At 40.4% G+C, this 60,948-nt stretch overlaps 2 protein-coding genes across 4 annotated transcripts; one reads left to right on the top strand and one right to left on the bottom strand.

Annotated features, from left to right (window-relative positions):
• The first annotated feature begins 31,060 nt into the window (after nucleotides 1-31,060).
• On the top strand, nucleotides 31,061-32,157 carry LOC145055103 (small ribosomal subunit protein uS10y). 2 transcript variants are annotated; one of them, XM_079003392.1, is made up of 4 exons: nucleotides 31,061-31,215; nucleotides 31,334-31,455; nucleotides 31,659-31,772; nucleotides 31,879-32,157. In XM_079003392.1, exons 2-4 carry the CDS (start codon nucleotides 31,344-31,346, stop codon nucleotides 32,019-32,021), a joined length of 369 nt encoding a protein of 122 aa, XP_078859518.1. In that variant the 5' UTR covers nucleotides 31,061-31,215; nucleotides 31,334-31,343; the 3' UTR covers nucleotides 32,022-32,157. The 2 variants fall into 2 exon arrangements, with proteins under 2 accessions (XP_078859518.1, XP_078859517.1); XM_079003391.1 differs by having other exon boundaries at nucleotides 31,063-31,226.
• Nucleotides 32,158-36,346: 4,189 nt separating this feature from the next.
• NEK5 (Serine/Threonine kinase catalytic domain protein) lies at nucleotides 36,347-41,373 on the bottom strand. Of its 2 annotated transcripts, none has more exons than XM_079003393.1 (14): nucleotides 40,790-41,373; nucleotides 40,549-40,696; nucleotides 40,303-40,369; nucleotides 39,824-39,889; nucleotides 39,596-39,639; nucleotides 39,394-39,439; nucleotides 38,798-38,878; nucleotides 38,567-38,609; nucleotides 38,433-38,482; nucleotides 38,222-38,303; nucleotides 38,079-38,128; nucleotides 37,768-37,841; nucleotides 37,622-37,673; nucleotides 36,347-37,542 (listed from the first exon to the last, which is right to left on the bottom strand). In XM_079003393.1, exons 2-14 carry the CDS (start codon nucleotides 40,674-40,676, stop codon nucleotides 36,652-36,654), a joined length of 1,674 nt encoding a protein of 557 aa, XP_078859519.1. In that variant the 5' UTR covers nucleotides 40,677-40,696; nucleotides 40,790-41,373; the 3' UTR covers nucleotides 36,347-36,651. The 2 variants fall into 2 exon arrangements, with proteins under 2 accessions (XP_078859519.1, XP_078859520.1); XM_079003394.1 differs by having other exon boundaries at nucleotides 40,549-40,714.
• Nucleotides 41,374-60,948: the final 19,575 nt, after the last annotated feature.

A 60,948-nucleotide genomic window follows, 5' to 3' on the forward strand; every position in this document is an offset into this window, starting at 1 on the left:
TTTTTATTTCGTTTTTTGTTCTTTTTACGCGTTTTTTTTGTTTTGTTTACAGTTGTTTATGACCTGAGGATCTGATACACCTTTGGTCCCTCCTTTTGAAGACCCGGAATCCGCACTAAGAAGGAGCAAAGGAAAAAACCGTTGGAGAATCCACTTCTTCAAAGAACTCACCACTCAAAAACTTAAAGTCCGTTTTCAGCAAGAAGTGGAGTAGCAAAACAGGAGCATCCAGTGCCTCGTTGACAATTGAAGACCCAATTCAAGAAGATATCGAGTACGAGACCGAGGAAGAAGAAGAACCCACATACGAGCACGACTCCGGATTGGAAGACGATTTAGCTATCACTATGGCTAATATCGATGAAATCCCCATGGGGGAATGGAAGAAGAGGATATGCGATGACACCGGGTCGGGACTTGTGCAGCCCGCAATCCCTGCGACCGCTACTTTCGAACTAAAAGGCCATATTCTCGCTCAACTCAAGGAAATTCCTTTTTACGGGAAGGATCACGAAGACGCCTACAAGCACTTGGACGAAGTAAATGATGTGGCCGACTACTTCAATGTACTGAATGTTCCACGCGAGACCCAACTTCTTCGCATGCTTCCAGTCACGTTTAAAGGGGCTGCAAAAGATTGGCTAAAGTCACTTCCTCCCGGATCGGTCACCACATGGACCAAAATGAAAGAAGAATTCATAGACCATTTTTGCCCGCCTTCCAAAATAGTCAAGCTAAAGAAAGCCATTGCCAACTTCGAGCAACAACCCGGAGAATCTCTTTATGAAGCTTGGGAAAGGTACAAGAGCTTGCTTAGAAATTGTCCACCATGACCTTAATAGCCAACAAGAGGTCTCCATTTTCTATGATGGAGTCAATGTAACGACAAGGCAATTGCTCGATTCCCAAGGCCCGCTCACGAAGAAGGCACCCCCGGTAATTAGGGAGTTAAACGAAGAATTCTCTAAGCACTCTAGAGAATACCACAATCCAAGAAACGAAGTAAGTCGGGGAGTAGTGAACTCGGCAAATGATAGCATGGCGGCGGTGATAGCTAAGCTTGATAGTCTTGATAGAAGAATGACAAAAATGGATCAAACAATCCATGCTATTAGGGTGGGATGTGAAAATTGTAGAGGGCCCCATCTCACAAAGGATTGTGATTTGGATGAGAATGGAAATAAGAAAGCTCAAGTCTTCTATTCAAGTGGCGATCGATACGACGAAAATTGGCGAAAACCTAAGAAGGAATGGCTCTCATACGAAGAGTATAAGAAGGCTAAGGAGGAAAAATACAAGCAGAAGGAGAGGGGACTATATCAAAAGGAAGAACCGGTAGAAAAGAAAACTAATTTAGAAGAATTATTCACTAGATTCATAGCCGCATCCGAAAAGAGACACAGTGATCATGATGCTGCAATACACGAGACCAGAAATATGCTAAGGAATCAGCAGGCATCCATTCTCAACATTGAGAAACAGCTGGGGCAGCTTGCGCATCAAGTGAATGATAGAAGACCGGGTCAACTTCCAAGTAACACCGAACCCAATCCAAGAATGGAGAATGTTAGTGCAATAACCTCCAGCAAGGAAGAAATATTCACAAATGCACTAAGAATCTCCAAGAGGAAGGCAAAAAAGGTAGAAGAAGTGGCTCCAGCAAAACCCGATCCAACTCACCGAGTTACTCCATTGGACTCAACGAGTCCATGCGTAAATGACAAAACTGTCAGTCCTTTAAAGCCATATAATCCTCCTCTGCTATACCCAATCAAAGCCATGCTTGCGGAAAAAGTTGAAGCATATAGAACCTTCATGAAGCATGTTAAAGCCCTACAAGTTAATGTGCCATTTGTGGAAACGATGCTCCAGACACCCAAATACTTTAACTTGCTAAATGGTCTTTTTGCTGCTAGGAAAGATTTGGCTGAAGTCGTGGAGATACTATTAAGTGAGCTACCCGAAAAGAAGGGCGATCCGGGGAATATTATAATTCCATGCCAGTTTGGTAATGAAGTTGTCACCCAAGCATTGACCGACTCGGGAGCAAGCATCAATCTGATGCCTTTCTCTTTCTTTAAGAGGTTGAATTTACCGGAGCCAAGACCGGTAAATATGAAGATCCATTTGGCAGACAAGACAATAATTCATCCACAAGGCGTTTGTGAGGATCTCATTATTAAAGTCGACAAGTTTATATTTCCGGTGGACTTCGTGGTTGTTGATATGGAAGAAGACTCCGAAATTCCAATTATTTTGGGGAGGTCATTTCTAAACACCGCTTGTGCTTTAATTGATGTATGTGAGTCTACATTAACGTTGAGGGTGGGTGACGAGTCCGTAATATTTAAAGCTATACCAGAAGCCAAGCAAGAAGAGGAAAGAAAAGAAAAGATCCCACTTATCCATTTGGATGATGAGATATTACAAAAAGAACTTGCACTTTTGCAAAAAGAAGATCCAAGCAAGTTTCTGCTACATTCCGGAAAGGATGGAGATGTTAACAAGGACTTGGAGGAGTTAGAAAAGCCACTGGAAGGAGCCGACTCAGAAAACACCCAAGAAATGATGGAATACGATAAGACTCACCGAGTCACTTTACTGGACTCGACGAGTCCAGTCGAATTTGATAACAACTTGGACGATTTAGATCTGTTTGTTGCTAGTTCTCTGCATATTCTGGATTTGGATATTTTTCATGATTCTTTAGAAGAACAAACAGCAGGAGGAGAAATGGAAACGGAAGTTCAACACGCCAATGTAGCATGTCTTGATGCAATCCCGCTTGAAGATAGGGTGAGCACAAAAAATGAGGAGGAGGCAAAGGAAATGAAGGTGGAAGCTGATCAACCATTCATTACCAAACCTAGAGCACAAACTTTCGCAAAATACGAAAATTAAGTTTAAAGAAAAGGAGGTGCAAGAGAAGGTGAAAAAGAATGGGGTGAAGAAGAAGAAGAGAAAAAGGGAAGCCCAAGCAGCTGAGGATGATGCTGTGAAAAAGAAGAGGGATGAATTAAAAAGGGCTTATAAAAAGAAAACTCACGCTTACAAGACAAAGTACAAACCACAAAAGATTAGGCGTGCATTCCCGATACTGGAAGATGACGAGACGTAGATGGGAAGGAGTCTAGCTAACGACTCCTTAAAAAGAAGCGCTTGGCGGGAGGCAACCCGTTATTTAGAGTTTGCTTTCTTTTACCTTTTTAGTTTTGTTTGGATTTTTTTTCGTTTTTAGAATTTTAATCTTCCAATTCGTCGGACATGTCTGCTTGAGAGTGTGCATGGACTAAGTGTGGGGTGAAATGAATTTTTTAAAATAAACGACAAAATTTAAAAAAAAAAATTTGAATTGTTTGGTAGAGACTCGCCGAGTCTGACCATGACTCGACGAGTCCATATAGATTTCAGAAAAAATGGCATCGCGACCAGACTCGCCGAGTCTGACCCTGACTCGACGAGTCGGTATTATTCATAGAAAAAAATAATAATAAGAATTACTTTTACAACTGGTAACTAGGGTTTTAACCCTAAAAGAATCAATTTTTTTTCCCACTCGTCGTGCGCCTCTCTCTCAATTCTCTCTCAAGCATTCATCTTTTTCTTTCATTGTTCTTCAATTTTCTCAAGTTTCATCACAAAAGGTAACAAATTTCTTCTTCTTTTCTGTTAAAAGCATGCTTCTAAGATTATCCATGATGGAAATTGCATAGAAAAACCCGATTTTGAAAAATAGTAGATTTCTAGGGTTTCGATTTTTCATGAATTATGTTGTTTTGCATGCGTATTCTTGCCTAATATCTTATAAAAATGTGCCTAGACAAAACCCTTGAAGTAATTTTGAGATTTCATGGTCCAATTTAGACCGACTCGCCGAGTCGTCCATGGACTCGACGAGTCGAGTCGGGGAACACGTGCATGACTACTTTTAATCTATGTTTCTGGGTTTTGTATCTATTTTTTGCAGAAATAATGTTCAACAGGGGGCAAAGTTCTAGTGGACACCAAGGGAACTTTCCTTGGTTGAATTTCCCACAAATTGAGTCCGCTTCAACGATGCGGAAGTGGAAGAAGAAGTTGGCCGACATAAGAAAGAAAGAGATTTACGTGCCCAATAGGATAGATTGGGATTGGTTGCAAAATGTACGCTATGAAGAGGAGTTATCTCCTTATCTTTTAAAGGAGTTTACCCACGAAGGAGAAATGATGATTTGTGAGGGGTGGAGCCGGGTCTTTCGAATTCAAGAGCCGATGTATTTGGAGCTATGCCTAGAGTTCTTCTCCACGGTATCTTTCATGGGGGGAGTGGATTGTTATCACCCAACAAGTTTTAGTTTCTACCTTGGGGGTGAATTTCATCAATGTTCTGTGCTCGACCTTGCCTGTCGATTGGGAATTTATGACCAACCCTTGGTCTCAACAGCTATCTTTCGGGCCTTTTTGGAGCAATCCCACATGGTGTTTCCCGATGGAGTGACGAGCACGGGTTGGTGGAACACGATTGGCAACAAAGTTTATATCCCGAAATCGGCACAAGAGGGGAGCATTCGATCGCCTACACACCGCCTTATTCATCGTCTCATTTCATCCACTATTAACCAAAGGAAGGATTATGACAAGGTTTCTAACCTTGATGTCTTCTATTTATGGAGCATTATCACACCCGGCATTTTTTGCAATATTCCTTGGTGTTTGGCTTCATATCTATCGGAGGGTGCAGTCAAGGATCGCAAAACTTCTCGAATTAATGGTGGTATGTTTGTCACCCGGCTAGCCAACTCGTTTGGTTTGATGACCCGTGGTGCATGGAACTTTATGACGATGATTCCTACACCTCCATTCAATCCAATTCTTTTCCGGCGGGCCATGATTATTGAAGACTATGGTGGTGGTCATTATGCTATTCCGCATGATGATCCGGTAGTTGGTCCCGAAGCACCGGGAAGGAGGGTCCAATTGAGAAGGGAGCGGGATGTGGAGGACGAGCCGCCGGTGATTCCGGTTGATAATGAAGAAGTACCAATGGATTGGTACAATGTGGAGATGAGGCGGTTACAAGATTAAATGGCGCGGGGCATCAATTTTAGTAATCAATCACATATCCGGCTTTTCGACCACTTCAACATTCCGCATATCGATGGTGGTAACTTTCCGTATATTCCATCGTGGGAAGAGGTGATTAGTACAAGAAGGAGTGGTGCGGGAGGAAGTGGAGCAGCGCCGGATCATGACGATGAGGAGGATTAATTTCTTTGCGTTTTTATTGAACAATTTTCAATTTTTATTTTTATGTTTTTAATTGGTTTGTTTGAATGTGTTAAGACTTTTACTGTTTACTTGATGTTTGATGCTTTGATAATTTTTCAGAATTGAATTACGAATGCTTGCGTCGAAGGGTTTAGAATCGTAGAGTTACAGAAGTTAATAAGTGAAAGAGAGAGTCAAGAAAGGGAAGCGTTAGAGTTAAAGTGTTGAGTCCGGTCCTTAGAGACATTAGCGAGGGAGTCTAGAAGTGAGTAGAAAGCTTTGAGGATTTATTAGAGGCTGGAACGAATGCAGAGTATCATTATTTTTCATCCAGTGACCTACTCGTCGAGTGCACTAAGCTGACTCGACGAGTCGCCTTGAATTCTCGATAATTCGAAGATTTCCGCGATGCTACTCGACGAGTCTCGTATATACTCGACGTGTCGTTCAGTTTGATACCAAAAGGGCTGCTGATTTGATGCTGATAAGAGTACCACTTGACCATTTATTCTTTCCATATTGATTCTTGAAGATCTTACAGTGTTTTTCCGCGTATTTGGAGCGACCCACACGAGATTTGACACCCAAGACATGGATGAGCTGTTCCCATGTCTAAAGTCAATTGAAGTTGGAGCTAAAATGAAAGTGATCAACCTATCGACTGCTATCCCAGGGGAGTTTGTTCCAATTCCCTCTTTATTCTCTTTTTATGTTTTTATCATGCATAATATGCAATGAGGGCATTGCATAAAATAAGTGTGGGGTAGGGGGTTAGTCACATATTAGAAAATTTAGAATCTTAATTTAGGCTAATTTTTATATATATATATATATATATATATATATATATATATATATATATATAATAACTTAGGGGGTTAGTCACCCCTTGTCCAATGTCATACCAAAAATATTACTTAGGGATTTAAATTAGAAAATTTTGGTAAAAGCAAATTAGGATTCCATATTAGAATTGTGTTGATGTTTGCATGAAAACCTAAATGTTTAGTTGAGCCTATATACGTTCTAGTGCATTTGTGGCTTCCTTATTCCAGTGAAATCATGGGACAAAAACACGACCCCGCTCAGCCTGAGGGATGCAATATGTTTAGTAGCCTAAACCTAAAATGTATCCAGGAAGATTGTTATCGTTAGCCAATAAAGGTTGAGATTGAGCGCCCCTGCTTAAGCATGTAGGGATTTGAGTGAAAAAAAAGCGAGGTACATGTAAAAAAAAGAGAGAATTACAAGAAAAGTTGTAAGAATTTTGGAGCAATCAAAGTGAAGATCAAAATATCAAAATTCCGAAGAAATTCAAAAAGTTGAAGATACCAAAAATCGAACAATAAAGGTGGTGAATTCAAAGAAATCAAAGATCAAATTATCAAGAAAGTAAAGAATTCAAGAGATCTCCATAGTGGTATCGAAAAGTTGTAATTCTAGATTATGTATGCTTGGGTTGCTCAATTAAAAATACCTTGAGGGTAAGAGGTTTTCTGCGGATGGATTCGGAGGGTTGCATAAAATGAGCATAGTTCGGGGTGAGTGGGCGAATGTTTATAAGGATTGTGAGTATTTGGAATATGGGGGTACTTAGGACAATTTTAGACACAAATGCATGCGTTGCGGTCTTGGCATAATGGTTGGGTTAGATTGGAATTGTCATATGTAATTCTAAAATGTTTAAAATTCAGTTTTTCTTAGGGGCAAGCAAAAGACAAGTGTGGGGTATTTTGATATGTGCATAATTAGTTCATATTAAGTATACATTTTTATTCATTTATTAGCTAAATTATTGCCTTTTATGGACAAAAGGTACTTAAAAGTGTTTGAATTATGTTTTCAGTCCAAAAATGAAGCTCGGAAGCGAAAGGAAGCGGGAGAAACAGTTAGAAGTTCAAGAATGGAACAAAGAATAAAAACATTGAAAAAAGCACCTACTCGGCGAGTAGGGGCGACTACTCGGCGAGTCCGATTGAAGAATCGAGAAGATAAAGACTCGGGATCCCAGAGAGTTATCACAATACAGGGAATGTGAGATGGACTCGACAAGTCACCACCTGACTCGACGAGTCGATTCGTATATATAAAGATAACTTCACAGAACGATATGAAAAAAATTCGGGGACGATTCAGAAGAGCTTTGCTGCGATTAAGAAGTCAAAAAAACCCTAGAAGACGAAGTCATAAGCTAGAATTCAATCCCAAAGGAGAATTGAGGCAAATTTCATCGTTCTACTTAATCTTTCGTTTTATCATTATGATTAAACAATTAGACTCTGTTTGTTTGCTGTTATTTACTTCAATTATGAGCTAAAACCTTTAGACTTCTATTTGGGGATACAAAATTGATAATATGGTTTGATTGTTGGTAGGATTAATTCTAAGTTGGTGAATTTTGTTATTTTAGCTTGCTAAAGAACCTTACGTGTGAATAATAATTAATCCTCTGTTAATAGGGAGATAATTGATTAGCATGAACATCTATTGATTATCAACCTCATATGCTTTGTGATCACTATTGTCATATGTCTAGGATTAATGAATATGAAACTAGAATTAATAAGAAAATTGAGTAAATTCATGTGCAAGCTTGTGAGATGACCATCAAACAAGAAGTTAATTAAAAGAATAAATTAGTTAACTATTGCAAGTCTAAAATAATCCAAATAATTAATCTAGTAAATCTAATTAAATTAGACAACTGGCCACTGTTTAAGTTAGTTTATTTGCTAAGGATTAGTGTAGTGAATGCAAATCTAATCACTTGTATCGGTAACCAACAAAAGAATTAATCCATTGCACCATTACCTCGAAATCAACCATAAGATCAATTGAGTTGAACTGAACAGAAGTTCCTTCCCAATTATTGAATCTAGTTAATTCTTTGTTTTCTTGTTTTTAAATTAGTAATAGTTAGTAAGTTTATAGTCTTGTAAAACTAGGTAAAACCCCTACTTATTAATTAACTTAGATAAAATTAGTTTTTAGTTTTAATTTTCCGTTCCCTGTGTTCGATACCCTGCTTATTTAACTATATCACAATTGATAGGTTCACTGCCTTTTGTGTGTTATTTAATAATTAAAAGTAGGTTTAAAACTAAGTGAGTTTGCACACATCGGGGAGCAACATCCATACTTGTTTTCAGAGTGAGACTTCGAAGGCGAAGCCTGATTCTAGTGGGGGAGAATTGTAACATCCGGGTTCCCAGGTATTATATCTTATTCATTTATTTTTGGATTTTGAGAGGGGACTCGGCGAGTTGGAGTATAAACTCGCCGAGTATGGTCGCGGATGTCCACGCGGATTCGCGTCTGGACTCGGTGAGTCCAAGGGGTGGACTCGGTGAGTCCACGTTGTTTAATGAAACCCTAATTTCATGGGTTGGGGACCTATTTAAAGGCCCTTAGGGCCGTCATTTGCATCTATCAGTCCCTTGAGAGAAACCCTAGAGCACTTGAGCGTTTTGGGAAGAGAGAGAAGGCCATTGTTAACATTGAAGCTTGTTTAACAAGGAAAAAGGAGGTTTTAGCCAAGAGGAAGCAAGGGAAGTGGACATCCTGCGATTTTGGAGCTCAGAGCATCACTTTAGAGGTAATATCTCGGCTCCTTTTCTGTTGTTATGATGATGATGTGGATTTAGGGTTTCTTGGACCCTTTATTAACTAGTTTTGAGGTCAATCTGTCCCTATGTGCGTTGAGTCGTTAAATCTGGATCCATTGAGGTCCAGAGGGCTTTACTCTTCAATCTTTATGAAGATCTTTGGGGGTTTTGACCATGGGTTGTGATAAATGGGGCTAAAACATTATATAAGAGCAAATAGAGGTTGTTTGTGTGTCAAGATCCGAACTTTACGTGATTATCATGCTTGGAGAGGCTAGATCTAAGATTTGATGGAGCAGATCTAACCTCAGAAGTCGTCTTTAGTTTGTGCATGGCATGAACTCGCCGAGTTGTTCTTGGGACTCGGCGAGTAGTTTGAAGGTTGCCCGTTAATCACTTAGTGAGTGGACTTGTCGAGTTGGGGGAATGACTCGGTGAGTCAGGTGTCTGAGTTCGAGTTGGAACTCGGCGAGTTGAGTCGGGGTGGCCCCGCGATTCTTGCCAGGTGGAACTCGTAGAGTTGGGGAAACACTCGACGTGCCAAGAGAGGGTTCAAGAGAGAGTCAGTTGACACGTGTAGACTCGCCGAGTCGCCCTAGTGCACTCGTCGAGTCGGGTCAAAGTCGATCGTTGACCTTGTGGACTTTTAGGGTTGAGTGCAGTTGTATTTATGGGAATATTTGCTTTATGTGATTAGGCGGAGGCTAGGTAACATTTCTACCAAGGCAGAGACTTACCGAGATATCAGAGGTGAGTCTTCTCACTATACTGTACCTGGAAATGTACCTATGTGTGACCGGAAAGTCTCATATGTTACGGGATGCATGTTTTGTATGATATGCGTTGCATGTTCTGTATGCGTTATGTATGTGATATGTATGCTAAGTATGATATGGGCCGGAAGGCATTATGACGTGGACCGGAAGGTCAGGTAGTCATGGACCGGAAGGTCGATACGAGTAGGACCGGAAGGTCTACTGGGACTGGGACGGAAGTCCCTTGAGACACATGGACCGGAAGGTCGTGTAGAGTATGGCCTGGAAAGGCGTATGTGTGTAAGGGTATTTTGGGGAAACTCACTAAACTTTTATGCTTACAGTTGTTGTGTTATGTGTTTCAGGTACTAGCGAGGACCGTGGGAAGGCGCCGGCGTGATGCGTACACACTGGAGAGAGGATTTGATTTTTGTGATCTTGGGATACGATATGTTTTGATAACTATTACCGGATATTTTGTAAAACTTTTTATATGAAAATGGTTGTGTTAAAAAGAAAATTTTGTTTTGAAATTTACGTTGTTACAATTTTGTAACATTTTTCTATGGTATGACCTTTAATACCACAGTTTTTACATTGAACATTTTGATTCTTATTTTTATTACCATTGGGTTTGTTATTAAATCTGCTATTAAAAGCAGAGGACCGAGACTTAGTCACATATTGAGATGACTGAAGAGAAGACAAAGAACCATTTATTTGAAGAGATTCTTCTCACATTAGAAAATGCAGTTTTCACATTAGGTAAAGGATCCATTAACAAAATATGACTTTTGACTTGACTATATGAGTCATCAAGCCCAGAAAAAAAAAAAACTACATAAGTTTCATGAGATTAGAGTGATCCTTCAGTTTAATAGAAGCATCACAGGTACATTCAATTAAGCTAATGAGACCATCAAACTCTTTCCATAAGGAATCAAGCTTATTGAAGTAATCTGACAGAGGAATACCATTTTGTTTAAAAGAATTAATCTACTGATGAATGTTAAAAACAACAGAACCATTAGACTTATCGTAAGTTTCAAAAAGATTTTCCCAAATATCCTGTGCAACTTCAGAATAAGCTTGACTCTGATAAATGGAATCAAAAATAGAAGACAATAGCCAAGAACAAACAACAGCATTAGCTCTATCCCATTTAGTTTTCTTTGACTCATCAACACTACTCTTTTTAAAAGTACCATCAACAAAACCTAATTTATTTCTTGCTCTAAGAGCCCTAGAAATGGAGCTTCTCCATAACCTAAAATTTTCATTACTAGTCAACTTGGTTGTAATAATAGAGGTAACAACATTATCAGAAGGGTGAATGTAGAGGGGATCATCAAAATTGATCTGATCATCCTTCCCACTTCCACCAGGTGGATCAGTAGAGCCACCTATCATGAGAAGCAAGCAAAAACAATCAAGAACAACAAAAAACTAACCAGTAAACTTCCCCTTGTACTGATATTTTATCCAGATAGTCACCACGTATGTTGGGCCCCAAGACAATCAGCACAAAGGAAATACAAAACAATATAAACCCAAGAAACGTATGTATATATACAGACACCCAGAAAACAATCAAGAAACAATAACAGGTGTACACAAGACACCAAGATCTCCCAGAACAAATAAAGAAGAAAACATATAAAGGAAGAAGAAGATCCTCACAAAACTTTTGAGACGAAACAGAAGGAATCGACTCTCTTTGTCCGTTCCCTACTAGGGTTTATCGGTGATGAAATCCGACCCCTATAGAGCTATTTCAGACTTAAGAGATTAATCGGTTAGGTTTTCAACAGATGAGGTTGTACCGTAATCGACTAAATCACCACAACAGAAACCTGCAAGAACCACAAACGATCTCGCGATACCAAGATCTAAAGAAACAAATACAGGGATTCGATTTGATTTATAGAAGGAAAATCCCTAAATCAAATCGAACATCCAAGAGGACACGGTTTATGAGGAAAGAAATCTGAGTTCAAAAGAACCCTAAGATTACTTCAACAACCGTGTTAATCAAATCAAAAGGAGACAACGGAAAGGAAACAGAAGATACTTGAACAATCATGAGACGAACTGAACTCAGCGAACGTCACAAGAACAACAAGGAGCCTAAGCTCTGATACCATCTAAAAAACGTAATCAACACAATATCTTCCCGACATCATCATTTCATTCACTATGAAATAGATGGTTTACATCAACAGATTACAACTCAAAACTCTCTACAAATCACTCACACCCATATCTCTAAAACTATCACAGATTATACAAGAATATGACGTATGAACAAACCCTAGGATAGAAACCCTAACCAGAAGCAGAGAGAGAAAACTAATCATCGATCTAAAAATATCTCAACTAACTCAAATGATCACATTTAACACAGTACATATCTCGGGTCTCTAAACCATTGGGCATGATCCAATGACCCGCGTGTTTATCCGATAACCTGCAAACAATATACACAATACACCCTACATATATAAATACAGAAATACACATTTTACCCAATAATCTATAAATTGATGTTTAAGTTTGTAAAAGTCAATTATTATTTTTAACAATATATATATATATATATATATATATATATATATATATATATATATATATATATGTATATATATATATATATATATATGCTTAGTTTATTCTATTCAAACTAATTATTGTACATCTATCGTATGCTATGAGAATTACTAAGAGAATAAGTTATTTAGCAATGCGAATACGTTCAACCTTACAAGAATATCGTCATTTTCATGCATTCTCATTAATTAATTTTTTTTTTGTTCCCACACATCATTTTTCACTCATTTTCATTCTGACTGAATACGACCTAGTAAAAACACTCTGACAACATTCTGACAGAAATGAGAATAATAATAATAAGTGTATAATAACCTTATAGACGATTTAATTAATGAGAATGTGTGTTAATGACAATAGTTGTGTGTAACGCCCACAGATCCGGGCTAGTCAATTTAGAGGCAATAGGGGTCGAAAAGCGACTTTTCGACAAAAAGATTATTTAGAGTAAATAATCTTAACCAAGTTTTAGAATATGTCACAAGGTTTCCGTACATATAAAGAACGCCGAAATCCGAGTTATAACGAAGAAGTTATGACCCGTCGAAGTTTCGCGTCGGAACCGGCACGGCACCGGGAAGCGTAAATAGTAAATTTATGATAGAGTGAGATTTAGCCTTAGCGCTCTAAACGAAAGTCGTAGAATATGTTAAACTAAGAACATCGATAAAAAGAACGCCCAAATCTGACTTCGTATGAAGAAGTTATGATTTTTCGAAGTTTCGGATTAGCGGTGTACAGCCCGAAATTCGAATTTTAGATCGATTGATTTTTAGCCGACACAACCTAAACGAGAATCAAAGATCTCGTTATTAGTAGCATAACGATAAAAAGACAGACAAAAATGGACATCGGATGAAGAAGTTATGAGATTTTAACGGACCAATCCTGTCCCGGCCTGTTAAAAATATAACTTTAAAAATAAATTCAAAATTAGCCGATGGAGTCTAAACGAAAGTTGTAGGGTACGTTCCCGCCTACGCGTGGATATAAAGAACGTCAAAAACGGAGTTCGTATGAACGAGTTATAAAATATAATAGCATATTTACGTATTAAAATAAAATATAAATCATATATACGTATACATATATATATATATATATATATATATATATATATATATATATATATATACATATGTATATATCATTAGAAAGGTATTGACGATGCGGTCATTATAAGACTAATGTTGAGTTCTTTCGACATTAGTTTAGTACAAATATCATTAAATCCATTTAAAATAGTATTATAGAGGGGTATTTAGTTGTTTATATAACTAAAAGGTCATTAAGTAATTATGGAGGGTAGTTTTTGAAAATTCAATTAGTATAAATAAGAGCCTTGGGCTCTCATATTTCTTGCACCATTCTCTTGATTCAAGAGTCTTTCTCTTCTTATCCCCCGAGCATTTCGGTCCCTCGTGATTCGACTTCTCTTTCTGTAGTTTAGTATAGTAAGGTGAGCGCTGAAGCGCTGCACGAATCTTTCTTAGAAAGATTCAGCGACGAAGTTCTGCCCCTGCAGAGCCCGACTCCTAGCTAAAACCCCCTTGAAAGTAAGTTATGCTTACCTTATTTAATATAGCTTATATTTAAAATTAGTATTGTTATTATGAACTTATAATAAATATTTGAGCTATTATTATAACTTATATAAGTGTCATTATAATATTTTTTTTAACTACTCGCGGTACGTGGAATCTGGTTTAAAGGGCCGCATAGGGTTGTTGGATTTCAGAAGTGCTATATGCCAAAATGGTCCTGCCCTCCGGTGTTTTATGTATGGCCCCTGTCTGTACATAGTGGTTGGAAAATATTGTTTAACACTTATATAATAATAATAATACTAAGACTAATAGTTGGTCACGGTAAATATTAGACTAAAATTTAGCGATAATAATGCTAGGTTTCGTCGAAGGAAAATAGAATCGTTAGAAGCAAGCGCTGCCCGATTTTGGAATCATCACTTTAACAAGTGAGTGCATAGTCCCTTTTATCTTACACATAGATATGAAGTATTTTAATATAAATTACGTGCTGTGTGTGCATATTGTCTGAATACTTGCTGTCTATGCTGGGTGAAAGATTTTTCTACATGTTTTCAATGATTTAAACTGTATATGTATTCTATATCTACAAAATATGTTGGGTAAAACATGGGTAGATGTAATAGTTGTTGTGTGACAAAATAAAACGATGAGAGGCCTCGTTATAGATGTTATTGATGATCCAGTCATCTAGCAGAGTATAGATGACGACCACGGACTATTCTAGACAGTCCAGTGGTACTCTAGCAGGCTCGCAACTTGTAGGTGTTTATTCGAACTGTGTGTTTATTTGAACTGTGTGCTCACCAGATGTACTCCATCCCCCACATGGTTGCCTTAAGGATATTTATTGCTGAGGAATCCCCTTAGCAGTAGTGTCCGTCCCGATGATAATCCTTAGGATAGGTCCCTTATGATAGATGCTTAGGGACGTAATGTGAGGATAACGGGAACGGGTAATCGGGTTTGTTTAATTTAATGGAGTTAATAAACTTATTTATTGTGGGTTGAAAACCCTATGTGCTCACCATGCTCCCAAGCCTGACCCACTTAGTTTTATGTATTACAGGTAGTGGCGCTTGAGCATAGTTATGATGTTTGGACGAGGGATTACGGATATAGGCCTGTAAATATGAAATAATGTAGTAACGCTTATATTGTACTGTTTATGCTTTTGATCTGTACGAACATGACATCCCAAGTCTTTTAATGAAATACATTTCTATGGAAATGCTTTTGATAAATCTTTATCATATTTTGTTTTGGGACAAATTCCGCAACACTTATATTTAAAATGTTACTCTGATTTTTAAACAAAGCATAAACAAACCGGTCTTTTCTGGCCGTGATTTTGGGGATGTTACATTGTGTAAGATTCAACGTATTTATATTATCAAAGAATATATTTTTTTTATCATTCTCATAGCATACGATAGTGTGTGTGTGCTTAGGTTATTTTGTTTTTACTAACTATTGTGTGCCAGAATGCACAGATCTGGACCACCGGATGAATAGAATCAACAATCATGATCTAAGGGTCTATGATATTATAATAAGGTAGCATGTATCATATAATCACACAAATTTCAGCAAAATGGTATTTTGGTCAATTAACCTATTTTTAAAAGGAAACTTTCAGATTTTAAGGGATCATTAATTCCCTTATTTTTAAAAAATCCGAATTTTTTAAATTAATTCTAATTAAAATTTTCTATTAGTTTTAGTGATAACCGATTTTATTCTGTCAGAATGACAAAAAAAATCAACAAAAAACTAGTAAATATATTTGCGGTTTTATTCTTGCAGAATATTGTTTCATTTAAGATATTTTTTATATTAAACATGCTTACAGAATTATACAACATATTATCAAGAATAAATTTTTTAAAGAATACAGATTTTATTCTTTAAGAATCACTATTTACATTCATCCGTAAAGAAAAAGATTATAAACAATTATTACAATCATTCTAAAAATATTATGACTAATAATGGTTTAAGGATTAAATTTATTCTTAAAGATTAAAACTAAAAATGCTTAAAAAAAGAAAAAAAAACATCAAAATCTAACAAAAACACTACTCTATTCCGAAAGAATATTATTGTTAAGAAACAATTTATAAATTCTGACAGAATACATTCTGTTAGAATACAATATCGTTCTCCATGTTTTCTTCATTTTCCACATTAATGGCAACCTCTTCAAAACCTAAATTCACAAGGAAAACATAATCAACTTTCAAATATTAAAAATTTTAGTGCATTAAATAGAATAAAACAATAAATTCTAATAGAATGTGATATACATTCAAATAGAATATAACTATAATTTCTACAAACCAACATTAACAATCATCCCTAAACTTGCAATTTATATTATTCTGAAAGAATGTAATGTTTCATTATGATAGACCCTTGTTGAATCTATCGTCTACTCCAGAAATAATATCAAAAATACTTGATAATATTAAGATAATTCCCAGACATTCTAGAGGAAAGGGGCTCTCCAAAAGAACAAAGTGCTAGTTCATACAAATTCTTAGCTACCTCATTCTACCTTCTAACTACCATATATACTACTACTACTAAAGAAAAGGACAAAAGGGGATTACAGCTTAGCGAGGTGATATCCCCACTACTTTGAATCACCACTAACTCTAACCTGCAAAAATAAATAAAAGACCAAACTACCCTCCATACACTAATTCTGGAAATAGGCTGCAAAAGATTAGACTTTAGGCTCCTTATACCATAAACTAAGAGTCCATGGGGCTTATCAATACCAACGGCCCAAACTTTTACCTTGTCTTCAAGGTGAAGGAAATAATGGGTCGCCCTTGTATTCCTATTCAAGTGTGGTTGCCAAAGTGAAAGGTAAACCCGAAGCAACTCAATCTTCACGTGTAACATCAATAAGTTAAGAGAATTGACCAAAATCTCCTCTATCTTCTTCTTAAGTGACTCTTGTTGTTGTTGTTCTCTTTCCATCTCTTCAAGTTCGAACCCTTGTTTGGTGGCATGCCCTACAATCACTTCCTCCACTTGCTCTACTGCACCCAGTGGCTCCAATTCCTCTAAGATCATCTTGACAACTTCATCAGTCGTCCCATTCTTATTACTCATCACACCTGAGGAAAAGTACTGGTAATGAAAATTGGGACCCTCCCTTGGAGTTTTCACCACCTCAAAAACATTCTTGAATTTATGTCGGACTTCACCAATGACATGTGCATTCACACCTCTTTTCACAACTTCCCAACCATTTTCATAATGATCCGAGGTGATACATCCACCAGAAGCAACTGATGCATTATAGCCCTTGCTATTTAAATTTGCTAGTTCAACTTTAAGTCCTTCGGTGAAACCATCACTTGAATCATCTAAAACCTTAAAGGAGCGCAATAGGAACTCTTCCATCTGATAAAGCTCACCATAAGTAACTTCACTTCCACTTCCATTTTCCCCAGGAAACTTATCTCGCAACCAATTTAACATCAAATCTTTGCTAACAACATATTTTCCCTTTTTAGCAATAACAAGTATTTCTTTATCTCTCTCTTCATCAATCTCTTTCTTCTTCAACTTCTCTAGGATCCGAGAGCCCTCCACAACCTTCTTGTTCTCACTGGTAATGACATTACTTCCACCAATATCATCATAACCAGCTGTAACTATAAACTGTTCAAGACCTTTTTCTTGTATTTTGATTCCAGCAAGCATACACCAATTCCCATGCACTCTTTCGTGGGGAACCATAATATCACCCAGGAGGGGGTCCTAATGTTTGGACAAGGTGACATTGGAATCTTCAGCAACCTTTTGAAATGTGAAGTATGCTCCATGCACCAGATATTCAGAGAAATACTTGTCACTTTTGTTAGCAGTCACGAAAAGATGAAATATTTCTCCACCGTTTTGGAAACTGAATTTTTTTTACAAGGCACCATCATCTTTACTGCAATCAACACTAGATAATACACCATATATGATACATAAGACAACACTCATCTCAGAAGAAGAGCCAATGTGCCCAGGTGAATCAACAAGAATGCTCAATAACACGTTTTGGATGACAGGGGATCCAAAATTGAACCATAGGGGTTTGAAGACGATATTAGGATAAGTTGACGCCTCCAACCTCGAGGAGGTGGGTATCGTGGTTGAGTAAGAGGTGACCGATTGAGGTTCGATCGACAGAAGAGAAACAAAGGTTCGAAGAGAATCGGCGCCAATTGTGTCGTTGGTTGGATTAGTGTGATGTGAATATAAGGTAGGTCTAATCCATGTTTGACCAAAGTCATAGCTAATTTAGTAAAACTTTGGCTCGAGTTAGAAAAGTTACCCATCAACTCCACAGTGCGATTAGTATTTTGTGAGCCCGAAAGTGTTGATCACATCCCACTTATGTAACACCGTAAATTTTCAAACAAAAATTTTCATTTAAAAACCCAATTATCTCATTTCAAAATCACAAAATTCCACAAACATCAAGTTATCAAAACACATGTCCTAAAATTGTTTATAACACAAATCCAGGATCCTCCAAAAACATATCTCCAACTCGGGTGTGTGTACTAGGGATAAGATTTAGAACCGGAAAACCGGACCGGAACCGGAATCGGACCAGAACCGGAACCGTTAGAATCGGAATATGTAAAACCGGTCCGAGTCCCGGGTTTAAAGAATGGCTCTATCCGGGTTTCGGGTCCGGATAAACCGGGTTTAAGAACCGGAACCGTGTTAGGAACCGGAACCGGTTTCTATGGAAAGTTTAAAACATGCATATCTCATTCGTTTGAAGTTGAATTGACATGAGGTTTTTTCAATAGTATAGTTTATAGTTTTTACATGATTTTAGACTATAATTTTGTCATTTTTGGGTTTATATTCATTGACTTATAGTCTCTCAAAGTCGGGATATCAAAGCTGGAAATTTTATGTTTTTCAGCTTTTTTTGTATTTTGTGATAGTTTTAAAACATGCATATCTCATTCGTTTAAAGTCGTATTGGCATGAGGTTTTTTCCATAGTATAGTTTATAGTTTGTACATGATTTTAGACTATAATTTTGTCATTTTTGGATTTATATTCATTGACTTATAGTCTCTCAAAGTTCGGATATCAAAGCTGGAAATTTTATGTTTTTCAACTTTTTTTATATTCTGTGGTAGTTTTAAAACATGCATATCTCATTCGTTTGAAGTCGGATTGGCATGAGGTCTTTTCCAGATTGTAGTTTATAGTTTGTACATGATTTTAGACTATAATTTTGTTATTTTTGGGTGTTTATTCATTGACTTATAGTTTCTCAAAGTCATGATATCAAAGCTGAAAAGTTTATGTTTTTCAGCTTTCTTTGTATTTCGTGATTGATTTAAAACATGCATATTTAATTCGTTTGAAGTCGGAATAGCATGTGTTTTGTTCCAAAGTGTAGTATAGAGTTTGTACATGATTTTAGACTATAATTTTGTCATTTTTGGTTTCATATTCATTGATTTATAGTCTCCCAAAGTTGGGATATCAAAGCTGCAATTTTTTTTCTCAACTTTATTTTTGTATTTTGTGAAATTTTAAAACATGCATTCGACCCACTTTACGCGGTTCCCCGGGTTTTTCGGTTTTAGACTCACTTTACCCGGTTCCATTCGACCCACTTTGATATTTTCAGGTTTTTCGGTTCTAGACCCACTTTACCCGGTACCTTACCTGGAACCAGTTCCTATATACTGGTCCGGTTTCAAGTCCTAAAAAATCTCGTTAACTGGTTCCCGGGTTTTCTGGGTCCGGGTTTGGACCCACTCTCATCCCTAGTGTGTACAATCAAGTCGGTTCCTTCCTGTGATCCTGAGAGGTACCTGAAACATATAACACATAACACGGTAAGCATGAAGTTTAGTGAGTTCCTCAAAATACCACACACATCACATTAGCCACTCAAAGCTAACTCAATATGACCCTCCGATTAATGTGTCTCAGTGGAGACCCTCCGTTCCTAACTTAATAAGCTCATAGTAATAATACCCTCTGGTACGCCCAGTGTACTAGGTGGCTTACGCGTCACAAACATGCATATGAGTACGCTGAGCGTATACTCGCGTACGCCCCGCGTACTCATTTACCACGTTTTCTCAATAAGGGTTAAACTTTATAATTTACCAAAAGAACAAGGGCTTATAAGGTATACCTGGACTTGGGATGTTACAATTCTCCCCCACTAGAATCAAACTTCGCCCTCAAAGTCAGGCTCCGAGAATAACTCTGGATACTGCTCGCGCATCACGGACTCCGGCTCCCAAGTGCACTCGGACCCCTTCCGATGTTGCCACTGGACCTAAACCAAGGGCACCTCCTTGTTCCTCAGAAACTTCACCTTCTGATCCAAAATCTCAATTAGTCTCTCAATATAATTCAGGCTTGCATCAACATGAATGTCCTCTAATGGTACCATTGTCGTCTCATCGGCTACACACTTCCTCAGCTGGGACACATGGAAGGTGTTATGAATCTAGCTTAACTATGTTGGTAGCTCTAACCGGTAGGCTACCCTACCTACTCTGGCGATCACTCTGAAAGGACCAATGTATCGGGGCTCCAGCTTGCCCCGTTTCCTTAATCGGATCACCCTTTTCCGTGGGGATACCTTCAGGAGGACAAAATCTCCAACCTGGAACTCTAGCTCAGATCGTCGTTGATTCGCGTAACTCTTTTGGCGACTCTGGGATGTCAATAACCTCTGTCTGACCTGTTGAATCTGCTCGGTCGTCTTCAGCACCATCTCAGTGCCACCCATCACTCACTACCCTCCCTCTCCCCAACAAATGGGAGTCCGTAACCTCCTCCCATATAGAAGCTCAAATGGAGGCATACCAATACTGAATGATGGCTGTTGTTGTAAGAAAACCCAGCCAAGGGCAGATAAGTGTCCCAACTTCCTCCGAAGTCCATAACACAAGAATGTAGAATGTCCTCAAGCGTTTGAATCGTCCACTCGCTCTGCCCGTCTGTCTGCGGATGGTATGTGGTACCGAAATGTAACCGGGTACCCAACTCCTCATGAAATTTCTACCAGAACCTGGAAGTAAAGTGCACGTCTCGATCTGACACTATCGAGGCCAGCACTCCATGTCAAGCTACCACCTCTTTCACGTAAATCTAGACCAGTCTCTCTGCAGAAGAGCTCTCACTGATAGGCTGTTGCAAGGAAATGAACACTCTTCGTCAGCCGGTCCATAATCACCCATATCGCGTCAAACCCATGCGCGGTTCTCGATAACTTGGTGATGAAGTCCATGGAAATATGTTCCCACTTCCACTGGGGAATCTCTAAAGGATACAAAGGACCATGTGGACGTTGGGGCTGCTAACCTAGCGACACGTCAAACACCTCTCTACAACCCATGCCACGTTCCTCTTCATACAGGGCCACCAATAGTCTCTCTTCAAGTCCAGATACATCTTAGTGGCCCCTGGGTGGATCGAGAATCTCAATCTATGTGCCTCCTCCAATAATACACGATGAGCTCCACTTGTATAGATCACCCAAATCCACCCATGGAAAGTCATAAGCCCACGACTGTCCGTCACAAACTCAGAAACCTGCCTAATCACACGCTCTTTCTTGCGGTTCTCCGGTCTCACAGCCTCCAACTGAGCCTCTCAGATTGTATCTAAGACTGGAGTCATCATCGTCATCTTCATACACACATCCCGGATTAGAGCGCTCTCGTCTCTGCGACTCAACGCATCGCCTACCACATTAGCCTTGCATGGGTGATATAAGATCTCAGAATCGTAGTCCTTCACTACATCCAACCATCTCCTTTGTCTCATATTTAGGTTGGTCTGATCCATCAGGTACTTCAGGCTCTTATGGTTCGTATATATGGTACATCGGACACCATAAAGATAGTGGCGCCAAATCTTGAGGGCGAACACCAGCGCCCCTAACTCCAAATCATGGGTGGGATACCTTGTCTCATGAGGCTTCAACTGCCTCGATGCATATGCTATCGCGTGACCCCTCTGCATCAAGATTGCACCCATCCCTAAAATAGACGCATCACAATAGACTACGAAGTCCTCCACTCCCTTCGGAAGGGCTAACATTGGAGCATTGCACAATCTCTGGCGAAGAGTCTCAAATGATGCGTGTTTCTCAGGCTCCTAAACAAAAGTAACACCCTTCCGGGTCAATCTAGTGAGAGTAACCACAATCTTGGAGAAATCCTTGATAAATCTCCGATAGTAGACGGCCAATCCCAGAAAACCCCTGATCTCGGATGGGGATCTCGGCACCTCCCATCTCATAACTGCCTCAATCTTGGCTGGATCGGCCAATATCCAATTCTAATTAACGAGATGTCCCAGGAACTGGACTTCTCGTAACCAGAAATCACACTTGGAGAATTTGGCATACAACCTCTCCGACCTCAATACCCCAAGAACCTCTCGAAAATGCTCCTCATGCTGCTCTATGGACCTCGAATACACCAAGATGTCATCGATGAACACGATCACCGACCGATCCAACATAGGCATGCACACCCAGCTCATGAGATCCATGAACGATGTCGGTGCGTTGGTGAGCCCGAAAGGCATCACCACAAACGTGTAATGCCCATAACGAGTTCTAAAGGCCATCTTCTAAATATCCTCCTCGCATACCTTCATATGGTGATATCCATATCTCAAATCAATCTGGGAAAACTAAGATTCCCCCTGTAACTGATCGAATAAATCGTCGATCCTCGGAAGTGGATAATGGTTCTTGACTGTCAGCTTGTTCAACTCCCGGTAATCAATACATATCCAATTTGAACCATCCTTTTTCTTGAAAAAAAGGACCTGCACTCCCCACGGTGAGCTACTCGGCCTGATAAAACCCTTCCCCGATAGCTCTTGGAGTTGTGAGGATAACTCTTGCATCTCTGGTGGCGCAAGGTGATAAGGTACATGGGCAATAGGCGCAGCGCCCAGAACTAAATTAATCCGGAAGTCCACATGCCTCTCGGGAGGCACACCCGACAACTCCTCGGGAAAAACATCAGGAAACTCGCACACTATCGGAACCTCGACGATAGAACTCGGCCTCTCTGTGGCAACCCACGTATCCATCACATATGCCAAAAGCCCATACAACCCTGCTGTAAACTCTGCCTCACCCTAACAGCAGAGCAGAAAGCTAACCCGGATCTGGTACCCTCTCCGTACACTGTAAGCACTCCCCCACTAGGGTCTCGTATAGTCACCAACTAACGCTCACAGTCAATCACTGCTCCAAAGCGGCTCAACTAATCCATGCCCATGATGACACAGACATCCCCAATCGCTATCGGCACCAGATCTATCGAGAACTCGACACCAAAAATCTACAACACACATCCTCGGAATAAATCATAAGCAAAAACCGCATGCTCGTCAACTATGGAAACCCTCAGACGTCGACTCAATGCCTTACGTAGGATACTGATGTGACGACTAAAAGCTAAAGACACGAAGGATTGACTCACACCCAAGTCAAATAACACCAAAGCAGATACAGAACTCACAAGAAATGTACCTAAATACGGCACATAATAATCACAATAAATCTCAAAATAAATAAATAAGGAAATATGTACCAGCCACGACATCAGGTGTTGCGCGGATCTCCTCCGCTGTCAGCTGAAAAGCTCTCCCACGATCCCTCGGAGCCTCGGCCTTCACCGATCGACTATCAATAGCACGTAAAGCAGCAATAGTGGAACCCTGGGCTGATCCCTGGACAAGCTGAGGGCACTCGGCCTTCCGATGGTCGGTCTGATTGCAGTGAAAGCAGACTGTAAATCCTTTATGGCAATCCTTTGCCATATGCCCCTCTTTTCCACATTTGTAGCAAATCCTTGCCCGTCAAGACCCCTCATGACTCTTGTTGCACTTGACAAAAGTGCGGCCCTTCTGGCCTCCTGATGTCGAATCAACGAGCTTAGCCTGCTTCGTTGTCAGTTGCGACTGTGTCGGTCTCCGATCTCTCCCCCGAGACTCTGCCTCCTCCCTGGCCTAAGTCTCCGGCTCGATCTCCCTCCTCCTAGCATTTGTCTGAAGCTCAGCAAATGTCTGATAAGAAGAGTTCGCCACGAAATCTCGAATATCCTTCCTTAGAATGCTCAAATACCAGCTCATGTGTGCCTGCTTAGTTGACACGTGCTCAGGGCAGAACAACGTCCTCTCGTGAAACATCTGTGTAATCTCAGTCACTGACTCTGTCTTCTGATTAAGAGACAGAAACTTTTGGGCCAACCGTTCCCTATCCACTAGGGGAACATACTCATCTCGGAACATCAATGTAAACCTCTCCCAAGTCACTACAGTATGCTCTGCAGGAGTAAAACTGGTTGTCACAAACTTCCACTAGTCCTTCGCTCCCAAGCGAAGCTGGTTCAATGCGAACTGAACCATCAAATGCTTTGGGCAAGAACATGTGTAAAAACATCCCTCAATATCATAGATCGACCTCATAACAAAAATCAGATCATGTGTCCCATCAAACTCAGGTGGCTTCGTGTTGCTGAACTCCCGAAACAGCAACGAGTCACCTCCCTGTGGCCTGGCAACAGTGACAGCTGCGGTGGCTGCAGGAGCAACTGCCTTAGTAACAACAACATATTGATCATCAAATGTTTCGATGATGGTGGTATTAATAGACCCAAACATCTCAGGAATCGCCTCTCAAATGGATGCGGCCACCTCGTCATGAATCATCCTACGAATCTCATCATCGCTAGTCCCACTACTCTCAAGGTTGTGGCATGTACCCACCATGATGTCTCTGAAACACAACACAAAAATCATCAGAGACTCGCTCGAGCATACTCACACTCGACCACTCATCCCTACTTGTTCCTTAGCATCCTAAGGATTCTTACTTGGATTGCATACAGATCTGGTGATTTCAGTAGTATGGGCCCAATACTACCTTCCACACCTAACCTTTAGTCACCCTAAGTCCTCCTCATAGGATTCTAATTCACAAGTACTCTATCTCTCACAAATATATGGTCTTGTATAGGGACTTTCTTAGTCAATGGTATGATTGCTCATGTTATGTCTGATTTAGGTGCTACCTGATCCTTTGAATCTTTTGCGCTTAGTAAGAAGTTTAGTGATGCTCCTGGGATTTTAGATTATCCGTTAGAGGTAATGATTTTTGATGATCGTTTTGTGAGTTCTTCGAGGGTTCATCGTGGGTGTGTCCTGAATTTGTTCAGCGAGAGATATTCTATTGACTTGGTACCGATTACTTTAAAAGGGTTCAAGGTTATCATAGGGATGAATTGGTTGGGTCCCAATGGGGCCATGATTGACAGTGAGCACCATCTAGTGAGATTTCGAACCCCAAGTGGGAGAGAACTGGTTATTCCTAGCGAGGGAGCTTTAGAGGGCCCGACTCTTTATTTAGTTGTGAGGTTCAGGAGATATATACAGTAGCCAGTAGGTCTGTTATGGGTTTTTGGCTTATGTGACGGATACTCAGGTTGGGGGCACGATGATGTTGAGTGAGGTACCCATTGTTTGGGATTTCCCTGATGTGTTTCCTGAGGATTTAGATTGCCTCCCAATAGACAAGTTGAGTTCCAGATTGATTTAGTTCCTGGTGTGTCCCTGATAGCCAAGGTATCGTATCGTTTAGCACCACCAGAGATGCAGGAGTTGTCTACGCAACTTTAGGAGCTGCTTGACAAGGGGTTTATTAGACCAAGCAATTCATCATGGTGAGCACCAATCCTGTTCGTGAAAAAAGAATGACGGCTCGCACAGGATGTGCATTAATTACCGAGAGTTGAATAGGCTAACGTAAAGAACCGTTACCCACTTCTAGTGAGCGAAGACTTAATTGACCAACTTCAGGGTGCATCTTGGTTTGCCTAGATTGATTTGCGATCGGGTTACCATCAGATGACGGTCATGGACAAGGATGTGTAGAAGACGGACTTTAGGATTCGTTATGGTTATTACGAGTTTCTGGTGATGTCATTCGGGCTCACCAACTCACCAACAACGTTCATGGATCTCATGAACAAGGTATACAGACCGATGTTGGATCGGTCGGTGATCGTGTTTATTGATGATATTCTAGTTTACACCAAGAGAAGAAGCATCATGAGGATCGTTTGCGGGAGGTATTGGAGACCCTGTGGAGAGAAAGGTTGTATGATAAATTCTCCAAATGCGAGTTTGCTTGCCCAAGGTTCATTTCTTGGGGCATATCGTCAACCAAAAGGGTATATTGGTCGATCCGGCAAAGATTGAGGTTGTGATGTGGTGGGAGGCTCCGAGAACCCCATATGAGATTCAGATCTTTATAGGTGTCGCGGGATCGGGATATCATCAAAGATTTATCCAGGATTTCTCTAAGATTGTTGTGCCATTGACCCGTTTGACGAAGAAGAACGTTACTTTTCGGTGGGGGCCCGATCAAAAGTCAGCTTTTGAGGCATTGAGACAAAGATTATGTGAGGCCCCGACTCTCATGCTTCCCGAGGGCATGGATGATTTTGTGGTTTATTGTGATGTATCTATCTCGGGTATGGGAGTTGTACTCATGCAGAAATGACATGTGATTGCTTACGCTTTGAGGCAGCTAAAGCCACGTAGGCGAATTACCCTACGTATGATTTGGATTTAGAGGCGGTGGTCTTTGCCCTTAAGATTTGGAGGCACTATATGTATGGGGTTATGTGTACTATCTATACTGACCATAAGAGCTTGAGGTACCTGATGGATTAGCCGAATCTGAATATGAGGCACTAGAGATGGTTAGATGTGGTAAATGATTATGATTGTGAGATCATGTACCACCCTGGGAATGCTAATGTTGGGGTTGATCCCCTAAGCCATAAGGCAATGAGTGTACCTATCGGGGATATATGTATGAGGATGGTTATTATTTATCCGTTGTTGGATATGATCAAGAAGGCTCAGATGGAATGATTGAAAAAAGGAAAAGTAGAAGGCAATACAGATTAGGGGGCAAATTCCTTTATTCTTCATAGATGGTCAGGGCTTGTTGATTAAGTGTGGTAGAGTTTGGGTTCCGACTACTGGTGGGGTGACACGGACAGTGCTAGACGAGGCTCATAAGTCGAAGTTTTTGATCCACACGGGGGCAACGAAGATGTATAGAGATTAGAAGTTGAGATATTAGTGGCCCTGTATGAAAAAAGAGATAACATGGTTTGTAGAGCGGTTTCTGACTTTCCGAAAAGTCAAGGCCGAACATCAGAGACCCCACGACAAGATGACCGTTACCCATTCCCATGTGGAAATGGAAAGATATCACCATGTATTTTATCATAAAGTTGCCAAGGATGACGCGTGGAGTTGATTCTATCTGGGCCATTGTTGATAGATTAACCAAGAGTGCTCACTTTATACTGATTGCCGAGTGTATATCCGGTGAGAAGTTGGCCAACATTTACATTCGTGAGGTGGTGGTTTGGCACGAGGTGCCAGTTTCGATGGTTTCAGACCGATATTTTCGTTTCACATCCAGGTTTTGGCGGAATTTTCATGAGGAGTTAGGTACTTAACTGCATTTCAATACGGCATACCACCCCAAACCGATGGACAGAGTGAGCGGACGATTTAGACGCTCGAAGATATGCTTTGAGCGTGCGTGTTGGATTTCGGCGGGAGTTAGGATACTTACCTTCCACATGTTGAGTTTTCCTACAACAACACTTATCATGCCAGTATTGATCGCCCACCTTTCAAGATGTTGTATGGAAGGAGGTGTAGGACCTCGGTTTGTTGGAGCGAGTTCGGGCATCAGGTCATGGGGAGTATTGGAGTAGTGTTCAAGACCACCGAGTTGATATAACAAGTGCATGACAAGTTGTGAGTCGTAAAAAGCCGACAGAAGAGTTATACAGATTGTCGTCGTTCGTACCATGAGTTTTAGGTGGGGTACTTTGTGCTTCTGAAGGTGTCACCTTGGAAAGGTATCATACAGTTTCAGAAGCATAGCAAGTTGGGCCCCTTGTTTATTGGTCCCTTCAGGATTATCGCACGGGTGGGCAAGGTTGCATACCGGTTGGATTTTCCTGATGAGCTCAGTCAAATCCACAACACTTTCTATGTCTCTCAGTTGCGGGAGTGTTTAGCTGATGATTCTGCGGTGATTTCATTGGATGACGTTCAGGTAAATAAGCGCCTGAATTATGAGGAGAGACCGATTCTGATTCTCGACAGGAAGACAAATACTTTATGCAATAAAGTGGTGAATTTGGTGAAAGTATAGTGGCAACACCTGAAGGGTTCTGAGTGGACGTGGGAGATGGAGGACGAGATGAGAGAGCATTAGCCCAAGTTATTCGCAGATGCGGACTTCGAGGAAGAATTCTGATTTAAGTAGGAGAGAGTTGTAACACCCAAATCCCAATGTATTTTATATTTTGCAAATTTGGGCATTTTAAGATTTGCCAAGACGTGGTGGGGAGGTGTCATGAAGTAGGGAGTCAAGTTCAGGCCGCATATTTCATTTAAGCTGCCACGGCGTTGCAGTATAGGCCACGACGTTGCAGCTGGCAAGTGAGAAACCATATTTTCCGGGTTTTGCTCCATATTTAAAGGAATTAAGAGGATAGGGTTTACTCACCCTCAGCCTCCATCAACCTCTTTGAGATTTAAGAAACTCTAAATCCTTCCCCCTCTTATTTTGAGCCTTTTGGTGTTCCTTGAAGCCTTAGATGAAATAAAGAAGAAGAAGTGAGTTAGGATTCAGCAAGCTAGTCTTCATGCTTTGTGTTGGAAATCTCTTAAACCTTTTTAAATGTCCAAGAATCAATTTTTATCATGCTAGGTTGATAGATCTTATGTTTTGTCCTTATATCTTCATGTTCATGTGAGTTAGAGTGTTAGGATCTCATAAAGTTTGCAACTTTATGAATCGTTGGGACTTTTGGCATAATTGTTGGGTTGGATTTGGATTCTTGTGGGTTTTTGATACATGTATGATATTTCCATGGAAAAACCCTCATTTTTGTCTTATTATGGCTTCAAGACATGCATTAGACATGCATGTCTATAAAGCACCAACTTTTATGTTGGATTTGGTATTATAATTTGTTATGAAGTAAATGAGTTATAAATTTTTTGAATTAGGTGCTTAATGGAGAAAGTCATGTCTTATTTAGCTCATTTGAATATAAGGTTTGAGATTTTGACATTTTGGGTGGTCTTAACGGGTAAAGTTGGAAACTTTATCCTTCTAGACTTTGTTTCATACCAGATCTGGAATGTGGAACCCTTTAGGATCGAAGAAAGTAGCTTAATTCATTAAGCTGCTTAAAACTCAATGCCCACGATGTGGTTTAGGTCGCCACGACATGGCGGTTGGGGAAAACGCGTCGGTTTTGTCGTTTGAGAGACAGGAAGTAGCCAAGGATGGCCATGACGTGGTGAGTCAACTTTGACCTTTGAATTTTGACCTGATTTGACTTTTGGTCAAACCCCCATAGTTGAAAGAAAATGTAAGGATTTATCTGGTATGATTGAATAGGTGGTGCGTAGAAGCAATATTATGTCGGTGAGAGCTATAGCAGCTGAGCATTTTCTGAGAGGTGAGTCTTCTCACTGTACTCGTGGGTCGAAGGCACCAATATCGACCCACTAAGTTGTGTATTTAGGATGTTAGTTGTCTTTGTGACCCTTACATGTTTGTATGGTTGGGTTGAAATAAAACCCTAGGTATGGGCATATGAGTATGTGATGGGTTGAAAAAAACCCATGAGTTGGGCCCCAAGGCTAGGTCCATGATTGTATTTTGTGTTTGCGTATATCCCAAGGCTAAGCCTAGTTGTATGTTTGATATGTGATATTTTTGGGAACTCGCTAAGCATTGTGCTTACATTTTATGTTTATGGTTTTAGGTACTTCCGGTACGAAAGGGAAGAGCCTGACGTGATTGCACAACAACCCCTTCATGATTCCAGACTTTTGGCTATTTGTACTATAATGTTTTGACATTGTGTATGGTGATTGAATTTGAGACATTTGATGTATGGAACTAATGGTTTTTAAACAAAAAATTTGATCACTGCTTTTGGGTCGTTACACACGTCATGGGCACTCCAGGATAAAACAGTCGACTACCAATTGATTCCCACGTCGTGGCTACCATTGGTCACGCTGTGGAAACGCCCAAACGAGATGGTCGTGGAAACACCAGTCGCCACGTTGTGGGAACTGGTTGCCATGTCGTGGGCACTGGGTACCAACAACTTAATGGATTAAGCTGTTATACTCAATCCCAACAACTCTAATGCTTAGATCTGGTTCCCTTCAAGGTCTTGATGGATTAAGTTTCCAACTTTATCCATTAAGGCATCCTATTAAGACAAGATCTCAAATTCTAAGTCCTAAATGACAACACCAAGGCATGGACTCGCTCATTAAGCCATGCAAACCAACTTTCCAACCAAACCCAAGGTCCAGAAGCTAACAAATGCACTCAAGGGTTTTGGATTTCACTCAAACTCCATGAACAAGAAGATTTGGGACCAAAAGCTTATAAAATGACCTAAAACTAGATATAGAGAAATAATGAGCAAGGTAGAGACTTTATACCTCCAATGAGTCAAAATGAGATGAAGATGATGAATCTAAGCTGTAACCATACCCATAAGTAACACCAAGAGCTCCTTTTTCCTTTTGACCTTCACAAAAATGGAGTTCAAGTTCTCAAAACACAAATGAAGGCTAGGGTTTGGATGGGGGTTCGTTTTCAAATGGTGGATGTTGCCAAATAAGGCAACCCTAGGAGCTAGTGTCATTAAATAGGACACCAACCCCGAGATTAGGATTTTAGGCCCAAAACTGCTGTCATGTTGTGGTCAATCGCGGACACACATTTTTCATTAATCGAGTGCCATACCATGGCACTCCAATGTCACATCGTGGCTAGACTAACAAAGCAAATAATTAAAACTTGAAAATTAATACCTAGAACAAGGATGTTACAAACAACTCTACTCTTACAGCCTTAAAATCGAAATAGGTATGTTGTATAAATAGTGGTCATTTAAAAACGTCACAAAAAAACCAAAAAAATATGATGACGTTTTTATATTTTCAATATTCATGTTGTTTATGTGATCAAAGAAATTTTAACAACAACAAACCTACCAATTTTAGATTAGTTCGGAATCGGAGGTCCAATTGTAAAATTTCATCGCGTTAACCTAAATGAGGCCTTTTCACATAAACTGTTTAGTTGGGCCAGAAGTCTCTATTCGAAACATTTCGGGGTTATAAACTTATAATTATAAATCGGCCTAGGGTTTTAATATCATCTGCTGCTGTCTACCGAACATCGCCACTGCAAATGCAATAGGTAAAGAAGGTAGAGTCGCCGTCGCCGTCGCCGTAGCCGTAGCCGTACTTAGTACCGGAATAATCACGCAATCTCTACAGGTTTATTTTCCGTAAGTCTCTATCAGCTCCTCGTATATGTGTGATCATACAAATTGTTTATGTATTATCAGCTCTTCGTGTATGTGATGACAACATTAACTGAAATTGTCCTTAACAGAAGCTAGAAGATGGCGTATGCAGCGATGAAACCCACAAAGCCAGGGCTAGAAGAGCCTCAAGAACAGATTCACAAGATTAGGATTACTCTTTCCTCCAAGAATGTTAAGAATCTTGAAAAAGGTCCGTGTTATTTCAGCAGATCCTTTAACTTATCTGTTCATTCTTGTGTAAGTAGTTATGGTGTGTAGGGGAATTTGTGTTCTTCATTGGTTGTTACTAACAAAATGACTAAAGTACCATGATCTAATAATCATTTGATGTCTATATTAGTGATTGTTTAGAAGAGTCTTGACTAACTTTTTTGGATTGGGGATTTGTGACAGTGTGTGCTGATTTGGTTCGTGGTGCAAAGGACAAGAAGTTGAGAGTTAAGGGACCAGTTAGAATGCCTACCAAGGTTCTTAATATCACAACTAGGAAGTCTCCTTGTGGTGAAGGTAATTCAGCTTTTCATTCTTCTTGTGTTATACTACAAATTCATCTCATTGTCTCTAATGAAAGAACAACATTTAATTTTTGTATTTGATGTTTGTAATAATGTAGGAACAAACACATGGGACAGATTTGAGCTTCGAGTTCACAAGCGTGTGATTGATCTTTTCAGCTCACCTGATGTTGTGAAGCAAATCACCTCCATCACCATTGAACCTGGTGTTGAGGTTGAGGTCACCATTGCCGATTCTTAGATTTCCAACTGTTGTTTGACTTGCCCCATACATTTACTATGTTCTATTTTGGGTAAGATTTCATATAGGTTAAATACTTTTTGTATTTTTGCAAGTTTTTCAAGTGAAGAAATTGAGAGTCGTGTTTATTTTTAAACTATTGTATTTTCATCAACTTAGTGCATTTCAAAGTCCATGCCTAGTTTAGTATTTTCGATTGGTGTGTAGTAATCATTTGAGATTTTAAATTTGATTCCTAAAACCATTTTGAATATGTAGAAGGAAACACAAAATGGGTGATCTCATGTAACAAATTGATCACTTTTCTTGACATTTTAGCATAATTATAATTTCCGCTAACCAAAATAACCTTGAAAAAAAAAATCCATACTTTGAAATTATATTGGCAAATTATTCATATGTTAACAAATTATGACTTTTGCAAAAATTAAAATAAGAATCACGCTTTAGTATTTTTGTCACTTTTTGCTAAGTAATACTAAGTTTGCAATTTATTGAAATTTTGAATTAACCCACTACAAAATAAGTAGGGATGAGGATTTGGACTGAATTGGAACAATTCAGACAACATGCGATGAGGAGGCTGCAAGCCGACGAACCATTTGTTATCCAGTGGTTTATGAGTTATGTGAATATTCACAAGTTTAGGTGAATTATTTGAGTTGTATTAAATGTTTTTAACGAGTTTATTATAAAGAAAACACAATCTACTTGAAATGAGATGATGGTACTCCCATCTTCAAGTAATTGTATAAAGCTGAAAACATTTCAGCTTTATTCCTGTTTTCGGAGGAATATAACTTAATGAATATGTAACTAAGTAAAGTGAACTTTCTAACTTAAAATGAGGTCCATTTTAGTGTAATTTCAAAAATATTTACCATTTTAATATTTGTTTACTTTTCAATTTTTCTTATTGTTTTTTTAGTTTAAATATGCGATTATTTCTTCCTTTCCCCTTTCTTTCAACTTTTTATTTTTTTCTTATTATTTTTAAACAATAGTTTTTATTTCAGTTTTTTTTATTGTTTTTTTTCAAAATAGCAGTTTTTTATCTTTTTTTTTATTATAAATATTTATTTTTCTTACACAGACCTTTGATCATCAAATTTTAGCCATCATAAATTAAACATAATGACATATAAAAGATTACTCAGGTGTTTAATTTTTGATAAAATTTTTTAACCTCTTATGTCTACTGGCGAAAAGACATTTGAGAAAAAAAAAATATTTATTTTTCAAAAGACATCAGACATAAAAGAGTTTTTTGACATCTTTTTCAAATAAAACAAAAAATAGCTCTTGATTTTTAATTTCTTTTTTAAGTTATAACTCTTTGTGATATTGTTTGTTCCCCTATGAATGACGTCATCACCGCTATCACCATCACGGTTGCCACCATCACCCCCACTGTCGTTGCCGTCACAGCTTCCATCTTTGTCACCACCTCCACCTGCACCTTCTCCCACACCACCCCTACCTCCGCCACCACCACCACTACTTGTGCCACATCCACCACCATTTCCGCCGCCTCTACCAACATCGTCGAGTTTTTTTTATAGACTTTAAAAAACAAACATTTGTCTATGAAGACTAGAAATGGAAAAAAAACAAAAACAAAAAAAACTTTTGTACCATATTTTATTTCACCAACACTTAAAAAGACCAAATACATTTACATCATCGAAAACAAACACAATCTTATTGTTGAAAAATACTCGAAGATACCCGATTGAAGAATTTTTTTGATACGCATTAGTTTAAAATATTTTTTGTTGGTCAATATTATATTTGTGATTTTATATATGTTAGTTTGAAGTTGTAATCTTTTACTAAGTGACTAATTTTTTAATAGTTTTATTTGCTAACACCTGTTAAAAATATAGAGTGGATGGTATGAAAATATACAAAAAGCAAAAAAAAAAAAATTAAGTAATAAATAAATATTGATCGTTTCGTTCATAAAAAAAAAATAAACATAAAATAACAATGATGTAACTAATGAAAAAGATTGAAAAAATAAATTTGCGTACATAATTTCATGGGAACTAATTTATGAGGAAAAAACGGAAATTTACAAGATTTTAGCTAGAGATATTTTCTTTTTAATATCTAAAATTTTAAATTAGGGGCAATATTGACAACTCATGAATTTTCAGTGGACTAAACAAAAGTCAAGGTGGAAAAATCAATTCCTTAATACTAATATGGTAAATATTTTCGAAAATACTAAAATAGTAAATAGTTTTTTCAATTACTTATTATGGACAAAAACTAACTTAAAATGAAGTACAAACCATAAACTACTTGTAAATATATCATGTCATTTTGATTTCAAACATATGAGTTATGCCGGTTTAAAGAATTTTACAAATTTAACATTATGTAGAAAAGCTAAAAACATTTCAACTTTGATACTCCGTCTTCTAACCCAATTATTAGTCTGTTATGATATTAAAATAATTATAGGGTAGCCGACATTATCTTTGTATTTGTGAAGGTAGCTTTGTTGTAACCAATTTGTGTTCAAGGTAGAGAGCACGTTCATTTTGATTGTCTTGAAAAATGCTTTCAAGAGCTTTCCATGCGTGGGCAGCAGAGGAATTTGGTTTGAGAATGGTGTGAAGGAGATCGTTTGAAATAGTGCTGTAAATCTACTGTAGAACTATGGCATCAAGACGCTGCCACAGATCTTTATCAATGGGTTTGGGAGCATCTTTCCCGTCGGCAGCAGCAGGAGTAGGAGAGTTGGTCGCGGGTTGAAGGTGATCAAGAACTTGGAAAGCACGACAGTGTATTTTAAACAATTCTACCCAGGAAGTATACTGGCCGCTCTCCATCTCCAGGGTAAGAGGTATGAAGTTTCTGATGTTAGTGATCATCAGAGCTGGATGAAGTTTTTCTGCCATAGGAGAAGAGAGGGAGAGAATCGTTGGTTAAGAAGAGAGGGCAGGGAAAGATGACAGCAACGACAGGGTAGGTCAGAGTTGTCGCTCTGATACCATAAAAGATGTCGAGGAAATCGTGGTCGAGGAAATAGAGGTCGCGGGAGAGGTAGACGGGGCGGTGGTCAATTTGACAATGGTCGTGGCTTGCAACAACCACATTCACCATGGTATGGACAACACTCATTCTCTTCCTCACCACAACCTTGGGCTGCTCCTTATGGGCAATTCCAGTGGCCACCTCCGCACACTCCTCCTTGCCCTTACCCTACTACTCAAAGATCACATATATCTGCACCGTCTAATGCACCCGGATTGCTCGGATCCAGACCACCTGTACCCCAGCAACAAGCTTATGCCACATCAGAAACTACTTATACTCCCACCGATCTGAATCAAGCTTTTCATACCATGAGCCTTCACCCACCGGATCAGAATTGGTATTTAGACAGTGGCGCCACCTCTCACATGACCAACAATGCAGGTAATCTCTCATCTTATGTCACTAAGGGTCATTCTCATAATATCATAACAGACTAATACCAATGAATATCAAATACTGTGAACTTATAGTCTAAAATGAAATATAAAGCAAACACTGCATGTTAGAAAATGTGGCTACTGTGGTCGTTGTTGTGATTATCCTTTAGTTAATCCATATTTTTATTCCGTAATATTACAAACTTGGATCTATTGATTCTTTAAAATTTGAAGTTCATGTTTTTTTTCCTGGTGAATTTGACTTATATATATATATATATATATATATATATATATATATATATATATATATATATATATATATATATATATATATATATATATATATATATATATATATATTGCAATTTATACAAAATAAATTTAGTTATGAAGGTTGAATCTCTCGATCCTAATTTAACTATACGATCACGATTTTACAGACTAAAAAAAATATCCCAAGTAAATCCTAGATCCTGAGAACCTTTTATCTTTTTTATACCATTAAACTCAAACAAACATACAAACATTACAAAATCTGAAAATACGAAAGTCATAAATATTCATATTCTGCTGAGAACATTCCAAAAAGAAACAAGTTTACAATCTAGATATGGATTTTATTCTTCAAAATTGAAATGATTGTCAGAACATAATGAGTACTTATTATAAGTTTAAAAGTTCTGACTTATTAAATAAATAAAACTAATGGACGAAAATTTTAGGTTTAGTGGAATTGTGCCTCAACTCCATAAATGTGTAAAATACTAAAAACCAACTTCAAAAGCAAACCTTATTTTCTACCGATACCACATAATTACGTAGAATCACAATATCTGCCAAAAATCACCAACAAAAATTCCAAGATCATTTAAAAGTACCATATAAACATAATATTCGTAAGCAAAAAGATGAAACTTGGCTTTCATAAACAACCTTACAACACCCATATAAGAAAGATCCCACACCAACAACCAAACACACAAACAAAAAAAGTTAAATTTTTTAGCCCTTTGCATGCTTAAAGTGTGGGAGATAGTCAACGTATTTACACCAAGAAATACCACCCCCCACACATTTCAAAGGACAAAGTTACTCAAATCCTCTTTTAAACTCCCAAAACCATTCATACTCATAGATACACACTTAACTCTATCAAACTATCCAAAAAAAAAAGTCAATAATCTCAACACGAATCCAAGATTTCAAGATCCACCACCCGCAAATTTCTGTGCACCCATGAGACTTTTAGTCAACCAAATCGCTGTTTCCCTTGAAGAAACAGTTTCTTCCCCAAACGGTTTCAAAACAGCAGCAAGCTCTTCAAGTTTCTCTTGTTTTAGCAACCTTGCACATAACTCAAGCAAAGACTCTAACGCATCAGCTCTTTGTTGAGTCGGGTTCAGCCATTCAGACGATGGTTCTGGTTCAGCCACCGGTGCACCCTTCTCAGCCTCCTGGTCCACAACCGGCTTAACCGGTTCAGACTCAACGGCTCTCGGTTGTAGTTGCGGTTGCAGTTGCTCCTCCGTATCCACCTCACAAATAATCACCCGATTCGATACATTCTCTTCATCACCCAATTCACCTGTGTTCGATGTAGTAGTCTCCTCCACAAGATTATCTTTTTTCTCATTTCCCAAAATACCCTCGTCACGTTTTTCGAGAATTTGAGGACTTGTTTCCTCTTGCTCTCCATTCGAAAGAAGATCCAGAGAACTCGATTTCATGCTCACTTTTTCCGGCCCATCCCCGTTGCAAACCGTTGTTGTCTCGCAACTTGTGTCCCCACTAAAATAACTCGTGGGGTCCACTCTTTTGGTCTCGAGATTTGTTTCTTCCATGAATATCGGGTTGTTGTGTAAACTTCTAACCGGGATTTCAGCGTTCTCGTTTGTGACTTGTACTTTCTGCTTAAGGACTTGTACATCACGTTCTTTTTCTTTTGTGTCGTTTTGTTTCATGGGTGAATGTTTTTTTGGAGTTTTATTGTCTTTTGGGCTATTTGGAGGCTTCACGGGTAGAAATACAGAAGACGGGTTGTGACATTTTAGGAGGTAATGTTGTAAGTGTGGGTGTCTTAGCAGTTCTGCCGCCTATTGTTTTTTGAGGAATACTATGATTAGATAAAATAATAATAATAATAATATTTAATAAAAATATTTATCGACTTACTGTTGGTCTATGTTCCGGACTTTTCCTTAACATGGTTTTTATGATCTGTTTCCTGGAGCATTAACAACAAAAAAAAAATATCGTTTTTAATATTTAACGATTAAGATAAATTATTAGAAATTCTTTTGGGCTTAAAAAATACTTACAATGTTGAAGAATATACGATGGGGAGAGGAGAAATCGTGGATCTGTTTATCTTGTTGATAAGTCCCGACATATCCTGCAAGATTGTTTGACTTTGACCGTTACTTTTTTGTAATATCATAGTGGGCAAATTGGTCATTTTACTTTGGAAACTTCCGATAAAGAAAAAAGTAGCAATTTCCATGGGACAGAATTCAGGAGTCGTTTTTAAATTTCTAGATCTTAAAACTACAATAACTAAAGTTGTAAAGAAAAAAGGGGGAAACTAAATCTCAATAATGTAATAACATAAATAGCTTAAAATAGAACTTACGGGAGCTCGAAATGGTTGTTGATGTGCACAAATTTCAAACATGCAACAACCTAAAGACAAATAAGAATAAAAAACAATAAAGTATAATGCATAACAAAATGGGACCTAAAAAAATTAAAATAATGTGACAAATGTGTTGTTACCAAGTGACCAAATATCAGATTTATAGCCATAAGGAATGTCTGCAAGGAGTTCTGGACACATGTAGTTGGGTGTGCCCACAACCTATACATTCAATATCCATAAAAGAAACATTAGAATTTAAAAAATAAAAAATTAATTTGTACATGACTTTTTGTCAAAATAGAATCTCCATTCATGAAAAGTATTAGTATATTATAATAAGTAGATTACCGAGGAAGCAAGGTCTTCTGAATTGAGAAGTTTTGCAAGTCCAAAGTCACCTGTTCATGCCCGAAGTCATTAGAAATACCGAATAAAAAAAATTTGAATTTGAATTTTATTTTAAAATATAATTTATTTTTTACCAAGACGGATATCGTTCTCCTTTGTGAGGAATATGTTGGAACACTGAAATTAGACAAAAAAAAAATATTGTAAATTTTAGTGTTGTGTAGAGAAATAATGTTTAAAGGTATTTGAAGAAATGATAACACACTTGAGGAAATGAAAGGAAAAAATAAATGAAGGCAAACTTGTGAAAAGTTTGGAATTCATGGATGAAGTAGAATATTAATTGAATAAAAAGAGGAGCTTACCTTCAAATCCCTATGAAGGACACGATTCGTATGCAAGTAATCCAATGCCAATAATAATTGTGTTAGCCATTTGCAGAGTTTCTATGAACAAAAATAAAACAATAAATCAGCTACATAAAATCAAATATTATAAATAACAAAAGAAAGGGAAAACCTTAGAAAAACCCAACAAATTTTCACCAAATGCTTAAAAAAACCACTATATTATTTTTTAGTACACTAAAACCCGTATATTTTCTAAAATTCTTATTTAAGGTTTTCTGAGCTTAGAAAAACCAACTCTATTTTCATGAGAGGATTAAAAAAACCATTATATTATTTTTTTAGTGCATTTAAACCCTCAAATTTTTAATTTTTTTTAATCTAATGAATTGTAACAATAGAAACGTTAAGAATCGAGTACAAAACATTTTTGGCTATCTAGGATTTACCGAGCTCAATGCCTTAAATGATACATTTTAAAAAATATAAGGGTTTTAACGTACAAAAAAATAATATAGTGGTTTTTTTAAGACTTTGATGAAAGTATGTTGTGTTTTTATAAGATTATCCCTAAAAGAAACAAGTAATTAAGTTAAAAGTTTTTATTTATTTACCTCTTCCGGGAAATATGCTCCTCTAGCCTTTCGTACAAGCTCGGCTCTAATCAACCAAAAAGTTAGTATCATTTAATTTTTCAATTATAATCATTAAAATTTTAAATTCCAATTATTCATACTGATTTGGGCTCATATGATTCCCTTAATTTCTTTTTTCATTTGCTTTAATTTCAACTAAAAGTCTAATGAAGTTACTTACATGTCTCCTCCTTCACAATAAGCAGTCACTATGCATATTCCCGCCTACAAAACAAAAAATGACCAAAAAGAGAAAGAATATGTAAAAAAAAATCTAAAAGGGTAGGATAGTCATTTCAAGTCACACGGATCGGGAGGAAAGTCTTCATGTAGAATCTTTCTCCTTGTATATTTCAAAATGGTTGTTCTTATATACGGGAATTTAAATAAATAAAGAAGTCCATATTACCTTATCCACCCAAGCATCCTTGTACTCCACAACATATGGATGATTAAGTCGTGATATCAAATCCATCTACAATAAAATTCATATAAAGAAAATGATGGATCTTGAATTTATATTAGAATGACAACAATAAAATTAGTAAACTATCAATTCATTTGCTATCTTTCAGAAAATTATGATTTTAAATTAGTCACAATGACATCCATGTCGAAGTCATCCCATTATAAAAACTATTTATGACTTATCGCAGATTGTTGACATTTAATATTTTGTTACAAAATTCATGTGTCCTCGTGTTCTTCTTCCCAGAATTAGCGCCATTTTTTTAAGTATTTTGGTCTCATGAGTTACTTTCAAATTGTAAGATACTAAATTGGCAAGGATTTTCTAATGGGTTCACACAAATTTATATTCAAGATTCAAATGCAAATCTAATTATGAAAAAGGTAGTAATTAATTAATAAGAACTCTGAAAGAAATACCTCTTGATGCGCTGTCTTCTTAAACTTCTCTGTTTGCTTATTCAACCTAATCTTCTTCATGACATACCTGTTTACAAAAAGGAATATCGATTATCAAGAACTGCACATATTCATGGCGTATAATTTAATTTGCATTTGAAACCCTAAACCCTAGAAATTGCAAGAAATATGAAATAACAGAAGAACAAGACATAAATGATAATTCTTCTTTTGTAGTGGGAATAAATATTTGGGGAAAACACGTACTTCTTTTTTTCAATCTTATGGAGAACAAGAAAAGCAGCTCCAAAAGCGCCTCTACCAATCTGTTCAATAACCTCATAATCATCCATCTTCGACTTGCCATCGCCATTTTCTGCTTCCATTTGGGACATGTTCTTCGACGCCTAGAAAACTGTGCCAAAAAAGAAGACTGAATTTACAAAACTAAAACGTCAAATAAGCGGATAAATTAGCTAAAACATGAGGAAAACGAAGTGGGTTTTACCTTAAATTAGCAGGAAACACCACAAACTTGTCTGATTTACTCAAAAACTGAAGGAATTTATGTCTTGAAATTTGTGGGTTTTCTTAGAAACTTAAAGGATGCGACTAAAAACTTTCAAGAAAACCTAGAAATGAGAAGTTCATATAAAAAGCTATGAAATTTTCAAACAATGATGATATCAAGCTTCAAGAATGTGGGTAAGAAATAGAAAGAAGATGTGTGTGGGGCAGAAACACTCGATTAAAGTTGAAGCTTAGAGTTGTTTATATCTCGAAATAGGTGGAAAAATAAGACACAAGTAAAGTAGCTCCAACACCATATAGTCTCCATCTACAGATAAACACGCAGAGAGATGAGGATATTAGAAACTCAAGTAAAGGGACATAACACTCGTAAAATAATGACTAAACATTAAACAAAAGGGTGTGTGTTTTTCTTCGTTAGTTTCATATTTTGGATCAAAGAAAGGGATAGTTGGTGACCAAACAGGCGAGAGAGAGAGAGAGAGAGAGAGAGAGAAGACAGAAATATAAAACTAAAAAGTAAATGAAAAATGTAGACTTTGCTTGCAATTACAGATTGAATCGGGGGAGGGGGGTAGTGGAGAGCATTCATATACCAAGGGAATTTCTTTTGAGCAGTGGCCTACGGTTATGATGTCAACATCTTCACCTGAAAAATGCCTACAATTTAAATACCCTACAAATCCCAATACAATATAAATACACCACCAACAAACACCAATACATGTATTTTTTTAATAAATATAATTTCTTAAAAATGATTAATAGACATAATAATTAATTAAAATAGAAATACTTGCATTACTTAAACTAAAAATTACATCAAAAAAAACTAGAAAATAATCAACATTAACAAAATAACCTACATAAAAAAAACATACATTTAAAGTAAAATGAAACAATCTAGGGGAAATATTGTTTCATTATTTTGTCATTCTTCTTTAAAACTAGCTCAGTGGTTAGTCCCAAAAAATGATCGGTTTTTTCCATCAAGAATTTCATATCGTGAATTTCTTGCCTTTTTGTGCGCTCATTTTTCTTCGGCTTTTTTTCTCTGTTGAATGTCAAACATTCAGCAAAATTTAGATTGTACTGATCAAATGTTGTCATCATTTTTCGTATTTCGTATGTATCCGTGTTGAAATCCGATGCATTGTGAAACATTCCAAAAATTCATGACCAAAAATTTCATTTTTAAATTATTGAATAAACCATAGCTACTAAAAATCATTTATCAAAACAGAAACCATAATATCTCAAACATCAAAATCATATATCGTTATCAAAACATATGTCAAATGTATATCAAAACATTATTATCAGAGTATTATATCAAAACATCGAGGTAAACATCACAGGCTAAATCATAATGATGTGTGCAATGCAGTCATCCCGAGCTCTTCCCTCAGCTACTAGAGTTACTTAAAACCAAAACTAAAAACTGTAAGCATGAAACTTAGTGAGTCTCCCCAAACTACCACATATCATATACATAATCACATAAATTGGGCCCCCGCTCCTGCATCGGGCCCTGATAGGCATCAGACCCCACCTAGCATCATGCCCTGCCTGGTATCGAGCCCCGCTCGGTATACAAATCTGTTTATCCTAGGCTCCGCCTGTCACTGGGCCTCGTCCGCTATACATATACAATCAAATCACATAAACATGCTAGCACATAAAGATTCATACACAATACTACATGTTCTAGTCCTAATGTAACACTCTAAAAATTTCAACCAATTTAAAATTTTCAAAAACAACCCAGTTTCACAAGTTATTACAAAAAGGTTTTCAATATAATTATTCATCAGAGTCTTCCCAGAACCACATCATAAAACATCATCATGAGGAGCAGTACGATCACGCATTTGCCTTGCCACGGTCTCCTGAAGAACCTGAAAAACATTAAACCACAACTGTAAGCCCGAAAGCTTAGTGAGTTATCCCCAAAATACAAACCACATATACCATACACACAACATGTCATATCATAACAGAACACAGAACAGTCATGCACTTCGGGTCTACTGTGTGACTGGTCTGCCGCACCGGCCTTCAGTCCACCTGGTCCACCCTCCGAGTCTAGCCATGTACATCAAGTCTACAGTGTGATTGGTTCGCCCCGCACCGGGTCTTCAATCCACCTGGTCCACTCTCTGAGTCTACAGTATGACTGGTCCGCCCGCACTGGGCCTTCAGTCGGCCTGGTCCACTCTCCGAGCCTCGGCACGTCTTGTCCGCCCTCTTGGGGCCTACAGCCTATCCGGACCGCTCGTTGGGCCTTCGGGATAACCGGTCCGCCCTGGGTATGTTGGCCTACAACACAAAGCAGGACCCACCTCAACCCAACCCAAGTCCAACAACCATGTGCACATAAGCATTCAATCATATAACAATTCACATCCAATCAAACCAATCTAGCAAATCACACAGCATAACATCATCCTAACCAGGATACCGACCTAAGCGGTCACTAGCATAGCATCATCCTATATACCAGGATACCGACCTTAACCAAGTCTCTAACATATACCATCCTAACTACTAGGATGCAAACATAGCAAAGCAATAACATAACAACGATACCTGGATTACAATCCGATAAAGGGTCGGCCTTGGTGTCGTAGACCCTGTCGATATAGTGAGGATAACTCACCTTGCAACTGCCGACTGAAAAGATAAGACCAAGCTGCTCCGACCACTGACATGATCTCCACCACTAGCCAATCACCAAAACACTGAACTCAAAACAAATGCCAACAATTACCAAAATGCCCCTAGAAGTCAACTGGTCAACCCTTGGTCAAAGTCAAAGTCAAAGTCAACCTCCTGACTGACTCTACTCGCCGAGTCAACCCGATGACTCGTCGAGTCCCCATGCTCAGAACTTCCCCAATCCGCGACTCAACTCGCCGAGTCCCACAACTCTGAGTCCCATCGCACTCAACTCACCGAGTCCTCTCTTGACTCACCGATTCACGACTCAACCAGAAGAAGGTTAGGACCTCACGACTAGACTCGCCGAGTCCAAGAACAGACTCGGCGAGTCCAAGGCTATCTTCAACCAACTCGCCGAGTTGTTCTTCCAACTCGTCGAGTTCCTGCCCATCTTCAAGCAACTCGCCGAGTACACCCTTGTGACTCTCCGAGTACCCCTAGATCTTAATCCATACAGAAGCTTTACAGGCCATGCAGATGATCCAAACCATAGATCTACCTTTCTACAACCCATCCATCACGTAAAGTGGCAAACTTTACGTGAATCTAAAGAGATCTAAGCATATAACACTATAGGGTTAGGGTTTGGGACAAGATGGCTTCACCAACCACTCAAGAACAGGGACTTTAATGCACTCTCGACCTTCTCCATTCCAGATCTGAGGTAGCAATCTCAGATCTAACCTCCAAACTCTAAATATCACAAGCTATACTTTCCAAAAACTCCAAAATGATGAATCTAGATGAATAATAGCCCAAGCAACGAAATAATACCTCAAAAGAAAGCTCTAACAGAAGAGAACTCCAAATCCTTGCAAAGCCCCTTGCTCCAAGCCTCTTAACTCCCCAAGATCTCTTCCAAAACCTCTTATCGAAGGTTCAAATGCTCTCAAATCACTCACAAACGCGCATTAGGGTTTTCTGGACTTCAAGAGAAGGTAAAGAGGCTGGGGAGAGGGTATAATGTCCTTTATATAGGGCTCATCCCCCGAAATTAGGGTTTTCTCCACACAGCATGTAGCACCTAGTTCCTGGTACGTAAATCTTATTTGAGTATTTCTCTTCTTTTAGCCTTGGACTCGGCGAGTCATAGGTCCGACTCTCCGAGTAGATGCGGGACCCGGGACACGTTTAAGTTGGCAACTCGGCGAGTCCATATCCTGGACTCGGCGAGTCATAGATGTTGGATGAAACCCTAAGTTTCAGGGGTTTGCACCCTATTTAAACAACATATCTGCCCCAAGCTAGCCCCCATTCACCCCCAAAGTTTCCAACCCTCGTTCTAAGTTATTCATTTGGAGTTTGAAGCAATTGTTGTGTGATCTTGAAGGTTTTGAGGCAAAAGGGAAGTAGATCAAGAGGAAGGGAAGGAATCCAAACATCTTTGTGCTCTCTCAGCAGTTCCTTTGAGGTATAACCCGTTTTTCCCCATGTTTCCATGCTTATTACTTCATTTAAGTCATTCTTGAACCAATCCCCAAGCTTGTATGTGCAATATAAGTCGTAATAAGTTGTTTGGCCTCTAGATCTAGGCAAGATTGAGCTCCAGGAGCTCAGATCTGTTACCTTTATGGACTCATGTTGCTTGTTCACCCTAGATCTACCCTTTTGAGGCATTTTGAACCCTAAAATCCGTATTGGTGAATATCTACACGTAAAGTTGGAAACTTTACGTGTGATTCATGTTCTAGGAGTCCAGATCTGTGAATGGCATGGACTGGAATCGAGCAAATTTTTGTATTTAGTGGGTGCATGGCAACGACTCGGCGAGTCGTTCATGTGACTCGGCGAGTCTGTTCGCGAGTCTCCGAGTTTGTCCCCTTTTCGTAGTGTCGAGTGAACAGTGAGTCACGGGGTGTGACTCAGTGAGTTGGAAGCTGAACTCATCTATGGAGGAACTCGGCGAGTCAATGCCCTGACTCGGCGAGTTCAAGGCAATCTCCTTAGATCAAGAACAGACTCGGCGAGTTGTTCATACAACTCGGCGAGTCGAAGCAGCAAGTGTTCTTCGGATGAAGACGAACTCGACGAGTTGTTCATACAACTCGGCGAGTAGGATGAAGGACTTGAATATCAGTTTAGAAGGAGAACCCGTCGAGTCGTCACCCAACTCGACGAGTAGGAACGGGATTCAGGACAATCGTTTGGGTAGGACTCGGCGAGTCAGGTCAACTGAAAGTTGACTCTGACTTTGACTTAGGGCATGATCAGGGGTAAAATGGTCATTTTACCCAAAGGACAGTTAGCAGTGTTTGATTGAGTATGTTGTGGGAATTGGAGCCGGAGGATTTTCGGAGCAGCAGCAGCAGCAGTAGACAGTCAGTTCCTGATCAGATCAGCAGCTACTTCGAGGTGAGTTACCTTCCAGTAGCGGTGGGTCTACGGCCACAACGCCGGCCCACCAGTAAGAGTCGTATGTTAGATGATTGTCTTTGTGATGTCATCTAGGTTTGCTACTACCTGATATGTTATATGCTAGCATGATATGTTATATAAGATAGAAGTAGAGATCGGTTGATAGGACCGAAGGGTAGTCAGACACCCCATAAATGTCTGACAGTACGTGATGATATGTTTGCATGCTGGCTTGTTATGTTATATGCGATAAAGGTAGTAAGATGGGACTAGTCCCCGAGGATCGGTTGTTAGGACCGACAGGTAGTCAGCACCCCAGAATGGTTGACACGGGTAGTCAGCACCCCAGAATGGCTTGACACGGGTAAGACGGCACCCCAGAATGGCCGTACCGGGTAGTCATGCACCCCAGAATGGCCTGGGAGTATGTATGTTATGTGTTTGTATGGTATGTGGTACAATGGGGGAACTCACTAAGCTTTATGCTTACGGTTTTCAGTTTTGGTTTCAGGTACCTCCTCAACTAGGGGAAAGGAGCTGGCGCGGTAGCAGCATGTCACACACTCACACACACACACTCTCTGGTTTCCGCATTTACGAGATTCTATGGGATTTATACTCTGATATTTTGATTGGTTGTAAGATTTGGCTTTTAGACATGGTTTACGTTGTGTCATGGTTTGATCAAACAATGTTTTTAATTATTAATGTTTTCTAAAGTAATGTTTTAAAACGAAATTTTTGGACGTGAAAATTGGGTCGTTACAAGTTGGTATCAGAGCCCTGGTTTGAGGGATTCGGACACACCTTCGGGGGTGTCTGAACTCAAATCGAGGGATTAAAAGATTTTCTAAAAGAAAATGTTTTCTAAAAATTGAGAAAATAGTATCGAGAAAGAACGAAGTGTGTGATTTGCGCGACCGGCCGAGCTCAAGTAAGTATTCCCCAAAGTACCCATACAAGTTTATGTTATGTTTATCAGCTTTTGTAGAACAGCATGCTAGAATAGGACTAAGGATCTAGGAGTGATGCCTTATGTGCATGCTTTATGTGTTTCAGTTGTATGAGAATTGCATGCTAGATATTGAGTAGACAGTAAGTAGGATAGCATGATTAGGTTATGCCTGATAGTATAAGTTTAGCACTTTATGCTAGCTCAGTTCCTGTAAGCAGATAGAGTTTATTGAGATTGCTACCCTTGTCTGAATGTTGCTTGCTTCGTGCTATGTGGAACTCTGAATAATGGGAGTTAGCCATTAGGCGAATGCGTCACGTCACATGTGTTCAGGGTTGAATAATCTTAGAGTGCCGGATTTGGTCCTACTGCGCAGCTCTTGTTTGAGTCCAACCGTTGTAGGGACGAGTTGGGTACTCGAAGGATTATCTGAGCCTCGTCACATGTGATGGTATTCGGGTAATGGCTAATTGGCATTACAAGGAGGCCTGCAGCAGCTGAGGACTGGATAGAGTAGAATCAGAGATTTCCCTAGGGCAAGCCTAGGATGAGTATAGCAGTGATCAGCAGTAGTGAAAGGGATATGGTGGAGTCGAGGCATTCCTTGAAGAAGGTACGGATAGATGTGGAAGGTAGTATGGGCCCGTACTACTGAAAGCAGAGGATCCGTACCCGAACCAAGGAAGGCCAAGATAAGACCAGGGAACTCGTAGGTAGCAGTGATCCCTCAGGAAGTATCAGTATCTCTAATGTTTGTGGTGATGTATTGCAGAATGGTGGTACTTCGAACGAGGCCGGTAGACGGCGGTTCAGGAGAGGGGTCAGGTTCGGGATCAGGTTCCGAGCCGGTAGATGGGGGACTACGCGAGTTCATCGCGTCAGAGATCACCAGAGACATCCTTGAGTCGACCCCCGTTCTCTTTGGGTCGATCAAGGAAGGGATCATGGAGTTGATGGAGGATCGCCTTCGGGCATTCCGGAGTGATATGGCATCTAGCCAGTCGGGATCTCGCACGTTGTCCTTCAAGGACTTCAGGGGCAGTGGTGCACCGGATTTCCAGGGGGTGAAGGACCCCATTGCTGCCAGGCGATGGATTGCAGACATCGAGTCTGCACAGTTGACTAGCTTCTGCCCCGAGGGGTCGAAGGTGAGGTATGCAACATGGTGTTTACGAGACCGAGCCCGGGATTGGTGGGAGTCAGTGGGTGACTCGTTGGGAGCCGCAGCTATCGAGGCTATGACCTGGTCGGACTTTGTGACCAGGTTCAGGGCAAAGTTTGCGCCGGCTGTCGAGCTTCAGCAGCTGGCCAGGGAGTTTCTAGACATGAGACAGACGACGGAGACTGTGGCGGAGATCACCGCCAAGTTCCGGGAGAGGGCTTTGTTGGTGCCCCAGTATGCTGGTGACGAGGATATGAGGAGGACCCGTTATCATGATATGCTACGAGCTGACATCCGGGAGCATGTTAGCTTTTCGGCTTGCCCTACCTTGGACTCTATGATTGCCAGGGCGAGGGAGAGGGAGATAGATTTGGAGCACATCCAGAAACGGAAATCAGAGGAGGGTCAGACAGGAGGGGCTTCGGGGAAGAAGCCCAAGGGATCAGATGGTAGGCCGAAAGGCCAGTCAGGACCGAGCCGCTGCAGGAAATGTGGCAGGCCGCACGAGGGGGCGTGCAGGATGGGATCATCAGGTTGCTATAAGTGCAGCAAGTCTGGGCACATTAGCAGGGATTGTACTGCTCCGGCAGCAGTTATTCAGACATCAGAGTTGCTATGTTTCCACTGCAACCAGAGGGGACACAAGAAGGCCAATTGCCCCCAGTTGACAGTTTCAGCGCCAATGAAGGCGCCAGTTCCAGCGACCCTGCGGATCACGGATGGCCGGCAGGGCAAGGCAGAGGCTCCAGTGGTGAGGAGCCGAGCATTTTAGCTGACTACCGAGGAGGCACGCACCGCACCCGATGTGGTGACGGGTATGATTCTTTCCCTCTATCTTATTTTTATGATGTTATGTTATTAATATGTGCTCCGTATGTATATGTACGCATTAGGATCGTTCCATGTGAACGGACTTCCAGTTCAGGTGTTGTTCGACACGGGTGCGTCCCGATCATTTGTTTCCCTTGCGATTAGCAAGAAGTTTCATGAGTCATCGGGCGAGTTAGATTGCCCTTTGGAGGTGGAGATTGCTGATGATCGATCAGTGCGAGCATCGATGGTATTTCGAGGTTGCGCGCTGCGTTTGTTTGAGGAGCGCTACTTGGTAGATTTGGTTCCCATTCCGCTGCATGGGAACAAGGTGATTATAGGCATGGATTGGCTGAGCCCTAATGGGGCAGTGATAGATTGCGCGCAGCAACTGGTGCGAGTCAGGACCCCAGGTGGGGGAGAGTTAGTGATTCATGGCGAGAGGCCACCTTGCGGACCCACTGTATGTTCAGCAGCGAGGGCTAGGCGCTATCTTCAGCAGGGATGCGCAGGATATGTCGCATATGTGATGGATACCCGGGAGGCGGGTAAGGCGACACTGAGCGTGGTTCCGGTGGTTCGAGATTTTGCAGATGTTTTCCCGGAGGAGCTTCCTGGGATACGTCCGAAGCAACAGGTGGAGTTCAGGATTGACCTTGTTCCTGGTGCGGCCCCGATAGCCAAGGCACCGTATCGGTTGGCTCCTCCTGAGATGCAGGAGTTGTCTACACAGCTGCAGGACTTGTTAGACAAAGGATTCATTCGACCGAGTAGTTCACCCCGGGGAGCCCCGATTTTGTTCGTAAAGAAAAAGGACGGGTTGCATCGGATGTGCATAGATTACTGGGAGCTGAACAAGGTAACGGTGAAGAACCGTTACCCGCTCCCGAGGATTGACGACCTCTTCAACCAACTTCAGGGAGCATCTTGGTTCTCCAAGATTGATTTGCGTTCGGGTTATCATCAGATGAGGGTCAGGGAGGAGGATATGCAGAAGACCGCATTTCGGACGCGCTATGGCCACTATGAGTTTGTGGTGATGCCGTTTGGGCTCACCAATGCTCCTGCCGCGTTCATGGACCTCATGAACCACGTATGCAGACCGATGCTGGATCGGTCTGTGATAGTCTTTATCGATGACATCTTGGTTTATTCCAAGACTCAGGAGGAGCATGAGGAGCATCTGAGAGAGGTGTTGGAGACCCTGAGGAGGGAGAGCTTGTATGCCAAGTTCTCCAAGTGTGAGTTTTGGTTGCGCGAGGTGCAATTTCTTGGACACCTTGTCAACCAGGACGGGATTCTGGTCGATCCGACCAAGGTCGAGGCCGTGATGAGATGGGAGGTTCCGAAGTCTCCATCCGAGATTCGGAGTTTCCTGGGATTAGCAGGCTGTTATCGGAGATTTATTCAGGAATTCTCCAAGATAGCCGTACCCCGGACGCGGCTGACGAAGAAAGCCGTGGTATTTCGGTGGGGACCCGAGCAGCAGGCTGCGTTTGAGACGCTGAGACAGAGACTGTGCGAGGCGCCGATCTTAGCCCTGCCAGAGGGCGTAGAGGATTTTGTGGTATACTGCGACGCGTCCATTTCTGGGTTGGGCGCGGTACTGATGCAGAGGGGGCATGTCATTGCCTACGCTTCGAGGCAGCTCAAGCCTCACGAGGCGAACTACCCGACGCATGATTTGGAGTTAGGGGCGGTGGTTTTTGCCCTCAAGATTTGGCGGCATTACCTCTACGGGGTTCGATGTACCATCTACACGGACCACAAGAGTTTGAGGTACCTCATGGATCAGCCGAATCTGAATATGAGGCAGCGTCGGTGGTTGGACGTGGTAAAGGATTATGATTGCGAGATCCTCTACCACCCGGGGAAGGCCAATGTGGTGGCCAATGCGCTTAGCCGAAAGGCGGCGCCGATCAAGGACGTTTGCATGAGGATGACCGTGGTGACTCCCCTGTTGGAGCAGATTCGGGAGGCCCAACAGGAGGCTATCAAGGAGGAACATCGGAAGAGTGAGCGTGTGGTGGGTCAGGTTTCCTCCTTTGATTATGATAGCCGAGGACTTTTGACACTACACCGTAGGGTGTGGGTACCGTATCACGGAGGCGTGCGCCAGATTTTGATGGAGGAGGCGCACAAGTCCCGATTCTCTATTCATCCCGGGGCGACGAAGATGTATAGGGATCTTCGTCTAGATTATTGGTGGCCCTGCATGAAGCGGGATGTGACATTGTACGTTGAGCGCTGCTTGACCTGCAGGAAGGTCAAGGCCGAACATCAGAGGCCGCATGGCAAGATGCAGCCGTTGGATATTCCACTGTGGAAATGGGAAGATATCACGATGGACTTTATCACGAAACTTCCCAGGACCGCACGTGGAGTGGATTCGATTTGGATCATCGTGGATCGATTGACCAAGAGTGCTCACTTTATCCCGATTCAGGAGAGCATATCGGCCGAGAAATTGGCCGACATCTATATCAGGGAGATCGTGGCGCGGCACGGGGTGCCAGTTTCAGTTATCTCGGATAGGGATGTGCGTTTTACTTCCAGGTTTTGGAAGAAATTTCATGACGAGTTGGGCACTCGTTTGCATTTTAGCACCGCCTTTCACCCGTAGACGGATGGTCAGAGCGAGCGGACCATCCAGACTTTGGAGGATATGTTGTGGGCGTGCGTGCTAGACTTTGGTGGTAGCTGGGATACCTATCTTCCCCTGGCCGAGTTCTCTTACAACAACAGCTACCACGCGAGTATTGACCGTTCCCCATTTGAGATGTTGTACGGTCGGAGGTGCAGGACCCCGATATGCTGGGGTGAGGTTGGCCAGAGAGTCATGGGGAGCACCGAAGTGGTGCTCAAGACGACCGAGAGGATCCAGCAGGTCCGGAGCAGGCTTCAGACTGCTCAGCGTCGGCAGAAAAGCTATGCCGACAAGCGTCGATCCGACTTGGAATTCCAAGTCGGGGATTGATATGTGCCTAATTAGTTCATATTAAGTATACATTTTTACTCATTTATTAGCTAAATTATCGCATATTATGGACAAAAGGTACTTAAAAGTGTTAAATTATGTTTTTCAGTCCTAAGATGAAGCTCGGAAGCGACAGGAAGTGGGAGAAACAGTTAGAAGATCGAGAATGAAATCAAGAAGAAAAACACTAAAAATGGCATCTACTCGGTGAGTAGGGGTGACGACTCGACGAGTCCAATCGAAGAATCGAGAAGATAATGACTCGGGATCCCAGAGTGTTATCACAATACGGGGAATGTGAGAGGGACTCGACGAGTCACCACATGACTCGACGAGTCGATTCGTATATTTAAAGATAATTCCACAGATCGATAGGGAGGAATTCTGGGACGATTCAGAAGTACTTTGCTACGATTGAGAAGCCAGAGAAACCCTAGAAGACGACGAAAGGAGCTAGAATTCAATTCCGGGGAGTAATTGAGGCAAAATTTCATCATTCCACTTATTCTTTTGTTTATTCATCATGATTAAGCAACTTGACTTTGTTTGTTTGCTGTTATTTACTTTAATTATGAGCTAAAACCTTTAGACTTCTGTTTGGGGATACAAAGTTGACAATATGGTTTGATTGATTGGTAGGATTAATTCCAAGTTGGTGAATTTTTGTTATTTTAGCTTGCTAAAGAACCTTGTGTGTGAATAATAATTAATTTTCTGTTAATAGGAAGATAATTAATTAGCATGAACATCTATTGATTATTGACCTCATATGCTATGTGATCACTATGCTATATGTCTAGGATTAATGAATATGAAACTAGAATTAATAAGAAAATTGAGTAAATTCATGTGCAAGCTTGTAAGGTGACCATCAAACAAGGAGTTAATTAAAAGAATAAATTAGTTAACTATTGCAAGTCTAACTTAACCCGAATAATTAATCTAGTGAATATAATTAAATTAGACAATTGGCCACTGTTTAAGTTAGTTTATTTGCTAAGGATTAGGGTAGTGAACACGAATCTAAACACTTGAATCGGTAACCAACGAAAGAATTAATCCATTGCTCAATTACCTTGAAATCAACCATAGAGTTAACCAAGTTGAACTAAACAGAAGTTCCTTTCCAATTATTGAATCTAGTTAAGTCGTTATTTTCTAGTCTTAAATTAGTAATAGTTAGTAAGTTTCTAGTCTTGTAAAACTAGAGAAAACCCCTACTTCTTAATTAACTTAGATAAAATTAGTTTTTAATTTAATTTGTCGTTCCCTGTTATCGATACCCTGCTTATTTAGCTATACCACAATTGATAGGTTCACTGCCTTTTGTGTGTTATTTGATAATTAAAAGTAGGTTTAAAACTAAGTGAGTCTACACACATCAAGGATATGGTCCTCCTGAAGGTGTCGCCTTGGAAGGGCGTCATTCGATTCAGGAAGCGAGACAAGTTAGGTCCGAGGTTCATCGGACCATTCCGAGTCATGGCCCGGGTGGGCAAGGTGGCGTATAGACTGGATCTGCCAGTCGAGCTCAGCCAAATCCACAGCACTTTCCATGTTTCCCAGTTGCGGAAGTGCTTAGTGGACGATTCAGCAGTAGTGCCTTTGGAGGATATTCAGGTTGATGACAGCCTGAATTAGATTGAGCGCCCAGTCGCAATCCTCGACAGGAAGTCGAAGGATTTGAGGAACAAGAGGGTGGAGCTAGTGAAGGTGCAATGGCAGCACCGCAAGGGTTCGGAATGGACTTGGGAGCCGGTGGACGAGATGATGGAGCATTATCCCGAGCTGTTTCAGGATCGAGCAGCAGACTTCGAGGACGAAGTCTAAAATAAGTGGGGGAGATTTGTAGCACCTGGTTCCTGGTACGTAAATCTTATTTGAATATTTCTCTTCTTTTAGCCTTGGACTCGGCGAGTCATAGGTCCGAATCTCCGAGTAGATGCGGGACCCGGGACATGTTTAAGTTGGCGACTCGGCGAGTCCATATCCTGGACTCGGCGAGTCACAGCTGTTGGATGAAACCCTAAGTTTCAGGGGTTTGCACCCTATTTAAACAACATATCTGCCCCAAGCCAGCCCCCATTCACCCCCAGAGTTTCCAACCCTCGTTCTAAGTTATTCATTTGGAGTTTGAAGCAATTGTTGTGTGATCTTGAAGGTTTTGAGGCAAAAGGGAAGTAGATCAAGAGGAAGGGAAGGAATCCAAACATCTTTGTGCTCTCTCAGCAGTTCCTTTGAGGTATAACCCGTTTTTCCCCATGTTTCCATGCTTATTACTTCATTTAAGTCATTCTTGAACCAATCCCCAAGCTTGTATGTGCAATATAAGTCGTAATAAGTTGTTTGGCCTCTAGATCTAGGCAAGATTGAGCTCCAGGAGCTCAGATCTGTTACCTTTATGGACTCATGTTGCTTGTTCACCCTAGATCTACCCTTTTGAGGCATTTTGAACCCTAAAATCCGTATTGGTGAATATCTACACGTAAAGTTGGAAACTTTACGTGTGATTCGTGTTCTAGGAGTCCAGATCTGTGAATGGCATGGACTGGAATCGAGCAAATTTTTGTATTTAGTGGGTGCATGGCAACGACTCGGCGAGTCGTTCATGTGACTCGGCGAGTCTATTCGCGAGTCTCCGAGTTTGTCCCATTTTCGTAGTGTCGAGTGAACAGTGAGTCACGGGGTGTGACTCAGTGAGTTGGAAGCTGAACTCATCTATGGAGGAACTCGGCGAGTCAATTCCCTGACTCGGCGAGTTCAAGGCAATCTCCTTAGATCAAGAACAGACTCGGCGAGTTGTTCATACAACTCGGCGAGTCGAAGCAGCAAGTATTCTTCGGATGAAGACGAACTCGATGAGTTGTTCATACAACTCGGCGAGTAGGATGAAGGACTTGAATATCAGTTTAGAAGGAGAACCCGTCGAGTCGTCGCCCAACTCGACGAGTAGGAACGGGATTCAGGACAATCGTTTGGGTAGGACTCGGCGAGTTGGAAAGCCAACTCGGCGAGTCAGGTCAACTGAAAGTTGACTCTGACTTTGACTTAGGGCATGATCAGGGGTAAAATGGTCATTTTACCCAAAGGACAGTTAGCAGTGTTTGATTGAGTATGTTGTGGGAATTGCAGCCGGAGGATTTTCGGAGCAGCAGCAGCAGCAGTAGACAGTCAGTTCCCGATCAGATCAACAACTACTTCGAGGTGAGTTACCTTCCAGTAGCGGTGGGTCTACGGCCACAACGCCGGCCCACCAGTAGGAGTCGTATGTTAGATGATTGTCTTTGTGATGTCATCTAGGTTTGCTACTACCTGATATGTTATATGCTAGCATGATATGTTATATAAGATAGAAGTAGAGATCGGTTGATAGGACCGAAGGGTAGTCAGACACCCCATAAATGTCTGACAGTACGTGATGATATGTTTGCATGCTGGCTTGTTATGTTATATGCGATAAAGGTAGTAAGATGGGACTAGTCCCCGAGGATCGGTTGTTAGGACCGACAGGTAGTCAGCACCCCAGAATGGTTGACACGGGTAGTCAGCACCCCAGAATGGCTTGACACGGGTAGGACGGCACCCCAGAATGGCCGTACCGGGTAGTCATGCACCCCAGAATGGCCTGGGAGTATGTATATTATGTGTTTGTATGGTATGTGGTACAATGGGGGAACTCACTAAGCTTTGTGCTTACGGTTTTCAGTTTTGGTTTCAGGTACCTCCTCAGCTAGGGGAAAGGAGCTGGCGCGGTAGCAGCATGTCACACACACACACACACACACTCTCTGGTTTCCGCATTTACGAGATTCTATGGGATTTATACTCTGATATTTTGATTGGTTGTAAGATTTGGCTTTTAGACATGGTTTACGTTGTGTCATGGTTTGATCAAACAATGTTTTTAATTATTAATGTTTTCTAAAGTAATGTTTTAAAACGAAATTTTTGGACGTGAAAATTGGGTCGTTACACAGCACCAACTCGCCGAGTCCAGCTGCCGACTCGCCGAGTTGGCCACTTAACATGCGACCAGAATTGCGACCCTACTCGCCAAGTCCACCCATGGACTCGCCGAGTCGCCCATTCACATTTTCAATTTGAACCCTAAACTTGCACTCCTGAACTCGGGATGTTACAATTCTCCCCCACTTAAATTAGGCTTCGTCCTCGAAGCCTGTGGCAACACAACTCCATAACTACTCTCGCAATGCACCACCTGGCATTAACCAGACCAGGTTCCTCAAAACACCACCACCGAAACCCAAAACTCAACTTTCCCCTTGCGGTGTCCTGACCACCGGTTCAAGCCAGCCACTGGCCACATCCTCTGATAACCACACTTATCAAATGAGTACCAGTCCACGATACTTCACTCGCTCCAAATCACAACAATTACTTGACTCATACGAGCTAGAAATAACCCTGAACCACCGGGATCCCGATCCGAGTCCAACTTTATCCACTCCATGCTGACAGGATGACACATCCTTCAGCCTCAGAGCAACTCCCATGAGTTCTCCTCCGCAATCTCATACCCATGCTGAACTGGCTCTAGCATCCTCGGGTTGGGAAAACCTGATACAATGACGACACCTCCAAACATCCCCCAGGATGAATTACCAATACATACATAATTCCCTGATCAGAAACAAACTGGGGATCCAAGACTCCATCACTGCATCCCTTCCGAGCCTCTTGGCTCTACACCCTCGGAATTCCTTCTGAGACCTCAGCCGACATCCAACCCGGATGTGGTTCCATACCACCGCCGCAACACACTGCTCAATAACCATAATTGGAACACCCCAATCATACCTCCGCACTACTGTTTTCACCTCCGTGAACTTACACTCCCTCTCGGAGCTACATTCCTTTCCCTTTCCTTACCAAGGAAACCCACTTGTCCGCCTTGTCACTACAACAGGTGCCACGATGCTCAGCCAATACTACACCATTTCCTTATAGCATAACTGCTATCCCATGCACCACACATGCTCTGAATCCGCTCGCAAGGACTCTCGAGTCCATGCACCACCTTCCGCTAATCATGATCAATACCCGGGGCCAGACCTTCTGATGCTATCGCATCGCGATATACTCATTCCAAATCCTCATACAGATCTATCAACACATGCAGAGTCTTCAGCATGACTGGACTGCCTTACCAGGCCTTCAACCAATCTGGACCACTCTCAGAACCTTCAGCAGGTCTGGACCGCCCTCCAGAGCCTTCAGCCTGTCTGGACCGTTCTTCGAGCCTTCGGCCTGACTGGTACGCCCACCGGCCTTCAATCTATCCGGACCGCTCAACTAGCATCCAACATCCCGAATTATCCCTCCAGGAAAACTCTCCCATGCATACTGTTCTAGCCCTCTAGGGGCTCCAAACTCTGACTCCATCCTACATACTCAAACCCAGCCTGATCCCAGGCCTTCCACAATCAATCACCCTTCTCACAAAACCCTTGGTCTGTATCCCGCCCCGTCTGCCTGTCACTTGCTCATACCAGCCTACGCTCTTGGCTGACCGAACAGCTGCTGAATCCCCACCCGACATCGAACCGTAGTCCGAAAACATACATATAAACATTCCTCGGACCATGCCCGACATCGAACCTTGGTCTGGAACATACTAACATACATATATGGGCCAACATTGGTGCCTTCGACATGTTCCTATAAAAGGAAACTCACCTCGCAAAGCTGAATGATGAACCTCATGGATAATCCTCTGGCTGCTAGCTGGCAGATCCCCGAATTGCTGATCTCTCGACTCCCCGAGCTATCATCACCAAAATAACACTTAGTCAAAACCAATAACCCTTATTAGGGTAAAATGACCATTTCACCCTTGATCTAATTTGGTCCATGTCTAAGCCCCAAAACTATACATGAAAGGCCCAACATTGGGTAGACTTCCCAAGCTCACTAATGGCCCAATTTTCTAATTTGGGCCTAGCCCTTCATGGAATCACCCTTAGTAGCCATCCTATACTTCGTAATCCTCTTGGGTCAACCTTGGTCAAGGTCAAGTCAAAGTCAAAGTCAACACTTGGAGTCGACTCAGCTCATCGAGTCATCCCTCTAACTCGTCGAGTTCCCTTGCTACTCGTAGTCGTGATAAAGCGAGTTAACTTGTCGAGTCCCTCCTCAGACTCGTCGAGTTCTACCCTTTACAAAATCAGGACAAATCGACTCAACTCGTCGAGTTCCTCTATGGAATCAACGAGTTCCTCAGTCTGTTTGAGCCATCTTAATAGATTAAGCTCCTTCATATCGAAGCTCCATACTTCATCTGTTGGATAAGGTGTCTAAGTCCATAACTTATTTGGTATATACTTGACCCGACCGGCATGGTCCATTTGGGTTGCATCTCATCCAAACTATTTATGGATAATTTTATGAGAGTTATACACATATGTTTATTAATATATTATAAGTTATAATATATTAATATGAGGTTATGTTATTTAATTAGTCTTAGTCTTAAATTAATTATGAATTAATTTAGAGATTAAAAGAAAGACTAATTAGATTATGGGCTATTGGTTTTATATGGTGTGGGCTAACACTCATTTGTTAATGGGCTAGGCTTTGATGGAAGTCCATGGATGATCCATGGAGCTTTTAACCCATGGATCCTTGGAAAAGGAAAGGTCATGGGTTATTAGGGTTTCACCCTAACCACGTACACTATATAAGCATGCTTATGGTGCATGAAATTGCAACTAGTGAACTAGTGTGTGTGTGCTTGTGTGTGGCCGAAATATACAAGTGTGTATACTCTCTCAAAGTTTTCCAAGAGTTTGTGGTGTTTTGTGATTCCATTTGAGGCATTCACACTATTGGTGCTTGGCCCTCAAACTCCTCAAGAACCAAACTCATCAAAAGGTATGTAATCTCTTCTAACTTTTTATGTTGAAATGTTCCCCATGCCATGTTAGATAGGTTATAAACCTTGGAAAATTATTATTTTGCATGTATTTAGACAAACATAGATCCAAGGTTTATTAGGGTTGCATGCACACTTAGGAAGTGTTAGATTGCTCAAAACCCAACAGTGGTATCAGAGCCTAGGCTTGCTTGTTTGATACTTGATGCATAATAGTTGAAAAAGTCGAAAAACTTGTTGTCTGACTGATGAACTCGCCGAGTCCATGGGGGGACTCGCCGAGTCCATGTGTATCTTCAACCTACTCGTTGAGTAGGTTCATGCACTCGACGAGTAGGAGCGACAGAGTGCAGATTTTCGACTTTTGCTGCTGGAAATGGACTAGAAACATTACCCTAAACCGTTTTGGTGTTTTAAAACTTGTTTTAGTTGGTGTAATGGTTGTTCTAATCCATTTACAATAGCATATATCAAAATTCCATGATTTTATGTGTTCATATAATTCTTGAAATTTTGATGATCATGTTCATGTTCTTATGAATTTAGAAGATGATAGGAATTATTTGCTGAATTGTTTAGAATTAATTCTTGATCATTTATGTGTTTTAATGGAGTCCATAATTTGTCCTCAAGTTATGGATATCCAAAGGTCACTTTCTTTAACACACACATTTAAACACATAAGTTACATGAAAATGAAGAGTCTTCATTTTTATGAACCTTTAATTCATAAGTTATGAAATGAAAAGTTTTGGATAGTTACAAAACTTGTCCTCAAGTTTTGGAATTTTTAAAGTTTCACACACTTTAATAAACTTTAATTCCAACCCTTAGAGTTTTAATAGTTAAAATTCAACCCTTATACTATTTATAACATTAATGGTTAATTATTATATATATGTATAAGAATAAGTCGTTCTACCGTTAGTAGGCCTCATTCACGAAGCCGGTCTATAAGGTGGGTATAAGGTTGTTGCCTATAAAATGGTGACTTAATGGGTGTCCACTCTCACCCACCGCTCGCTTGACTGGTGGAGGGTCGTTAGCCGAACGGGTAGGACAATGACTTTAAATCCTCATTAAAAGTATAATGATTATTATAAAGTAAATAAACCTTTTAATTCCCAATCTTAGTTATTTTAGGAAAAATGTGAACATGGTGCTAGTCCATGGAATTCACACTTTGTACCTTACCAAGTCGTTGGTGGAGCGTGTGTGGTTAACCGGCACACTAACTTGGACTAGTAAGGATCACGAAGGGTGACTTAATGTTTGTCATGGATCAATGGAGTGTGTGTGGTTTACCGGCACATTGATTAGGTGATAATATTAAGGGTACCAAGTGAATTAGCATGGTTATTCACACCTTGTTTTGTGATCCTCGACATCCCAGTCACAAAACTTGAAGGGCACAATCGAGATTGAAACATACCATTGAAAAGTTCAATGAATCTCAAAAGAATCTAGGAATTTCAAATCCAATTAAAACCTAATAATTCATTTTGTTTTTCATGGTGGAAATTGGTGAATCGTCATTCACCTACCTTTCAAATATATTATTACTTAGATTACGGCATCCCTCTTCTAAGTATAATATATTGTGATTGGGTCCTAGCCTTAATATTACATTTGGGTGTCTTATTAAGGATTCTATATATTTAATCTAAACTTGCTTTCTTCCTTCAGATGTCTTCCAACACTAATGCTTCAGGCTCTAACCCAACTGGTTCTTTCTCTCTCATGAATCTTTGTGGGAGGGTCATCTTTGATGGTTCCAACTTCATGGATTGGATTAGGAACATTAGGATGGTTACTCGTTATGAGGACAAGGAATATGTCCTCGATAAGGAGTTAAAAGAGCTTGATGAGTCTACTGCTACTCCTGAGGAGATCGCTGAATTCAGGACACATGAGAGAGATGCTACTAAGGTGGCATGTATCATGATGGCCACGATGACAGCCGAGCTCCAAAAGTCATATGAAGATTTCTACCCTTTTGAGATGCACCAAGACCTGATGGAAAGGTACCATCTGAGTGCTCGTCAGGAGCGGTATGAAATAATCTCCTCCATAATAACTACCCACATGAAGGACGGTGATTCCGTCACGGCCCACATGCAAAAGATGCAAAGGTATGTGGACCGTTTGCTGAAGCTGAATGTGAACATCCCTGAGGAGTTGGAAATTGACATCATTTTGCACTCCTTACCTTCTTGTTATGACCAATTTCGTATGACATATCATATGAACAAGGAGGAAGT

This window comes from Lactuca serriola, chromosome 5, assembly GCF_051521515.1.
Source record: "Lactuca serriola cultivar US96UC23 chromosome 5, Lser_US96UC23_V15, whole genome shotgun sequence".
Taxonomy (NCBI): Eukaryota; Viridiplantae; Streptophyta; class Magnoliopsida; order Asterales; family Asteraceae; genus Lactuca; species Lactuca serriola.

Bases quoted from the DNA above. Each gene is read 5' to 3' on its own strand.
- LOC145055103 (XM_079003392.1), top strand. From the start codon at position 31,344: ATGGCGTATGCAGCGATGAAACCCACAAAGCCAGGGCTAGAAGAGCCT. The intron at 31,456-31,658 runs GTCCGTGTTATT...GATTTGTGACAG, and splicing joins TGTTAAGAATCTTGAAAAAG to TGTGTGCTGATTTGGTTCGT. The intron at 31,773-31,878 runs GTAATTCAGCTT...GTAATAATGTAG, and splicing joins GAAGTCTCCTTGTGGTGAAG to GAACAAACACATGGGACAGA.
- NEK5 (XM_079003393.1), bottom strand. From the start codon at position 40,676: ATGTCCCAAATGGAAGCAGAAAATGGCGATGGCAAGTCGAAGATGGAT. The intron at 39,890-40,302 runs GTATTTCTTTCA...ATTTTATTGTAG, and splicing joins AGAAGACAGCGCATCAAGAG to ATGGATTTGATATCACGACT. The intron at 39,440-39,595 runs GTAAGTAACTTC...TTGGTTGATTAG, and splicing joins TATTGTGAAGGAGGAGACAT to AGCCGAGCTTGTACGAAAGG.